Source organism: Callorhinus ursinus, unplaced genomic scaffold, assembly GCF_003265705.2.
Source record: "Callorhinus ursinus isolate GAN/ISIS: 27379988/994484 unplaced genomic scaffold, GSC_fseal_2.0 scaffold7, whole genome shotgun sequence".
NCBI lineage: Eukaryota > Metazoa > Chordata > Mammalia > Carnivora > Otariidae > Callorhinus > Callorhinus ursinus.
The window spans coordinates 76,169,387-76,241,475 of record NW_027397069.1 but is presented as its reverse complement, the minus strand read 5'-3'; the positions used below and the strand labels follow the sequence as shown (position 1 = coordinate 76,241,475).

Sequence of the window (72,089 nt, the reverse complement as noted above, 5' to 3'; positions counted from 1 at the left end):
GGAAGCCCACTCAATCAGCTTGGGTTTGCAGGTCTTTAAGTAAATTGATGGCCTGGAAAGACTGAGGAAGAGCATGAAAAGGGAGCAATAAAAATAGCTGTTCAGATGCAGCTTAACCAGTAGCACATGGTTCTGGAACAGGGACTTTTCCACGAGATGCATCAGTCATCTAGATTGCTCCCCCATTCCAACTTGGGTTTCTGGAGGTGTCAACATAGGGAAGGTTGGAGTGGACAAAGACAAGAGACAGAGGGATGATTCAGGTGTATCTGCTTGAGTTCAATAAAACTCTATTCACCAAAGCAGGCAGCGAACTTGTGGGCCTTAGTTTGCCACTTGGAGATTTTTATTACTGCATTAAAATACCATTGCTCTTGACCTGAGTTTTTTGGCATACTCTTTAACTTTTGCACCCAAACCAGTGCCTCCGTCATCTCACCCTACTCCCTGCCTTACTGAGTTGCTAAACACAGACAATGCCCTGGGTGGTGGAGGAGCATGCATAGACACCTCCTCTCACCAGGCTTCCCAGAGTGGGCACCTGTGCCAGGATATCTGTGTCACCAAGGAATCCCCTCTTCAACTAGGAAGGGCCCTGGGAGTGAGGACCCAGGAGAAACAGGGTTGGGGCATTGCAATGCTCCATAAATATAGAGAGTTCCATGAGAATATTGTATGTGCCTGGGCCTTAATGTTGGGAGGTCTGGAAAATCTGTTCTTCTTGGTCAAGCTGACTTCCCTCTTAAGTCAAAAACAAGAAAGGGCACCTGTGCTCACAAATGACTAAAGGAAAATTTATCTTGGGTACAAACAAAGGCACAGCAGAGGCTGTGTAACAGCCATGAAATGCACAGATGCCCTTCCCAGCAGGGCTGCAGGAACTGTCTCCTGAGGCCCAAAAGTTTCCCTGAACCCCCAAGGTGGGTCTTCCTCATGAAACCCAAATGCAGATGCCAACTTCCCATGTGTTCTTTCCTCAGTGTGTCTATTGTTCCTTCCCTGAGCTTCATCTAGACTCTTCCCAAAAAAAATCACATTAAGCTATGGGGTCTCTCTCTGCAACCACCCTCCAGTTCAGATAGGCAGCTATGATGTCAGTCCCACTGCAGAGGGATCTGGCACAGGGACCTATCATTGACTGCATTGAGGGGCTCAGATGATTTGGAGAGGATAAAGTAACAGGGATACTTCAAGATTAAAGAGACATTATATAAATATCTCTAGTATTAAGGAAGGAGAAAAAAACAGGATGAGCTGAGGGGCTATAAAATGCAGCAAGATTTAATTATTCAATAATTATTCCAGATTATTAACCATGATGATTATGTAATGATATAATTAGTTGTTGTTGTGCATTAATGTAGCAACATAAACTCAGGGAACACTATGTCTTTATTACTTAATTGTGAGGTAGTCTCTGGAGGTAACTGTTGTTGGCATCTTCCTAAGTATTTAGATGGGTGGTAATGCCTAGAGACTGTCAGAGTGACAAGAGTCTTGCCAACGTCACATGCTGGATTCAGGAAAGGGTGAGTTTACAACTCTCAGGGGCCACATCTCTTTTTTTGTGTGTGTCTTTTTCAGGAGGTTCCCAGCATCTTCCCTTGTGTGTGGCAGGAAGACAGACCCTATCCAGCAGAGGCAAGTGGCCCAGATGGAGAGAATCCAGGGCCCTGGGCCCTGAAGAGTGAGCAGACCCTGATGCTGGGAGTGAGAAGAGCCCACTTGGCTCAGAGGATTGAAGACCTGGAGTGGGAGCTGTCCCTGCTCCTCCAGGTGACAGATGGCAGTGTATATGCAGGAGGGAGCTGGCCCAGCCTGGGGAGACACTGAGTCACACAGGATGCTGCGGTGGCCATCTGTAGGAGTGCCTTCTCCACAGAGAACACAACCATGTTAATCTGCTCACTCCTAGTAGGAAAGAGTGGGTGTCTCAGGGGCCACCAGGCCTGGAGCATGTGCTCAGTTTTATGACATACTTCTTTTGGGTAATACCCACATTTCTTTCAGAGCCGGGACCTTGGCTTGTGCAGATTTCTATCTGCAATTCTTTGGGGTGAGGGAACATAAAATCATATAGGTTGAGAAAATTGACGTGTATTCCCATCACTGAGTCTATCCCTCATTTTCACTTCAGGGCGCTGGTCACTGGGTGCTGTGGTCCAGGCCTAATGCCCCCAACAGCTTTACTGGGGAGCCTGGCTTCAGGGGTGAGAAGTGCTTGGGATGGGGCCATGAGAACTTAGGTATAGCCATAGCACAGAGCTTCCACATCCATCTTCCATCACTGCTGAGTCCTCAGGGGGGATCCCCAGTGGGCCACATTCCCTGCCTGGTTCCATTGACCTCCTGGAGCACAGAAAGGCAGGCCAGGCCATGCCGGCAAGCCCCAGCCTCCTGTGCCACACTGAAGGCCTCAGCGCCAGAGGGGACTCTGCTTCCCCAGAACAGCCTGCACCCTCTGTGCCTCTGCACAAGCAGCTCTCTTCCCAGAAGGTCCCTCCTCCCTCTGTCTACTCACTCCAGTTGAAGCTCTTTTCACTCTCCAAGACCTGGCCCAGAGGTCCCTGGCTCCATGCAGCAATTCTCCACCCCTTTCCCAATCTTTCTCTCCTTTGAATCTTCATGTTGTCTTGTCTCTCCTATTCATCATATTCCCACTTTAGCCATTTGTGCCATGGTTTACCCTTCCTTCTAGACTTTAAGTTCCTTAAAGGCAGAGTGTGTCACATACACACACACACACACACACACACACCACTTAGCACACTGCTTTGCACGTACAGGGTACCAGGTGAGCCAGAAATGCTTCATGAATGTAACTGACTCTACAGACAAAGCCACTAACCCTGAAGCCACACAGTCGTGTTGGGGTGACCAACACATGGGAAACTGAACACCACTAAGACAGAGGGAGGCACTCAGAGGCAAAGAAGCAGAGCTCCAGGGCTGGAGCCCTGGGACAAGTTCAAGGGGGGGCTAGGACTTGAACCAAGCCTTCAAGTGTGTGAAACATAGATGGTGGGTAAAGGGCCCCAAAAAGGGAGAGCATTTCTGGCTGGTTAGGTAGCTGGTAAAAGAGAGACATGAAAGAGAAGAGCATGCAAGATATTAGCCAAAAGGAATCAGGACAGAATCCATTTAGGAAGAGGAAACCACAGGGAGAAATAGGGATGGGAAGAATGTCCTAAGTGCCAGGAATCTCTGGCTCCTGGGGCTCCCCTCCCCATCCTCAGCTAGTGCTCTTTGGCCCACAGCTATGCTGTGGCTCAGGCTGCCAGGCCAGGTCACGCCACGGAACTGTGTCCAACCATTTCTGACAACCAGTGTTGGGTTGTGGTCCTCGGTCCTCACCACAGCTAGGTAGAACTACACCTGGACTCTGAGATCTTGTCAATTTGATCAAACATGGGCAGGCCTGCCTCTCCATGGACCTGAACCTGGGGGTCCCAAGCAGATATTCACCCAGGAGGAGCAGACCTCTCCCTGCTTTTCACTGGGTCTGTCAGTGTGGCCACCCACTGCTGTACCTCAAACACTTTAGGAGGGAGCTTTCTCACGTGACAGCTCCTAACTAGGAGCTGCCCCTGCCATAGGGGGTGTAGGTCTCCAAGTCTCTTCTGCCTGTGAGATCCTATAGTTCAGAGCTCCAGGCCACTGAAGAAAAATAAACCATCACAGGGGCCAAAGTCTCCCATCAAGTCCTCACTAGGGCATGGGATGAGAGGAGGTTCTCTGCTGACAGCCAGCTGGTTTTTGCTTTTCTGGCTGATTCTAAAATGCTCATCATCATCCTCCACGGAGGTGAGTGACTGCTGTCCCTTTTAGTAGCAGCAAGTCTCTGGCCTAGGACAGAAGAAGGGCCTCTCCCCATTCAGACTGAAAAAGAAAAAGCACCAATGATGCTGTATTTCCACTGCCCCCTGGGCCTCCAGGCAACTTTCCATGTATTCAAACTACTTCCTAGTGTGGCCTCTGGGATTGACATTGCTGACCCTGAAAGACCTAGAAATCCTATTTCTGCTACCATCAAACACCAAAACACAACCCAAATGTGTGTCTTTCTGACAATATTCATTGACGGATACATGGTTCAGAGAGGACTAAGGCCCAGAACTGAGCGGTGATCAAGAGGCCTGGGGGTCTTCACTAGCCATGTGTCTGTGGGATGGTTCCTGCCTGTGGGTCTGAAGGATCAGCCTGGAAATAGTCAACATGGGGGCTCATTCACTGGAGTGGGAGGTCTATCTACCCAGAGCTGAGCCCAAGGCCACCTCTCACAAATCCTAAATCAACCATCAGAACAGCCAGACATTTAGCAAACTCAGAGACTACCCTTAATTCATGGGAGGGGATCCAGAAGGGTGAGAGGCTGGTCCAGGCTTTCATAGTGCTGGGTGTTTTGTGCCAGGAGGAGTGCAACCCTTGAGGTCAGAAAGCGTGGGCTCAGTGTATCTCAAACTGCACATGCAGGAAAATTGCCAGGAATCTTGTTAAAAAGCAGCTTCCAATTCTAGGGGTCCAGAGTGTCTATGTTTCTAACAAGCTCCAGGAGAGACACCTGGGCTGCTGGTCTGTGGACCTCACTTTGAGTCCAAAGTCATAGGCCCTGGTAAGGAAAGTCAATAGTATTTTAAGGTCATTAACCAGGAGAATAATATGATCTGGGGGTCCACAGCATTGGGAGGTCAGTAGGTCTTAAATTCTGTTTGTTCCTGAGTTTGAGCTGCTACTAGACAACCAGATTTGCTACAAGCTGTACATGTGAGCCTGGAGATCAGGTGACATGGGAGCTGGACACAGGAGAGCCTCCAAAGGACACTGCCATCCTGGAGAGCATGCAGCCCTTGGCAGCCCTGCCCAAAGGAGTTGCTCCTACTCCCCCTTTGAAAGTACTTTCTAAATGCCAAAGCTTTAAATACATAATCTCATTTCATTTTCACAGGAATCATATTGCTTAGGTGGCACCATTTCCAGTCCACAGATGAGGAAATGGAGGGCAAAGAACAGTGATCAGGAACTGCGTGGCAGGGTTCATATTCAGATCTTGGTCTATCTGCCAACAAAACCCATATTCCAACCACCATGTTACAATGCTGACCACCCAGGGAACATTCTGAAATCTGCAGGCAGTTAGTAATGAACTGCCCAGCACATACTCACAGAGTCCCAAATGAAGGCCATCTTTGACTTGCCCGGGGCCAGTGGCTTCTAATACAAAAGCTCCTCTGAATCCTACGGGTCTGCTGGTATCAGAGAGTTACAAGGATTCACTTCAGTTTTTTAAGTACAACTTAACTATTCTAAAACTAAAAATTAAGAAAATATATTCAAAGAGACCGCAGCCGACATACAAATCATTGGAAACCACCCAGGTCTCAACTGCCAGGTTAGTGTGTTTTAACGTGGACTTCAAAAATTAATCTCCTGCCGTCTTAATTTTAAAATATCCTGAAATTGCAAAGCAAAACATTTTTAAACTTTTGAAATTTGTAATAGTTGATCTGTATGAATCCAGATTTTTCTCAAAAATGTGTCACAAATAACATAGGTAAGTGAGATGTTGGCTTGTGTATATGTCAGCCAAAGCCATCTATGCCTCCCATTAAAATGTTTGTATTTGTCAGAAAAGCCTCATTGTTTTTGTTGACCAGTTTACAATAATTTATAAAATAACTTATACTACTAAAAGGTGGCCTTTTTTTCTACTTTGTATACTGCCTCTTCATAAGATTTTGTTGGCAGTAAGATTCCCTTACTTAAAGAGAGCCCTGCCTGCCTGTGGGTCCCGTCTGAGCCCTGAGGCTCTGGCAGAGTGACCTGCCCTGCCCCTCATGGGGATGGCCTGGGCCTTGGCAATCTTTGTTAAGAAGGTCTGCCATTTCCCTGGCGTGGGCAGCATGTCAGGGGAAAATACCTCAGCATTTCCGTGTTTGATGGTGCTACCAGCCCTGGTCTGGCCCTACCATAAAAAAGGGACTGCCCCAGAGCTCAGTAGGCCTGCCCCATCCCGCCCTGCATTCCTTCTTTCCAGTGTTGTTGACAATGATAATGCTTGGCACTGACACACCAAGGACACTCCAACCTCCCAGCTTCTTCCCACTTTCCTAAGCACTGCGAGGGCATCAGGAAGATCAGAGAACAGACACAAAGACATGCTGTCCACCACCTTCTTAAACTGCAAACTACTCTCAACTCAAGAGGAAGGGGTGCCTAACTCTTGCAGCTCCTGAATTTGGGTTTACCCTAAGGGAGATGACCTGCCACAGTAGAGAAGCTTGAAGGGCCTGTGCCGCACAAAACAATGATGCTCCAACGTGGGCAATGCGCAAATGAGAGAGGCATCTGCATTCATGCACAGGTGGAGCTGGAAGCAAAGGAAAATTCCCCACAGCCTAAGAACTGCAAAGACCTGCAGCCTGAGACAGAGCCAGCTTACTGCCAGCTCTGTCAACTCCTGGTAAAGCAACAGTGAGCGAGCTACGTAAAATGTACTTCATGTTTGCAGGCAGTGAAACAAAGGTGATCAGCACTTGCTTTGCAGGGTTGCTGCTGGAATTAGAAATACTATGCACTAAGTTTTTGATGAGTGACTGGCATTCTATAAATGGCAAGCTGGTTAGTTTATCTTTTTAACTCTGAAAAGGTTGTGAGATTGTGGTGTAAGGCCCACGGGCGAGTTGCCTCCAAATGTGCCACTTTCGAATGCAGGTTATTTCAAGCTGAGGACAATCAAGTCCTGAAAGATTCAGGAAGAAACTTTGAACTTCCCCCTAAATGCCTGAAAGAATTTAGGAAAATTTTTCCTTACCAACTGTAGAAAGTGAGGGATCCTTTCCCTAATATGAAAGTTGGGGCCACACAGCCAGGGAGAGAGACAGGAGGAACTTGGGTTTAGGTGACAAGTCCTCCCAGGGTTTGCATAGAGGCTTGCAAGTGTCCACCACCCATTCACGTTAATATACCTGGGGCCTGGAGAAGCCTCAGCAAGACACTGGCCTTGCCTCAAAGCCTCAGCTCCACATACATGAACGGTTCAACTTTGATGTTGTCAAGGCGGAAGAATTTCCTCTACCCTTAAAGGTTTTTCTAGCTAGACTAAGAATCAGATGACATGAGACAGATTAACAGGGGGGAATCAATTTCCTTTCATGCATACAGGGAATCCACACAGACATGGAAATTCTAAAGACAATCAGACAAAATGAGGTGTACGTGTCATTCTGAACTAAGGAGAAGGGGATTAGGGAATTCAAAGGAAGAAATGCAATTCACAGGAAGATGAAAAGGAGTAAATGTTTGTTCAATAAATGTTTGCTGGGCCATCCAGAAACAATAGGACACAGGGAGGACTTTGTTCAAACAGACCTTGTTGCATTTCCTCCTGTCCGCCATACCTAGTTCATATTAAAGTATAGTTATCCATGGTGACAGCTCTCTTCCTGGAGCAGGTCCTCTATCTAAATTCTTTTAGGCATTTATCTATTTCTTCCACATTGCCTAATTTGTTGGCATATGATTGCTTATAATATTCTCTTATAATTGTTCGTATTTCTGTGGTGTTGGTTGTGATTTCTCCCTTTCATTCATGATTTTATTTATGTGGGTCCTTTCTCTTCTCTTTTTGATAAGTCTGGCTAGGGGTTTATCAATTCTTTTAATTCTTTCAAAGAACCAGCTCCTAGTTTTGTTGATCTCTTCTACTGCTGTTTTTTGTTTTTATTTCTAGATCATTGATTTCTGCTCTAATCTTATTTCCCTTCTCCTGCTGGATTTAGGTTTTATTTGCTGTTCTTTTTCCAGCTCCTTTGGGTGTAGGGTTAGGTTGTGTATTTGAGACTTTTCTTGCTTCTTGAGGAAGGCCTATATTGTTATAAAATACTCTCCTCTTAGGACCGTCTTTGCTGTATCCCAAAGGTTTTGGACTATCATGTTTTCATTTTCATTTGCTTCCATGTATTTTTTTTAAAAATTTTTATTTATTTATTTAACAGAGATAGAGAGAGAGCACAGTAGGCAGAGCAGCAGGCAGTGAGAGAGGGAGAAGCAGGCTCTCTGCTGAGCAGGGAGTCCGATGCGGGGCTCCATCCCAGGACCCTGGGATCATGACCTGAGCCGAAGGCAGACTCTTAATGACTGAGCCACCCAGGTGCCCCTCCATGTATTTTTTTTAATTTAATTTAGTTTTATTATGTTATGTTAGTCACCATACAATACATCATTAGTTTTTGATGTAGTGTTCCACAATTCATTGTTTTTGTATAACACCCAGTGCTCCATGCAGAACATGCCCTCTTTAATACCCATCACTGCGCTAAGCCATCCCCCGAACCCCCTCCCCTCTAAAACCCTCAGTTTGTTTCTCAGAGTCCATAGTCTCTCATGGTTCCTCTCCCCCTCTGATTCCCCCCCTTCATTTTTCCCTTCCTTCTCCTAAGGTACTCCATGCTGTACCATAAGGAATATGATATGGACATAACCATATGATAATTGACTTTCTCTGCTTGACTTATTTCACTTAGCTTAATCTCCTCCAGTCCCATTCATGTTGATGTAAAAGTTGGATATTCATCCTTTCTGATGGCTGAGTAACATTCCATTGTATATAGGGATCACATCTTCTTTATCCATTCATCTGTTGAAGGGCATCTCGGCTCTTTCCACAGTTTGGCTATTGCAGACATTGCTGCTATGAACATTGGGGTGCATATGGCCCTTTTTTCACTACATCTGTGTCTTTGGGGTAAATTGCTGGGTCATGGGGTAGCTCTATTTTTAATTTTTTGAGGAACCTCCACACTGTTTTCCAAAGTGGCTGTACCAACTTGCATTCCCACCAACAGTGTAAGAGGGTTCCCCTTTCTCCACAACCTCTCCAACATTTGTTGTTTCTTGCCTTGTCAATTTTTGCCATTTTGACTGGTGTAAGGTGGTATCTCAATGTGGTTTTGATTTGAATTTCCCTCATGGCTAATGATGATGAACATTTTTTCATGTGTCTGTTAGCCATTTGTATGTCTTCTTTGGAGAAGTGTCTGTTCATGTCTTCTGCCCATTTTTTGACTTGATTATTTGTTTTTTGGGGTGTTGAGTTTGAGAAGTTCTTTAAGATCTTGGAAATCAGTGCTTTGTCTGTAGTGTCATTTGCAAATATATTCTCCCATTCTATGGGTTGCCTCTTTGTTTTGTTGACTGTTTCCTTTGCTGTGCAGAAGCTTTTTATGCTTTTTTAACTGTTCTTTAATTTTCTGGTGAGCCCATTCATTCTTTAGCCTCCATGTGTCTGTGGTCTTTCCAAATTTTTTCTTGTGGTTGACTTCAAGTTTCATAGCATTGTGGTCTGAAAATATACATGGTATTATTTCAATCTTTTTGTAGCAGTCAAGGCCTGATTTATGACTCAGTATGTGGCCTATTCTGGAGAATATTCCATGTGTACTTGAAAAGAATGTGTATTCTGCTGCTTTAGGGTGAAATGCTCTGACTATATCTGTTAAGTCCATCTGAGACATTCTCTTTTTAGTCCTTATTTGATTTTTCTAGTTTTACTTATGTGAATAGCGCTATGATGAATGTCTTTAAAATGAGTAGATGTTTTTTCCTCTCAATTATTTTATTGTAACATGTTTTTCTAAGGTGGCATTACTAGGTCAAAGGGTTTGAGTGGCTTTTCAGCTTTGGTTACATTATCAGGCTGCTTTTCAAAATGATTGTGCCTAATTATGTCTGACCCTTGAACCTACATTGGGTCCCCCACCTGAGGCAGAACACAGCCAAGATGATGCTCCAAAGAGACCATGGTGTGCAAATAATCCTTGCCAGCTGGGCCTTCTCTTCTGTTAACTACCTCTGCACCAGGCATCAGGAACTCAATGTGAGCTTGGTTCATTCTGTTTTGAGGCATGTATCTTCTCAACCTAGCTCTTTGGTGAAAGGAGGAAAATAAAATTGTTTAAGTGTCTGTAATGTGAAAAGCCCTGTTTCCTTTTTACAAAAAAAAAAGGAGGTCATTCTCATCCCCATTTCTGAAGATGAAAACACTGAAGTTCATGGATATTTCATAACTTGCCACAGGCCCCAGAAGCAGCAAAGGACTGGGTGGAAATCTGTTAGTCAAGCTAATCTGAATCCATTTCAACTCTCTATTGCTCCACAAAGGGCTGAAAAGGATGATGCTCATGCCGAAGGTGGTGACAAGGGAAGGAGAAGCAGGTGTGTTGGTGGTGTCAGGCAACCTTAGCAGTTGGGACACAATGAGATGTGTCTCCCAGTTAGGAATCACTGGCTATAGCACTGATTTCCAGACCCTTCATCTTTTGCCTTGACTTTTATCTCATCTTACGGGCCATGATAAACAGGGAAAATGTATGAAAGATGGGACATTCTGAACTGCGCTTTGGAACTTCTCTAGGGGCAGGGATTTGCTGAAATTGCTTCTGGACTTCTAAAACTCTTTTTATTTTTATTTTTTCAAACCAGCTAAAACCATCAGTAGATCAGTTTCTTATGAAAGACTATAAATCTTGACTCTTCTACTTTTACATGAATAAGTTTTAAGACTGGAGCTGCAGTGTGATATAAGACATAAAGTCCAATAACAAAGGGTAAATAACTCATGTCAAAGAAAATCAGACACTATGTTCTCTCCCAGCACCAACCCTGCCCTCCTCCCCTTTATCAAATGCCATGGATTTCCCTGCTTTGGTTGTTATTCAAGCTATTCTTGAAAAGCTTAGTGTGTATGGAGAATCTGTGGAAGAAACAAAGAAATGGAGAAATTATAGAAAAATAAGCAGCTTGGGGGAGTTGCCAAGGGATGAAAATTCCCAGACAGACAGTGTGGTACTAGCACAAAAACAGACACATAGATCAATGGGACAGAACTAAAAGTCCAGAAATAAACCCATAGCTCTATGGTCAATTAATATATGACAAAGGAGGCAAGAATATCCAATGGGAAAATGACAGTCTTCAACAAATGGTGTTAGGAAAACTGGACAAGCCACATGCAAAAGAATGAAATTGGACCACTTTCTTACACCATACACAAAAATAAATTCAAAATGGATTAAAGACCTAAATGTGAGACCTAAAACCATACAAATCATAGAAGAGAACACAGGCAGTAATTTCTCTGACATGAGCCCTAGCAACATTATTCGAGATATGTCTCCTGAGGCAAGGGAAACAAAAGCAAAAAGAAACTATTGGGTCTACATCAAAATAGAAAGCTTCTGCACAGTGAAAGAAATAATCAACAAAACAAAAAGACAACCTACTGAATGGGAGAATATAGTAAATGACATATCCGATAAGGGGTTAGTATTCAAAATATATAAAGAATTTATACAACTGAACACCCAAAAACCAAATAATCTAATTTAAAAGTTGGCAGAAGATGTGAACAGACATTTCTGCAAAGAAAAGATACAGGTAATCAACAGACACATGACAAGATGCTCAACATCACTCATCAAAGAAATGCAAATCAAAACTGCAATAAGATATCACCTCACATCTATCAGAATGGCTAAAATCAAAAACATAAGAAACAACAAGTGTTGGAGAGGATGTGGAGAAAAAGGAACCCTCTTGCCCTGTTGGTGGGAATGCAAACTGGTACAGCTGTTGTGGAAAACAATATGGAGTTTCCTTAAAAAATTATAGAATTACTATATGATACAGTGATTCCACTAGTAGGTGTTTACCCAAAGAACCCAAAACACTAATTCAAAAATATATATGCACCCCTATGTTTATTGCAGCATTATTTACAATAGCCGAAAATGGATGTAACCCAAATAATATCCCTCAAAAGATGAATGGATAAAGATATATACATACAATGGAATGTTACTCAGCCATAAAAAAAAGAATGAAATCTTGCCATTTGCAACAACATGGATGGATCTAGAAGATATAATGCTAAGCGAAGTAAGTCGGTCAAAGAAAGACAAACACCATATGATCTCACTCATATGTGGAATTTAAGAAACAAAACAAAACGAAAAAAGAGGCAGACAAACAAACAAAAGAAACAGACTCAAATACAGAGAACAAACTTGTGGTTACCAGATGAGAGGTGGCTGAGGGGATGGATGAAACAGGTGAAGGGGATTAAGAGTACACCTACCGTGATGAGCACTAAGTAATGTTCAGAATTGTTGACTCACTATATTGTACACCTGAAATTAATATACTGTATGTTAATTATACTGGAATTTTAAAAATAAATTAAAAAAAAATTCCCAGACAGCAGTGGCCTGCCCTCAGAGATAGAGATAAAAAATTCTCAATAGACTTCTTACTTTTAATATCCAAAATATTTTAGAACACAGAGTATAATGGCTCTGTTGAGGGTAAGGCCTTGGATAGAGGAGAGAAGACAGAGGTCTGACCCAAATGTCCCAGGCTTCCTGGCTGTGGGATAGACACACTTGATCATCTCCCAGGCACAGTAGGCCATGCTGGAGCAGCTCAGAGAACAGGACCTGCAGTCCTGGAAACAGAGATGTTGCTAACCAGCAGCATCTCAACCACAGGCTGAAAACACCAATGTTTGAATTTAAAAAGAGTCTTCTTCTGTATTCAGAGGAATTAACACTCACAAGGAGAAAATTTTGATCACCCTGGATGTACCCAGGAGGGTAGATGAGTGAAGGGATTGAATATAACCCATCCACTGCCCCAACACGCAGTTGGCTCCTGACCTTGAAAATGCTCTCCTGGCTTTGTGCTTCTCCTGTTCTGGTCCTCTAAAAGATGAAGGCAAGGAAGGGAGCCCCTGGGTGCCATCAAAGGCAAGAAGATGTGTGGGGACAGCAACAAAAGAAAACAGGAGATTTCTCTTCCCTTTCTTTCATACTGCTACCTCAAGAGAGATTAGCCTTCATTTCCAAGCTCATTCTGGGCTAAGGACCAGAGTGAGCACCAGCCTTCAGCAGAGTTATTGCCCATCTCTAGCCAAAAGCAAGACCAGCAAAGTCAGAGGCTGGCTTTGCTCCAATTCAGCCTCCTTCTGGAGTGGAGATTTCTTTCTAGGAGTAGGAAATAAACATACAACTCTTAAAATTCAGGGACTTGTCCCTGCCTTATGAGGAAAGTAGTTCAAAGCAAGCTCTGCCCCTTACTAGCTAGATAACCCTCGACAAGTTTCTTATCCTCCTCAACTTCAGTTTTCTCATCTCTAAGATGTGGACAGTGACAGGACCCACCTCACAGATTGGTGGTAGGGCTGGGTAGATGAACAAAGCTTTCAGAACAGCACTTGGCACATGGAAAGTGTTGACAAATGTTAACCATTACTATTTTATTTGGTCCATAATAAGAATTCAATTAGATAAGCATTTTTATTATGATAAATAATAAACCTGATGTTTATTGAGAATCTGATGTATATAAGGCATTTTTCTAGATACACCGGGCTTGCCCTCCAGAGACCACGAGGCTGACATGAGTGTAGTAAGAAGAACACTCAGCAGATTGTGGTGAATGCTCTTTTTTTTTAAGTACAGGAATGGGCTATGGAAACACAAGGGAGGAAGAGTCCAGGAGGGACCTTGAAAATCTTTGTGGACAACTTGACACTTAAGCTGGACCTTGAAATTAGAATTCTATAGTTGGAAATGGTGGAAGCAGATGGAATTTTCCAGGCAGAGACAGCATATACCAGGGCCTGGAAGCTGGGGAGGGAGTATGTTCAGGGAATCATGCTTTGATGCAGGGTGCAAGCCCTGAGCACATTCAGTGGGACATATGGAGGTGTACTCAACAAGGCAGGACCTGCGTCCAAGGGAGTTGGTTTGAGAATGGGTTTTGCTACTTACTGGGACCTTAGGTGAATTATTTAATATCTGATCTTCTGACTATTCAGATGTAAAATGGGTGCTATAACACCTTCACCTTACCAGGTGATTGCAAAGACCAAATGCTTGGCTGTGTTTAAGAAGCACTGTATAAATTGTAAAGCATTACGCAAACATTGGTAATGTCTCTGTTGTGTGCTCTCCCAAGGAAGGCAGGAGCAGGTGGCCTTCTGGGAATCCATTGCAACACTGAGGAGAGGAGAGAAACTACCTGGGCCTACTCAAGCTGTGAGCATTTCCAGCTGCTGTGGGACACTCCCATTCACTGCCATTACCCCAAACTCTGGTGCTGGTCCATGAGGCAAAGCTGTGAGCAGCCTATGTTTGTAACCGGAATTTCCATGCTGGCTTAGAGTCCTCAGTATCAGTGCACACATATAGAAGACAGAAAACCCTGGAAGAAACTCGGGTCAAGTGCTTTGCACTCAAATGGATTTTAAGTTTGTTTTCTCCTTGTCCTTAGAACATATTATTTATTTTTTTAAAAAAAGGTTCTAGCAAAAGATATTACTTCAGAAGAGCAAAAGTCTTTTTTTTTTTTTTACATCTATCCTGCATATTTGATTTGATTTTCACAGGTGGGGGTTGGGACAGAGGAAGACTGATACTCCAGAAGTTTGTGGCTTTAATGAAGTCAATTACAGATTTAGAATTGAAACCTGGGTCTATTAAATAACTTTCTTTCCCAATCCCTTAGCCCCTACTTGCAAAGGTGAAATATCAGTGATCTTTATAGAAAATCTACCTTATAGAAAAGTAGAATAATAGAAAAAAGCATAGGATTTGAAGTCAGAAGACTTGAATTCTGAGCCCTGGTTCTCCCACTCACTAGTCTGTATTTTGATCTCCTAGTTGCCAAGAAGCCCTAGTTTTCACCTTTAAAAATGGGGATGGGAATACCCAGGACACTAAGGTGTTGAAAGTTTAAGATAACATACATGAATGCACAACAAATAAAATGCCTGGTCAATGATGGATACTAAATAAATTTTGTTAGCTGTGGATTCTAATTTTAAACAAGTAACCAGCAAGTCTGTATCCATTGCTAAGCACTCGGGACACGAAGGAGAAACAACAGTCCCCTTCTCTGGCTGAAATGGATTCTTGACATTCCATCAGAAAAATCACCAACAAGGGGAAGAATTAGTCATCATTAACCACTCCTGATGGGTTTAGTCAGGAAACTTCTGATCTAAGCCGGCAGTTACTGGTCTCTACAGCCAGACGGCATTCACTCCTGAATAGGACATGATTACATTCAGCTTTTCTGAAGTGAGGAACGAGCAAAGTATAGTTTAAAATGCAAAGTTGTAAAATATGACAGCAGAACACTGAGCAGTGAGAAGCAGGAGCTGCCTGTATCAGCCTTGTTCTTTCTGCTCAGGGAACATATAACCTAACAAAGGACGTGGAAACAGCCGTAAAACAGTGAGAGGGAAATGTGTTACGCTGCAAGATTACCGCTTACCAAGTGGAAGTATAAATCGATTTAAGTCTCTACCTATTGGAAGACTTCATACTGTAGGTGGAGCTTGGATGGGCCTTCAAGAACATTGAGTACAGAGGCAGGGCAAGATGAATAAACACCTCACAGTGGGCAGGATTTATTCCCTGTTGAGGAACAAAGGAACATGTGAGATAAGGTTGGACAGGGGAGTAGGGGCCATATTATAATGAGTCTAAGGCAAAAGGCAAAGGAGTACCTCCTTGATGCAGCAGCAGGGAGTCCTCTCAAGTTCTTGGCAAGGCAGAAAACTACATTTTGGGAAAATAGCATGAGGCCTGAAGCAATACCCTCTAGGCTTCCAGCCTGGTTTGGAAGAGGGTAGTGTATATTGGTTGATTTCCTTTCAGCCTGGGCCTTCAGACTAACTTCTATATGAAAGGTCCCTATGGTGCAGATTTTCCACGCAAGAGCAGAAGAAAAGCAGTAGGGATGTGTGTGTTTGTGTGTACAGGTGTGTTGGAGGTAAGAAAGGATGGAAGAGAATGGTGAGATGAGGGAAAAGGTACACAGGGAATGGTGAGGGGCATAGGGAGGAAGGGAAGGGAACATTTTCACCACCTGTACTGTCAGCCCTCTGGGAGCACAATGCCATGCACACAGTAGATATGTGGCAGAGATAGCTAGAGGGAGCCACCAAAGAGCCATGCTCCCCTTCAGAATGAAGAGCTGTTGCCCAACCAGGTATTTCATTTCCCAGGCCTCTTGCTGCTAGATGGAAACATGGAAGTGAGTCTGGGCCACCAAGAGTGGGCTGACATGAGTAGCCCATGGCACCCTCCTAAGAAATCTTCCTGCTCTCTCTTCCTCCTTCCCCTATTTGATTGTTGACACACAGGGCGAGGCCACATGGCAGAGCCTCCTTCACCCAGGTTCCGGAACTACTGTAAGGAAATCCCCTCCCTCCCACCCTAACTCTTGCCTCCCACCCTGGACTTCACACGAGAAATCAACTTCAATCATGCTAAACCATGGAAGCTTGGGGATTTAGCAAACACAGAAGGAAGGTTTTGATAAATCTTTTAAATTGGTATGAATTTAACCAAATTTTTTGTGCCTGTGGAGTTTTATATGTATGTTTTATAATGTCTGTTTATATAGCTGTCCTTCTAGCTAAGTCTAGCTAGAAGGAAGGTTAAAGCATCGACCTTCCTGAGAGCTCAGCCTGTATGTTAAATTAAAATAAAATGTGAACTTGGAGGGCTCCAGGGTCTCAATCACCACCATGCGGATTGCCCAAGGTAGCTGGGTTTGGCTTCCAAAGTTATTTAAATAATTTCTGATAATTTTCTTAAAGTCTGATCTCTAAGACTTTTTACAAGATGGCAAGTCAGAGAAATTATGTGGCATAAGATTTTGAATTGCCAATCACACTTTAAAGCACTTATAGGCCAGGGGAAGTCTCCTTGGATCCTTCTCTATCCAGCATTCTTTTAGAGAGAACAAGTCATCCATGAATTCAAACTCTAAATTAAGCATTAAAGGTGATTATTGAGCAAGATACTTCCACACAGCAAAAACGTTTCTGGGAAATCATATAAAAGGCAGAAAAGATCATTTTTACCCCTTTCGACACAAAGAATCAAGGGTTCATGGCCCTTGAGGTCCCCCAAATGGTTCAAATTAATGAGAAGTCAGAAAACCATCTCTAGCCCTTTATAGAGAAAATCATTCATGCTCATTCTTTTTAAGCCAAACTACCTACCCAGCCTTTTTTTCTCCAACTCTTTACCAAAAATCACCACGGTAGGGCATTCTTGTGAGGTACCATCCAAAGTAAATTATTCTTACTTGACTTCTCTGGCACAGAAGGAACAGGAAGAAAGCATTCTAGACATAAGGATTAGAAAGACAAATCAAAGAAACAATGAGGTATTTATAAATACCAGAAATTAAAGGAAATTAGTGTCAGGCCTAATAAGTATCAGGAATTATGGTTAATAGCACCCAGCACAACCCTGGTGCAAAATCAGCTCTTAATAAATATTAATACCTTGCATCCCCTTCCTATCTTGCTTGGTTTCATAAGACTTTCACGTGACAATTTGTGAGGTAAAGGGACACGAGATGGTCCACCAGAAATATGTATTCTCCTAAAACTTGAGTCAGGAGAATCCTAGAAGCTGGAGCTGAAAGATACCCCAAAGTGACTTCCCTGAGCTCACACAGTTTATTAGAGGAGGAGGAGAGCCTGGACCACAGGTCTCTTGATTGGGCTTTCCAGAATGACAAGGAACCAAGAGACAATGGACAAAGACATCTTTGGAATCATGTACTCCTACATGCTGTGTCTCCTCCTCCTTGGGCGCATCCCTTAGTTTCTCTGACCCTCAGCTTCCCATCAGTAAAAATGGCATGTTAATATGTATGGTGTAGAAAAGTTGGGAAGATGGGTGGGAACATAGAGCACCTGGCACACCTTCATACAGTGTGGCTGTTACCAGGAAGAGGAGGAAACATTGAGGAGGTGGTAGACAGATGCAAACATTGCAAGGCTGGGGAATCTGAGTAACTGATTGATGTTCCAAACTATTTTTGGAGCTCCAAATCAATGTCCCAAGTGAGTGTGTCCTGGTTTTATGGAAAAGGTTCATCTACTAGAGCCACTTGAGAAGGAAGAATTGCTTTATCCCTCACAATTCTCCCTTATTTCCCCCTCCTATTGAAATGAAAATGTCAGGTTCAAGATTCTTATGCAAAGAAGAGAATCAAGTCAGATTCCACACCCTATGCCAGCTTCTCTGGCAGAAGCAGAGTCCAGGCCTTCCCCATTTACCAGCCCAAAGTGACTCAACTTTCCTCAGGGCCTCTCCACCCACTGCAGGGCGGGCCTTGAGTCAGGGCTTCAGCACAGCTGCTCATGTTCCCTGTGCAGGACCTGTTCTGGTCACTATGGAAAGATAGAAAAGATGGAGACAATGTCCCCATTCTCAGGTACACACACACACAGCAAAACTATTACTGCTAAAACAGAAACTTGGGCCTTGACTTCCTGTGGCCACACATGGAGTCACTTCCTGCAGGTTGTGCCACTTTTTCTTACCCTGCTGTATCGGTGCCTCATTTCTCTTTCCTGGTTTCATTCATTCCATTCAGTCCAGCCTTCCCTGACTGGTGTTGTGGGTGAGTCCCAGAATGCAGGAAGGAATGCATGGGCCCTACCCGCAGAGGGCTCACATTTCCTATAGAAACCCCCATGTGCCATTCTGTGTGGGCATTTCCACATTCATCCTGCACAATCATGACATAAGTAGGTTGTTCATATCTTCATTTTATTTTTTTAAAGATTTTTAGATTAAAAATTTTTTTAAAGATCTTTTTAAAGATTTTAAAGATTAAATAAATCTTTTTTAAAGATTTATTTATTTATTTTTAAAGAGAGAGTGTGCATAGGGGTTAGGGGCAGAGGGAGAGGGAGAATCCCAAGCCAACTCCCTGCTGAGCATGGAGCCCAAAGTGGGTCTTGATCCCACAACCATGAGATTATAACCTGAGCCGGAATCAAGAGTCCGACACTTAACTGACTGAGCCACCCAGGCACACCCATTCATATTCCCATTTTACAGCAAAGGAAAATGAGTCTTGGAGAATCTGTCACATACCCATGGCTAACAAGCAGCAGAGTCAGATTTAGACCTAAGGCTCTGAACCTGAAGACTGTGGCCTCCTCATTCTCCAACACTTACTCACCTTGGATGACTCAGATGACAAATAAAAAGGGGGAGAGTCAGAAAGTTGGATTCAAAACTGAGGTGTTGGTGAGCTTAGAAATGGTTTTATCACTGTTGTCAATTTCAAGGGTGATAAAGGAGTAATGGCAAGAATACTTAGCATTTGTTGATGGCAGTTACGATGTGCCAGGCACTCTATCTTCTAAGTGCTCTGTAGGTGGTATCTCATTTAATCCTTGCTATGATCAGGTAAGGAGGTATTATGGTCCCAGTTTTATTTCTGGGAAGACTGAAGTTCAGAAAACAATCAGCCTATGATGTCTATGATCTCACAGCAAGCTTAGTGACAGAGATGGGACTGAAACTCAGATGTAGAGAATGCCAAAGCTAGTGCTCTGAACTACTCCAGCATACTGCTCCTTCTGTGGGAGAAGGCAGAAGCTGAAGGGAGGGCATCACACTTCCAAAAAGTTTGCTTACACATTGGCACCTACGCCTGACTAAATGGATACAGAGAAGCAGTATATACAGCATAGGATGGTGCAAAACACGATTTTAAAACACCAGCAGCTGGGGCGCCTGGGTGGCTCTGCCGGTTAAGTGTCTGCCTTCGGCTCAGGTCATGAAGTCCTGGGATCGAGCCACGGGAAGCCTGCTTCTCCCTCTCCCACTCCCCCTGCTTGTGTTCTCTCTCTCACTGTGTCTCTTCTTTGACAAATAAATAAAAAATAAAATCTTTAAAAAAAAATAAAAAATAAAACACCAGCTGCTGGGCCTGCCCGTCCAGTCACCACTGATAAGCAGAAAGAATCACACCCCCTGACGGTTTATCTGATTTTACCGGTGATGTTTCCTATTTCTGGCAATATGGCTGATATAAATTGTCTAAAATCCTTAAGATGACTAAAACAGAACAACTTTTTAATGCAAGGTTGATCTTTAAACAGAAGGATGTGGGGGGCAGGGTGGGGAAGGGTAATTTCCAGGTGCCATAAACTAAGAGGGAACTGAAAACTGGAGTGGTGAGTGCTTCAGTGGAGGCTGTGGCTGCCCTCAGGCAAGGGTGTTCCCAGGCCCCCGGGAGCTTGAACGGAAGACAAGACTGACTCCTCACAAAGGAGGGTCATTGGACTGTGAACACTGCCTAAACACAATACTTAGTTCCAAACCCCTCTTCACAAGAGGGGTGCGTTAAGAGAAACCCCCCAGGCACAGGCTGTTGGGAAAGAAAGCTTATCGGCTTTAGGCACTGGATGAAAAGAAAAGTTTCTTTTAGAATTTAGAACTCCAGGCTTTCTCTTCAAGTAGAGGTGGGGCTTGGCTACTTATATTATCACAGTAACCCCAAGCCACAATATTATAATAAGTTGGCTGCAAAACTGGTCTGGAAGGACTTTCACAATGAAGCCAGAAAAGATTCTCATGGAGGAAAAAAGCCCCACTAAACACAAACTCATAAGCAAAACGGACAAAACACACAAGGAAACAGCCAACAGTGAATGAAAGTCAGCAAACAGGAAAAAAAAAAAAGCAAAATTAGAGCTGTAAGTACTTGGGATAATAGAATGGCAATATGAAAGAGAATGTAAAAAGTATGTTCCTTTCTTCCCATTCAGTTTTCCCTCCCTTCCCCTATGATCCTCTGCACTGTTTCTTATATTCCACATATGAGTGAGACCATATGAGAGGGAGACAAGCCATGAGAGACTCTTAACTATAGGAAACCAACTGAGAGTTGCTGGAGGGGAGCTGGGTGGGGGGATGGGGTAACGGTGATGGGCATTAAGGAGGGCACGTGATGTAATGAGCACTGGGTGTTATATGCAACTGATGAATCACTGAACTCTACATCTGAAAGTAATGATGTACTATATGTTGGCTAATTGAATTTAAATTAAAAAACAGTATGTTGAACTATTTAAAAATTTAAAAGAATGAGTCAAATTTCTAAAAAAAAGAACAAGATCTTATTTGAAAATCAGTGTGGGGAATGGGGGAGAAGATTATGAAGAAGTACCAGATAGAACTTTCAGAAATGAAAAACATAGTATTTTAATTAACAGTTCAATGAACAGGTTAAAAATAATGGAACATAGACAGCTAAAGTCCTGAATTGATAAATGGGAGCTTATCAATGACAGTCATTAACTGTCATTAAATGGGAGCATATTTGAATTGAAAGGTACATCTGAGGTAACTACACTGAATGCTGCAGCAGAGAGAAATAGATAAAAAATATGCCAATAATGTTAGAGACATGGAAACTAGAATGAAATAGTCCATTACACTAACACTCACTGCAGGAGAATATAGGCAAGGGGCCATAGTCCAGAGATATTGGCAGAGAAATTCAAAAAGTTTAAGTCTCAAACAGTATAAATAGTTATAAATACACACACACACGGAATATTACGTGACAACACGGATGGACCTACAAGGTACTATACTAAGTGAAATAAGTCAGACTGAGAAAGACAAATACCATATGATTTCACATATATGTGGAATCTTAAAAAAAAAAGTGAGTAAACAAGCAGCAAGAATCATACCTATAAATACAGAGAACAGACTCTTGGTTGCCAGAGGCGAGGGGCTGGGGGGATGAACAAAATGGGTGAAGGGGAGTAGGAGTTACAGGCTTCCAGTTTTGGAATGAAATAAGCCACCAGAATGAAAGGTACAGCATAGGGAATACAGTCAATGATATTGTAATAGTGTTGTCTGGTGACAGATGGGAGCCACACTTGTGATAAGCACAGCATAATATACAGAATTCGTGAATCACTGTGTCATACACCTGAAAGTAATGTAACATTGTGTGTCAACTATACTCAAAAAAAAAAAAAACTTTTTAAAACAGTATAAGTAGAAATGCAAAAGTCTTGTTTTTGGTTTTTTTTTTTAAGATTTTATTTAGTTACTCGACAGAAAGACACAGCAAGAGAGGGAACACAAGCAGGGGGAGTGGGAGAGGGAGAAGCCGGCTTCCCGCTGAGCAGGGAACCTGATGCGGGGCTCCATCCCAGGAGCCTGGGATCATGACTTGAGCCTAAGGCAGACGCCCAGCGACTGAGCCACGCAGGCACCCCAGAAATGCAAAAGTTTTTAATGAGTGGTCGGTCACCTGGGTGGCTCAGTCGCTTAAGCGGCTGCCTTCAGCTCAGGTCATGATCCCGGAGTCCTGGGATCCAGTCCCAGGTCGGTCTCCCTGCTCCGCGGGGAGCCCGCTTCTCCATCTGCCTGTTCTGCCTGCCGCTCCCCCTGCTTGTACTCTCTTCTCTGACAAATAAATAAGTAAAATATTTTTTTTAAGTTTTTAATGGACTAAAAAGTGAAGAAAAGAGGAAGCACATTTTTTTAAATGTATTTATTTCAGAGAGAGAGCGTGGGTGGGGAGGCGCAGAGGGAGAAGAGAATCTTAAGCCGACTCCCCATTGGGTGCAGAACCCAGTGCAGGCTCCACGTGGGGCTCCACCCCAGGACCCTGAGATTATGACCTGAACTGAAACCAAGAGTTGGTCGCTCAATTGACTGCACCACCCAGGCGCCCCAGAGGAAGCACAATTTTTTTTAAAAGATTTTACTTATTTATTTGACAAGGAGAGACTGCGAGAGAGGGAACACAAGCAGGGGGAGTGGGAGAGGGAGAAGCAGGCTTCCTGCGGAGCAGGGAGCCCAGTGCGGGGCTGGACGGAGGGCTCGACTGGGATCATGACCTGAGCCGAAGGCAGACGCTTAACGACTGAGCCACCCAGGCGCCCCTGAGGAAGCACATTTTAATAAAAATTGCAACAGGCACACTTCAAAACTGTAATCAACTGCTTTATTGACCAGATATATCTCTGTTCCTCTACACTAAAGATGAATTTCCGTTTTTGTCATTAGCAGGACATACTTTAAGTGTAGTAGAAGGTCAAGGAGTAGGAAATTTGAGTAGAGGGAAGCTCTATGAAAGCAAACATGGGCGGCGGGAGGAAGGTAGGGAAGGAAGGTAGGGAAGGTGAGCCCTTGGAGGGAAAAGTATTAGAAGAAGAAAGCCTAAGGCATTTCTGAGCAGAGGGAGGGGCTTTCTCTGAAGGTTCTGCTGAGACTGGGTGTAAGGAAAGAATAAAGCAATGTGTAGGGAAGGATAAGTGAGGGAACAATAGCATGGTTTAAATAAAAATAAATCACACAGGGCGCCTGGGTGGCTCAGTCGTTCAGTGTCTGCCATAGGTTCAGGTCATGATCCCAGGGTCCCGGGATCGAGCCCCATGTCCAGCCCCACGTCCAGCTCCCTGCTCAGCAGGAAGCCTGCTTCTCTTTCTCCCACTCCCCCTGTTTGTGTTCCTCTCTTGCTGTGTTTCTGTCAAATAAATAAATAAAATCTTTAAAAATAAATAAATAAATAAAAATAAAAATAAATCACACATTTTCATTAGTATTTACCAAATCCTTATTGCTGGAAAAGTGGCTTTCCTCTTTGCCATACTTACTGTGTTTCCATTATGATTATTAATGGTCTTTATTCCTACATGTCCGTGGGAAAGTACTGGTGGTATTGCTGCTGACAGTTTTTAAAATGACTGATTCACCCTCAACTTGCACCCCTATTTCACACTGGAGAAAATGTAGCTGTTTTCACTCAAGCTTTGTTATCAGCAAAATGAACCAGTGCAGTTTCCCACAGAAAGGGCACGTGGGCACAACTATTTGTTGTCGTAATGTCATTTTTCCTGTTCGGGCCATGAACATACAAGGTCAGTACTCACATTCAAGACTATCCACACATTCCCTCCCCCCAAGTTCTTTCACTTTTTTTTCCCCAAAAATGGTTTTCTAATTTTAGAACAACTATTCGGTTAAGAACTGGTTTGCACTGCAAATTAATATAGAGTAATATTCTTGGAATAAACTATTTAAAAGTTATACTCAAATCTGCCCTTTATGTCCTGTCATCGGAGCATAGGCATGGGCGACATTCAGAGCTGTTGCACAGTCATCCAACAAGAGCAGAGATCCTGGTTTGATCCTTTTTTTTTTTTAAAGATTTTATTTATTTATTTGAGAGAGAGAGAATGAGAGATAGAGAGCACGAGAGGGAAGAGGGTCAGAGGGAGAAGCAGACTCCCCGCCGAGCAGGGAGCCCGATGCGGGACTCGATCCCGGGACTCCAGGATCATGACCCGAGCCGAAGGCAGTCGCTTAACCAACTGAGCCACCCAGGCACCCTGGTTTGATCCTTTTTAAATTCCCTAGGACAGATCATCTATGAGAATGACTTTAATAGCCCTTTTGACATTTTCAAATATCAAATATGCTCCGGTTTAATGACAGTGGAAATCCTGTACCTTAAAATCAGGAGTTCAATAAAATGGATCAAAGAAATGTTCTCATTACTCAGCCTTTGATTTTATATGTTCTAGTCCAATACTGACTTTTGTTCATTTAGCAAAAGTAATAAGCATATATTTCAGGCATATCTAGCTCTTGTCCTATCATAAAAAAGCAAGACTATTTATCATCCTTGTCCCCAAAATGGCCTCTATAAAGATCTTTAATCATGTTTAAATGACTGCATATAAATATATTTCCACTTATATCACAAGGATTTCAGTAAGAGAAAGCATTTCTTTCTGAAATCAATTCACAGGTTGATCTGATCACTTTCATATGTAGAGTAACTGCTGCCATTTTGACACAGATTTTTTTGAGACATACATATTACCCATCATGACTCTTTTGCATGCCATATTAAGGGACATTTAGGCTTACATTCTACAAAAGACACAATAATAGCTACATTGACAAGTGCTTACTACCTCCCAGACCCCGTGCTGATGCATTCCTGGGAGGTGAATATGTTGGTCCCATTCTACAGATGAGGAAAGAAAGGTTGCAAAAGGGTCCCCTGTGCAGGCAGCTCTGAACCTCCACTGAATATGCCTCTTCATAAAGCATGACAAATATGGTTCCAATTTCTGTATCTCAACCATTTAGGGCTAGAAAGAATTTATGTACAACAAAATACAAAGAATCCAGAGAAGTACTTGAGGCTCTTTCCCATCTCACTGCAGACTATTAACTTGAGATGAGTATCATAAGCCTAAGATGGCTCACTATTTCTGTGTAATAAGCAGAGTCCCAACACACAGCCCAAGTGACTCTTGGGCATTTCCCTCATACACTTGAGTTCTGTATTAGTCTAGAGGACTGAACTGATAGGGGTGATGTGGAGCCTGGCAGAACTGTCTACATCAGAGCCTGCAGGAAGAAAATGCTAAAAACAGGAGGTCACTATCACTTAAGTTAAGCCTAAGATAGGAGAATCAGGAAGTGCTGCAGCCCCTATGGGAAAACCCACTGGTTCTCTAAGGTTCACTCAACAAAGGATCATTATGCAGTTATTAAACTGTCTTAAATGCAGCCCAGGACAGTATTTCTACACAATATCCTCTCCTGCAGGGAGCATTGCATAGCAATCTGGGTCAACTCAGATATCAGGATAGGCTGAACCATAAATTAATTTTCTATTCCCTGGCCATTCCTTGGGTTTGAAGCTTTTTTTTTTTTTAAGTTGAGAGTAGAGCAACGCACAAAAGAGTACTTTCTGCTGCGGATTTAAGGGGCTAAGAAATGGAGAGGAAAACCACTGTTGGTAAACAATTATTCTTAAAAATTATGCAAATGTTTTACTTGTGAGCCCTCAAATGGGATGGAACAGGGAAGCAATGTGTGAATGTCATCTAGAGGCGAGGTGCTGAAAGAAGTCTGACAGTGGGAAGAGGGAGGAGGGACACCTGATAAAGGCCTCTGTGGTTTATGCTTCCGTGTGTACCTGGGGGTGGCTGAGGGTGTGCCCAAGAGTGGGTTCCAGGAGGCATATCTCTGTGGGTTGTTTATTGAGGCAGATTCTCCCTATGCCTAAACTAGTGAGTTCTTAACTCTTAGGGTCACCACTTAATAGTTTTGAACTAAATAGGTAGTTAGAGCATGCTACAGTCAGCCTCTTTCCAAACACATGCCTTTGGTGAGTAGAAGGCTGAAACTCCCAGGGCTGTTACTAGGTGGCACTAAATGCTGGCCTGGCACACTGGTCCTGCCCGTGGAGTTGGATGGCACCCCTTCTGCAATGCTACATGTTTTTAATATTAACCCTGACCTCATTGTCCCTACAGAGGGGAAGGTGGGTCCACACTAGCTAGCACCATTCCCCAACAGATAACAAGGCTCACCACTGCCTCTGATGTTCAGGGAGCACCCTTCCCTGCCTGTGAGGCTCTGCTTTCTGACTCTTCACAGAGTATCCCCACCTGTCCTATGCTGCTGCTCAACCCTACTGTCCTCACACTCCTGCATCTTATTCCTGAGAACCTTCTGCCTATACCAGATTGACGATCATTGTTCCTCCCAGGAAATCCATCCTGTCTTGACAGTAAGTCCCAGACTCTTCCTCAGCTTGGCTTGATGCACTCGTGTCCTTTGCACTTTAGTTGGACAAGCAGACCAGACTTCTATCAACACACTCATGATGGCCACAAGCGATAATAACAGTTACAAATCCACCGAGGCTATCATTATGCACATTTTGCCATCTCTTGCTACTAATGTATAACAAGACACAATGTCCACATATGTTCCAGGTCCTCAAACTCACTCAAGGAAAGCTGAGGCTTGTTCTGATTTAACTTTACACCAGTGTTTGCTCTTTTGCTTACTAGCCTTGTTTTTATTTCCTCAAAACAAAATTTAAAGACAGCTCTTTAATCATGTGAAATTCTAGACTTCTTCAGGGAGTGACCATCTCCCAGAATCTAGTCTTTCCTCCCTTTTGAATTTGGACATTTGCTCTTCTTTGCCCTCTCCTGTGGAGTCTCCATCCCACACAAAAGGCCCACTGCTCTCCTGCCTCTCTAAGGTGGCAGTTGGCTCCCAGCCTCAAGGGAGAGCCTCCATACCTTCCCTGTCACGGGAAGTCAGTCCCTCTGACTGACCCTGCCTCAAACTGTCCACTATCAAAACAGTACCATGCCTATTTATTCAGGAAAAACTGCATTAACAAAAGGGGCTAAGATGCTCTACTAAGAATGGAGAAGGGTACAAAGAATTCTGTCCCTCAAATAACTGACAGACTAGTTTCTCAGGCCTTGACCATGACAAGCTTACTATTTCTGACAAACTCACATTCAGAACTAAAAAGACTGCATGTGTTATCCTCCCAGAGACATTAGCTTTTTAAAAGACTTAGTATGACATATTTGACAAATGGCTTAAAAAGTTTCTAGTGAGAATCCTGAATTATAATGCTCGTAATGTGAACAGAAGCCAACAAAAAGAAAATGGACAAGCTGATAATTCTACTTCAAGTTCAAGCTTTCTACAAAGTTGCACTATGAAGTAAAAACAATGAGTTTGAGCCCCACATTGGGTTTAGAATTAACTTAAAACAACAACAACAACAACAACAACAACAACAACAAGGAGCGCCTGGCTGGCTCAGTTGGTAGAACATGCAACTCTTGATCTCGGGGTCATGAGTTAACTTAAGAAAAATAATAATCATTTAAAAACAAATAAATAAAAAGAATCTTAAAGAAAAAAACCACAATGATAATTCTACACTTGATCTTAGCCAAAAGGCCAAGAGCCGATCAACACAATGATAATTCTAATGAGGTTAGCCAAGAAGTAAATGGCAAAAAATGTGAATCATCTAAGAAAACCATTTCAAATCTGGCTTTTTATATATTACCCTTAATGATGAATTGCATGCTATGTGTTGCCTTGATGTATTAGCTAATAAATGCATGAAGATACCATTAGTGATATTATTTAAAGTGAAAAGTTACTTTATCTTTAATTAATTTAATTTAATTCATGTGTTTATAGCATACTTCATGTATTAGCACTATATTATCTATACATCATAATTAATTAATATACATACATTGTGGTCTGTTGCACAAAACTTTTTTAGTGATAGTGGTGTGAGATCACAAGACATTAGAAGAACACAGGTTGGGACCATGGGGAGTCTATTTGGTTCATAAACTCTTGAAGATGAAATTTATCCCTTCCCCTGGCATTGCCCTGTCAGGCTTAGTGGGCCTTCAGAATTTGTACCAGAATGCTTCTGACAGCATCAAATAATTAAAAATAGCTTCTGAAGGAAGCTTCTGAAGGATCAAAGTCCAGTTCTAAACAGTGGAAAACAAAACTGCGTGCCCACCTCTCTTCTTTTTAACTTACATTTAAATAATCTGCTAAGCCCATTGGGTGAGTTACCTGTATGCCTGTTTGGCCTCCTTTTCTGTTCAAACCAGAAACAACCTAAACTGGATCTGTTGGCCTGTCACTGAGAACAGCATGATACCTGGTGAGCTAAAACAGAAGTCCATGATGTTCACTTCCACAGCACATGATTGGAACAACATGGAGAAGACTGTCATGGCCCCAGCACAAGGATGACACACAAATTCATGAAGTGTTCCATGTTAAAAAAAAAAAAAAAAGAAGTCCATGTATTGAGCAACGTTTCTCCAAGTTTAACAGATACAACTAAGTAACTTCATTCAACAGTTTAAACAACTTGGGGGTTAAACAATGATATTGTCTACAGCTACGTTATAAGACACTATATAAAATCAACATGAACAGACATTTTTCCAAAGAAGACGTCCAAATGGCCAACGGACACATGAAAAAGTGCTCAACATCGCTCGGCATCAGGGAAATCCAAATCAAAACCTCAATGAGATACCACCTCACACCAGTCAGAATGGCTAAAATCAACAAGTCAGGAAACAACAGATTTTGGCAGGGATGCGGAGAAAGGGGAACCCTCCTACACTGTTTGTGGGATGCAAGCTGGTGCAGCCACTCTGGAAAACAGTATGGAGGTTCCTCAAAAAGTTGAAAATAGAGCTACCATACGACCCAGCAACTGCACTACTGGGTATTTACCCCAAAGATACAAATGTAGGGAGCTGAAGGGGTACATGCACCCCAATGTTTATAGCAGCAATGTCCACAATAGCCAAACTATGGAAAGAGCCAAGATGTTCATCGACAGATGAATGAATAAAGAAGAGGTGATATATATAAACAATGGAATATCATGCAGCCATCAAAAGGAATGAATTCTTGCCATTTGCAATGACGTGGATGGAACTGGAGGGTATTATGCTGAGCGAAATAAGTCAATCAGAGAAAGACATGTATCATATGACCTCACTGATATGAGGAATTCTTAATCTCAGGAAACAAACTGAGGATTGCTGGAGTGGTGAGGGGGTGGGAGGGATGGGGTGGCTGGGTGATAGACATTGGGGAGGGTATGTGCTATGGTGAGCGCTGTGAATTGTGTAATACTGTTGAATCACAGATCTGTACCTCTGAAACAAATAATACATTATATGTTAAAAAAAAAAGAAGATAGCAGGAAGGGAACAATGAAGGGGGGGAATCGGAGGGGGAGGGAACCATGAGAGACTCTGGACTCTGAGAAACAAACTGAGGGTTCTAGAGGGGAGGGGGGTGGGGGGATGGGTTAGCCTGGTGATGGGTATTAAAGAGGGCATGTACTGAATGGAGCACTGGGCGTTATATGCGAACAATGAATCATGGAACACTACATCAAAAACTAATGATGTAAAGTATGGTGATTAACATAACATAATAAAAGGAGGAAAAAAAATCATATCTACCTCAAGGGCCAGGTTTTGATGTGATAATGGTTAAGGGTAAATTGGTAACATTTGCTCTAATATTTACAGACTAAAATGGACTCTCTCATGTTAACAGCACAGAACTCTAGAATTTGGTCAAATATTTAACTAAGAGCTTTGACAGATTGTAGGCCTTTATTGAAAAAAGCTGACCCTCTCCATTGGCACTCTGATCATTAATGGGCTTCTGTTTCGGTTAAAAGATACCTTAGGCTCTTGGATTTATAAAACAGAATGTTTATTCCAATTCGTACAATTTGGAGTCTAAAGCATGTGAACATTAACAACCAAGGATAATAGTATTTCAAACACTTAGCTTATCAGAAGTTTAAGGGAAGTTAAGAAACAATTGCTTTGTACCCAACCTTAGTATCCAGGGAAACTTCCCTTCCATCATTCCATAATATTTCCTAATATTACATACTAAGCGATAATACAAATAGCACCAGGATTCATAGAACACACTCTGGTAAATGCTCCTCCTGACAAAATTGCTCACTGCTTTTACCTGAACTGTGTAACCCGATTGTTTTCCTTTTGTTCTGACTTACAGATCCTTAAAGCTGTTTCTTTTAAACTCTCAATAAGTCATTTATTTGAGGTGCCTAGTACATATGTCTCTCTATTCTTGCTGATGTTTTAGAGATATTTTCTGTTTGCAAAACTAATGCATGTTTATTGTAGAAAAGTTGGTTTAAAAGAACATAAAGAAGAAAATATAAATCTTCTACAATTTTAGCACTGAGACGATCACTGTTAAAATATTGTTGTTTATTTCCAATCTTGTTCCTATAGTATGTGTATATTTTGTTTAAAAAATTAGAAATAAATTTTATGTAAACTTATAGGTTGCTTTTTCCACTGACCATCAATATTGACTATTTCCCTCATGACAACTAAATATATCTTCAAAATATGATCTCCACTAGCTGCATAAGTCTATAATATGAATATATCTTCACTGATTTAATTGTTAGACACTTAATTTTTTTGCTTTTAACTATTATAAATTTTAATATAATAGGAATAATTTTTGGAAAGAGAGAGACAGCATGTGTGTATGCAACCCAGGGGCGGGGGATGGGGGGGCAAAGGGAGAAGGAGAGAGAATCTTAAGCAGGCTCCATGCCCAGTGCAGGGCTAGATCTCATGACCCTGTGATCATGAGCTGAGCAGAAATCAAGAATTGGATGCTTAACCAACTGAGCCACCCAGGTGCCACTAGGTATAAATTTTTTAAAAGTCACTATCAAATTGTTTTTCAGAAATTTTTGCCAATCTACACTTCTACCAGCAATGGATGAGAATACCTATCTCATCACACCCTCACCAGTATTGAATAATACAAGTTTTTGTTTTATTTTAACTTCACCAATTTAGTAGGATTAAAAACAGCATCTCATTTTAATTTGCATACACTTGCTAGTTATATAATATGTTTGTTTGTTAATATCTAATTTGTATTTCTTCTCTGCTCATTGTCTTTCTCCTATATGAATCATTTCATTGATTTAAAAGTTATTTAGATAATAATAATTTTAATACTTTCTCTTTCAATATTGTGCATATATTTTCATTTGTTTGATATTAGAAATTTGGTAAATTTTTATAGACAAATCTATTGATGTTTCCTTTTGTGGTTTCTTCAATTGCTTATACCATCCTTCCTTATCCCAAGATTAGCTATATTTCCTGCATTTTTGTTTCTTTTGTTTGTATATGGTGTGTATATGTTTGTAAACATAATTTAATTTTTACGTATATCAATTCTCCACCAATTTGTAGTACCTCTGCTATCTTACATGTATTTGTTTTCTATTCCATTGATCTATTTTTGATCCCTTCTATTTTCATTTGTCTTTTTTGATTCAGTACCACTGTGTTGTAGGTACTATAGCTTCATGATAATTTCTTACATGTAATAGTTCAAGTCCTTTTTCTTAATTTCTTTTTTCACTAATCTTTTAGCTATTCTTGGATCATTTTCTCTTTCATATGAATTTTAAGAATAGTTTGTGACATTCTTGGAATTTTTATTCTAAGATTTTCTTGGAATTTTTATTCAAATTGCATTGGATCTAGAAATCAGTTTATGTAGAATTTGCATCTCTTTGGTACTGATCTCTACATTCATGAAACTTGGTCTATTTCTCTATTTTTGGATCTTTCATGTCTTTCAATATTTTTTTTTCTTTAGGGAGGGAAAGAGATGGGGGAGGGGCAGAGGGAGAGAGAGCAAGAGAATCTTTTTTTTTTTAATATTTTATTTATTTATTTGACAGAGAGAGAGAGACAAGCAGGGGGAGGAGCAGGCAGAGGGAGAGGGAGAAGCAGGCTCCTCGCTGAGCAAGGAGCCTGATGTGGGACTCAATCCCAGGACCCTGGGATCATGACCCGAGCTAAAGGCAGATGTTTAACAAGCTGAGCCACCCAGGCACCCCATGAGGGAGCATGAGAATCTTAAACAGGCTCCATGCCCAGGGTGGAGCCTGACTCAGGGCTCAGTCTCACAACACTGAGATCATAACCTGAGCCAAAATCAAGACTCTGACACCCAACTGACCATGTGAGCCACCCACATGCCCCCCCATGTCTTTTAATTATAATTGGTTCCATAAAGTTCTTGGACATTTTTGTTCATTTTAATTTGAAGTATCCTGTAGTTTGTTGCTATCATCTTTTTCTACTACATTTTCTAGTTGGTTGTTGCATAAAAATGTTAATTTTTTAAAAACAATTTCATTAAAGTATAACATATAAAATAAAATGCACACACTTTAAGTGTACAGTTAGATGAGTTTTGAGAAACACATACAGTCATGTAACCAACACCTCAGTCATGATACAGAATGTTTCCATTACCCCACATGGTTCCCATTCTCTACCCGTGGCAACCCCAAGCACCATGGACTCACTGGTAGCTTTGTAGCACTATGGATCAGATTTGTATTTCCTAGAATTTTGTATAAATGGAATAAAACAGCATTTTGTGTCTGGCTTCCTTTTCTCAGCATCATGTTTTTAAAAGCCATCCAGATTGTGTGTATCAGTAATTAATTTCTTTACATTGCTTCCACTGTATAGCTGTACCATAGATTGTATATGCATTCACCCCCAGACATTTGGGTTGTTTTCAGTTTGGGGCTATTTTGAATAAAGCTGCCATGAACAAGTCTTCTGTGAACATGCATTTTCATTTCTCTTGAATAAATAATGCCAAACTGTTTTCCAAAACAGTAGTGCTATTTTATATCTCCATCTGTAATGCATTCAGTTGCCCTATCTCTGCTAACAGTTGGTGATTTGAATCTTTAGTAATTTGGTAATTTGAATCTTTCAACAAACTCATCTATTGCATTTAAGTTTTCAAAATTATTGAATTTTATTATCTATTATCCTTTAATGTCTCTAGGATCATACTGATATCCTCTTTTTTATTTTTCTTTCTTGACCAGTCTAGCTAGATTTATTCACTTTACTGATTTAAAAAAAAAAAAAAAAACTTTTATGTTGTATTTTTTGTAGTGCTTAACTGTTTTGTATTTCACTGATTTCTATTCCTGGCTTGACTATTCCATTCGTACTTTGTGTTTAACTTATTCTTTTAGCACCTTAAGTTGGCAGCTATGTTGATTTTAGACCTTTTCTTCCTAATATAAACATTAAAAGCTACAGATTTCCCTCTCAGGGTTACTTTCATGCTGCATCTCACAAATAATATGTTGTTTTTTTATTTTCATTTTTATTCAGTTCAAAATATTTTCTAATTTCCTTTGTGACTTCTTTTACCCATGGGTTATTTAAAAATATTGTTGCTAAAGGTGCCTAACTGGTTCATTCAGTAGAGTATCTGGCACTTGATCCCAAGGTTATGAGTTCAAGCCCCACATTGGGCATGGGGCCTACTTGAAAGAAAGAAAGAAAGAAAGAAAGAAAGAAAGAAAGAAAGAAAGAAAGAAAAAGAAAGAAAGAAAGAAAAAGAAAGAAGAGAGAAATATTGTTGCTTAATTTCAAAATATTTGAGGATTTTCCAAATACCTCTCTGTTACTGAATTTATAAATGATTTATACAATAAGTTGTTCAGCTCACTTATCAGTAGTTTATAGCTCATAACCAGATTTTCTTGGCTTTTCCCTATAGGCAAATATTTCATATGACAGTACAAATTTTACACTGGCTAGAACATCCAGTGTATTATTATTATTATTTTTTTTAGATTTTATTTATTTATTTGACAGACAGAGAGACAGCGAGAGAGGGAACACAAGCAGGGGGGAGTGGGAGAGGGAGAAGCAGGCTCCCCATGGAGCAGGGAGCCTGATGCGGAACTCGATCCCAGGACCCTGGGATCATGACCTGAGCCGAAGGCAGACGCTTAACGACTGAGCCACCCAGGTGCCCCCATCCAGTGTATTATTAAATTGTGAGGCAATAACAGGGATATTGCATGTCTCATTTTAATGAGACTCTTCTAGCATTTCACCCTTCAATATGATATTTGCTATAGATTTTGAGGCAATACACTTTAACAAATTAAAGAGTATTTATATGAGCAAAAATTGGATATTTGAGTATATTTTCTACATCTGCTGATATAACAATAGTATGATTTTTTTCTTTTAATTTTGTCAAAGTGATGAATTACATTGAAGATTTTTCTAGTATTGTATCATCTTTGCAATCCTGAGATAAAACTTATTGCTCATTTTTTAAAATACAATTTTGGACTCATTTTTGCTTGCTTTGTTGTATTTTGATAGTGATTTTAATATATCTGAAATTTGGGGATATGATATGAGGTGAGAACCAAAATATAGTTTATTCTATAGGTAACTTTTCCTCTATCATTAGTTGAATAATATATGTATTTCTTATTGGTGAGTAAGCTAAATAATTTTTGGTCTTTCTTTTTAAATATTTTAATTGTTCTGTGGTTTTAATTAATGTATTTTTTTTGTTTTTTTGGTGGGTTTTTTTGAGATTTATTTATTTATTTCTTTGTCAGAGAGCAAGCAAGAGCATAAACAGGGGGAGTGGCAGAGGGAGAGGAAGAAGCAAACTCCCCGCTGAGCAGGGAGCCCAATGTGGGCTCAATCCCAGGACTCTGGGATCATGACCTGAGCCAAAGGTAGTCGCCCAACCAACTGAGCCACCCAGGCACCTTTAATTAATGTATTTTAATGTTATTGTACATTTCAGATTTTTCTTGAAAGTAGTCCGGATATAAACAGTTGTTTTGTTTTGTTTTACTCCAATAAAGGATTTTCTCATTAAAAAAACTTAAAAATATCACTCTCAAAAGGATGTCTATGTCTTGACCAGAAATATTACTGAGTGAAAAATAATTTTTGATGAAAGAGAGCTCTGCTTATCTTTGCAAGGGGATTTACTACCTTCTATTACCATAAATGCATTTCAATTGATGGGAAAGCAAGCCATTCCACCTAGATGATAACCAAGGCTGGAATCCAGTTTGAGCTGGGCTTGGGGAAAGAAGCAGGCTTAGGTGACAGAAATAATCTGGTTAGGCTCCATTTTCCTCAAAAACTCTCCAAGGCCTTGCCCTTTCAAGATAAAGTTTAAAGGTATTCAATAGCATTTGAGGTTCTCTACAATGTGTCCTCCATCTATCTCTGAAGTCTCACCTCTACTTATGTACCCTCCCCAAATAGTACACTCTAGTCAAACTAGACTAACAGGGTTTTCTGGCCTTTTTTTTTTTAAGATTTATTTATTTATCTGAGAGGGGGGCACAGAGGAGGGGAGGAGCAGAGGGAGAGAGAGAAACTCAAGTAGACAATGCACGGAGCACAAAACCCAATGTGGGGCTCGATCTCATGATCCAAAGATCATGACCTGAGCCAAAACCAGGTCAGATGCTTAACCAGCTGTGCCACCTAGGTGCCCCAGGATTTTCTAAACTTAAAACCTTTGTGCACATCAGTCCTTCCACCCAGAAGTCCCTCTCCTCCCATCTTTCTAAATTTGACCTATGTTAGAAGGCCATCTCATATGCCCATTCTTCTGTGAAGACTTTCTTCTTCCCTGGTCTTCCAGCCTATCATAATCTCTCTTTTTCCTAATATTTATTTTATTCTGCACTACGTTTAATATTTGTATATTCTTTGGTATAGTATTTCATGAGATTAGTAATCCTGATGTCTCCAGCCAGAAGCTAAGTCCTTAAAGTCAGAGAAATTCTCTTGCCTTTCAGTTCAACTTCCCGGCTCTATTTTCTTCCCTCTCCAAGAATCCTTTCCTCCAAATCCAAACATAGTTGTCCATGTTACTCCTCTTTTCACAAATGGATGGTGATGATGACATCATCTTTAACAGCTCCCTCATGATTGACACCACCAGTTTCCTCATTAAGTAGTCAGAACAAGGAGTGTCTTACAAGGTGATTCCTGACTGAGGCCTACAAACCCCTCCCTTTTCCATTCCTCCACTCCCAATAACTCACCCTCTCTACTGCCTGTGAGCCTGTGTTAGTCAGGACAAGCTAGGCTAGTGGGAACAAGTAAATCCCCAAATCTTAGTGGTGTAGTACAACAGAGGATTTTCTCATCACATCACGTTTGGCCATGGGTCAGAGTGGTCTCCTTGGCTTCTCCTTTAGCACTTCTGCCATCCTGTTGTCTTCATGTGTAACCACTCAGGTGAAAGAGTGTGTGTTGAAGACACACTGGCCTACCCAGAAGTGACCTACAACCCTCCCACTTATAGCCCAGTAGACCCTGTTTGTGTCACAGGGCCCATCACAACTGGAAAAGAGACTAGGAAGTGTAGGGGCCCACAAAGAATATTTGGAGAGTACTACTGTCTCTGTTGTAATAAATTTAGAGCTTTAAGAAATGGAGGCAGCAAGACACCATAAAAGGCAAAAACAGAAATTTGAACTCTTCAGGGGAAGGGCTTCCACATAAGCCTGGATGGAGTCTCTGACCAAAAGTATCTACCAAAAATATCTGACAATCTTGACTAGGTCACTCTGCCTAAAATTCTACCAATGATAGAGGCATTTGGCTGAATAAACTTTCTTCTTGAAAACTGCAGATATGCAGAGAAATCTAAGTGGTTGTGTTACCAACCACTTATAATTCAGATGGAGAACATTGATAGGACATTCAATCTGAATGTTGAATTATTCTATTTGAATTAATTCAGATAATTATCTGAATTAATTCAAATGAGGTTTTCCCCACAATCCCTAAGTGAGGTCAGTGAGAGAAGAGGGGAAAATAAAGAGGTGATTTGGGGGCAGGGATTAGTTTAGAAAGTCGACATGCCTGGGGAAGATCCCAGCTACCATGCCTGGGGGAAGGTGCCAGTTACCATGCCTGGGGAAGTGCCAGCTACCATGCCTGGGGAAGGAGCTTAAGGTAACAGGAGAGAGGAAAAGCAGCAAAATGGAGGGATAGAGGAAGGCCCTATTTCCACATTTTTACTTCATTCACCTCTGGAAAGAGGGCAGATACTCCTCCTATTTCTCTTTCTTATCACTTCCTCAGTCCTACCTTACCTTCTTCTCCTAGAGTGTAGATTTCAGGCTGGCTTCATAGTGAGACGTAAATCTCTTTGAGAAGCATAGTAGAGTTAATAACTAATTAGATTGGCCTTATATTTTCAACTATTTTGTGGGTTATATAGGATTTTATAATCTCATCTGGGGATCAAAACAGCCATTTTAACTGTTTGTATAGGAAAAAAAATTATAATGTTCTAAGTTCCAAACTCCAGGATTACATTTTTTAAAATAAGATGTACTATTTTTTTCTGATTATAAAAGTAATGCATGTAATAATAAACTTGGAAAAATATAGATATATATATCTTTATAAATATAAAGAAGCTTATTTAAGTCATCCACAGTTTCACATTAGAAACACAGCCCATTTTTTAGCTGGGGCAGGACACAGCGCCAGCTGCTAGCCAGAATTTACGTTTTTGCTGCCCTGGGTACAGAGGTGGAGCTCATTTCCTCTATTGCTGTCAAATGTAGCCATGTAACCAAATCCTAGCCAATGAATGTAAGTAGAAGTTATACTTCTGGGCCTGGCCCATAAAAAGCTCCCACACCTGCACTTCCATATTCCCTTCCTTTCCAGCTAGCTAGAATGAAAATAGTCTCCAAGGCAACCTCGGAGGCCATGCATTCAAGATAGAAGTATCCCTATCAGCCTCCATCCTGCAATAGTTTTACAGAGGAGGGGCCTATGTCAATCTGTACATCCACCCAGTAGTGCTAAGGAAAAAAAAACAATCTTCTCATGTATTAGTCTTCATTCATTTGGGTCTACCCCTTCCTACATTTAACCTGCCCTATTAAGATAGCTAAGGATTGCCTAGATTTCCCTAGTAATCTGTAAACTATCTACCAGGGGCCTCTTCATACAGCATAGGCCCTCAACAAATTTCTTGTTTGATTATAGATCAATTGGTTGACTGTGCAATGATTCCTACAGGATCCCTTCCTTTCTACAACTGCAAAATTTTCACTACTAGAGTTGAGGGCTTGCTATCCAAGAGCCCCAATGCCAGCTTCACTGGGATACTTTTGGTGGGCTATAGAATTTCCCATTTTTTCCTTTCCTCCACTGGGAAACAAGACCATAAAACTCTCAAAGCACAGTGAGGTCTAATAAAGAAAGAGTTTAATATCTATTTTACAAATCCAGACTGTCCAGAGGAATGTCCTATCATCGCATCTAAATTCTAACTAGTTGGCACCTGGGTGGCTCAGTTGTTAAGCATCTGCTTTCGGCTCAGGTCATGATCTCAGGGTCCTGGGATCAAGCTCCGCATCCTGCTACCTGCTCTGCGGGAAGCCTGCTTCTCCCTCTCCCACTCCCCCGGCTTGTATTTCCTCTCTCACTGTCTCTCTCTCTGTCAAAAAATAAAATCTTTAAAAAATAAATAAATAAATAAATTCTAACTAGTATCTTTTGGCAGGAGTTTCAGCACAATAAGCATGCATTAATAGATGAATCTAAATACAATTTTCCCTGCCTAAAGCACATGTTGGTTCCAAGCAAGGAGACAGGTGACTTTTAAAACATCCACAATAAGCAAATGTTTGCCACAAGTAAAGAAAAAGAACAAGGGGAAAGTGAAATTAGAGGACTGAAAATGAAGAGCAAGAAAATAAAAGAAAGAAAATGCTTAAACTGAAAAGACTTAGAAATGGACAAATGTATGCTAAAGAAAAATGAAAAGATGAGACAAAAAGGTGAAAAGAAAGCTAGAGATCCAGGTAAGAGCCCTGAGACTTTTCAGCTTCTCTGTTGCCACTGGTTTGGTGACCTGGATGGAGTCTGATTCAGATTAGCAAGGGGTGGCCTTCCCGCAGTTGCTAGATTTAATGGGTGTCCCCAAGACCTTTCATCCACTTCCCCCTCAATTAACATATCTCAGTGTGGAATTATGCTAATTATTCTGGAATTGCCTCTTCAAACCAGATTAACAGTTTCCTTGTGCCAGAGTGATATAGTGTTGAGATTAATGGAAACCAGAAATGGTGCCAGATTATCACTCCTATGTGTTATACCTCTGCCACTGAACAGACATAAAGGGCATCTTGCAAGGGGACTTGTTGCCCAAAACCCACCCCTCTACCCTGCAAGTCAGACCCTGACAAAGGCCACTGTTGGGCCAGGTGGGACACTAATGACTATGTCAATGAAAAGTTGGTGGTATTGAGCTGGTCTTAGCAGTCACCATCAAACATTATCTTCTTGAAACACTAGAAGGACATATGTCAGTATCTAAGTAAACTGTCATACCAGATAGCAATCTTGAGAAAGAAGAACAAAGCTGAAGGTATCATAATCCCAGATTTCAAGATATACTACAAAGCTATAGTAAACAAAACAGTATGGTACCGACACAAAAAATAGACACAGAGATTAATGGAACAGGACAGAGAGCCCAGAAATAAACCCACAACTATACAGTCAATTAACCTATGACAAAGGAGGAAAGAATATACAATAGCAAAAAGACAGTCTTTTCAATAAATGGTGCTGGGAAACCTGGACAGCTACATGCAAAAGAATGAAACTAGACCACTTTCTTACACCAACACAAAAATAAACTCAAAATGAATTAAAGAACTAAATGTGATACCTGAAACCATAAAACCCCCTAGAAAAAACATAGGCAGTGATCTCTTGGACACTGCCCTTAACAACATATTCATAGACATGTCTATTCAGGCAAGGGAAAACAACACAAAAATAAACTATTGGGGCTACATCAAAATTAAAAGCTTTTGCACAGCAAAGAAAACCATGAGCAAAACCAAAAGGCAACCTACTGAATGAGAAAAGGTATTTGCAAACAGCATATCCAATAAGGGGTTAGTCTCCAAAATACATAAAGAACATATACAACTCAACACCAAAAACATCAAACAATCCAAGTTAAAAATAGGCACAGGATCTGAAGAGACATTTTTTCCAAAGAAGACACACAGATGACCAATGGACACATGCAAATATGCTCGATATCACTCATCATCGGGGAAATGCAAATCAAAACTACAATGAGATGAACCTCACACCAGTCAGAATGGCTAGTATCAAAAAGATAACAAGATAACAGGTGTTTTGGGGAGGATGTAGAGAAGACAACCCTCATATCCTATTGGTGGGAATGTAAATTGTGTACGAATGTAAATTGGTACATTGACGGGAATGCAAATTGGTATGGAGATTCCTCAAAAAACTAAAAGTATGACCCAGTAATTCCACTACAAGATATGATCCAACAGTTCCACTACTGGGTATTTACCCAAAGAAAACAAAAACACTAGATTTAGGGGTGCCTGGGTGGCTCAGTCAGTTAAGCATCTGCCTTCGGCTCTGGTGTGATCCCAGGGTCCTGGGATCAAGCCCCGCATGGGACTCCCTGCTCAGCGGGGAGTCTGCTTGTCCCCCTGCCTCTGCTCCTCCCCCCAGCTCATGCTCGATCTCTCTCTCTCTCTGTCTCAAATAAATAAAATCTTTTAAAAAAAACACCAGATTTCTATTCAAATAGATATATTCACCATTATGTTTATTGCAGCTTTATTTACAATAGTAAAGATATGGAAGCAACCCAAGTGCCCAGCCATAGATGAATGGATAAAGAAGGTGTTTTATACACACACACACACACACACACACACACACACAATGGAATATTACTCAGTCATTATACCATATGATTTCACTTATATGTGGAATCTAAAAAACAAAACAAATAACAAACAAACAAACAAAACACCAAACAGACTCTTAAAAACAGAGAACAGACTCATGGTTGCCAGAGGGAAGGTGGGTGCGTAGATGGGTGAAAGAGATAAAGGGTAAAATTAAGAGGTACAAACTTCCAGTTATAAAATAAATAAGTCACTGAAATGAAAAGAGTAGCATAGGGAATATAATAACAATATTGTAATAATGTTCTATGGCGACAGATTGTGACTACACTTAACATGGTGAGCACTGAGTAATATATAGTAATGTATTACTGAATCAATATGTTGTATACCTGAAACTAATATAAGATTGTATGTTAATTATACTTCAATATTTTTTTATACTTCAATATTTTAAAAAGGCAAAAAAAAACCCTGATATGCCACAAACCATGATGTCTAATCATAATTTCTTAAAATTAGAAATCAATAATAAATATGGTTTTTGGGTTTTTTTTTGTTTTTAAAAACACATATATCTAGAAATTTAAAAGTATACTTCTAAATATCATTGGCCCAATAGAAAAGCATAATGAAAGCTTTGAAATATTTCTAACTTAACAGAAAGAACTGCATTTTAAAAAACTTGGGGAAAACCCTTAATGCAGGATGTAAAGGGAATTTATACTTTATATGCATTTATGTAAAAACATGAAAGATTAAAAATAAGCACAATAAACTATGGAAAGAATAAGAGAACAAATGCAAAGAAAGTATTAGGAAGGGTGCCTGGGTGGCTCAGTTGATTAAGCAACTGCCTTCGGCTCAGGTCATGATCCTGGAGTCCTGGGATCGAGTCCCACATCTGGCTCCCTGCTCAGCAGGGAGTCTGCTTCTCCCTCTGACCTTTCCCCCTTTCATGCTCTCTCTCTCTCTCATTTTCTCTCTCTCTCTCTCAAATAAATAAATAAAATCTTTAAAAAAAAGTAGTAGGAAGAAAGTAATATAGATAAGGGTAAAAGTAATGAAATAAAGAATGTAAAAACCATAGACAATCAACCCAATAAAAGCTGGTTCTTCACAAGGACTATAAAACAGACAAACTCCTTGCAAAATTGATAAGAAAAAAGAAAAACAAGTTACAAATAAGCAAATTTAGAATGAAAAGCATGACATACCTACATATTCAGTAAAGTTGTTTAAATCCTAGGAGAATACTACAATTTTTATATCAATAAATCTGGAAACTTCACTGAAATAGAATAATTCTTAGGTATAACCTACCAAAATTGACCAAAAAATGAATAGAAAGAATGGAAGAAAACTAGAAAGAAATTGACTCAGTACTTAAAAATATTCCACCTAATAATGATATCAGGGAATAAATTAGTAAATGGGAAAAATAGATAAATCTCCCATACAGAAGCCTTTCAAATAATTTATGTAGCTACTCCATCCTCTGGAAAATGAAGCATAACTCCTCACTCCTTAAGTGCAGGCTATACATAGTGATTTTCTTTCAAAGAGTACAAAATGGATTGCACAGGGTGTGAGTGGGGAGAGTAGCCTTACCATAGAAAAATCTAGCAAGCACTCCCTCAGCCGAGTGAGAAAGGTCAGTATCAACAGTGATAAATCATACTGAATGTATGTACCTTTGATTTGATATGATGAGAACAGCAATTCACCTTTATGGTCTTCTTCCCCAAAACCCATAACCCAATATAAAAATAAGAAAACCAAGGGCGCCTGGGTGGCTCAGTCATTAGGCGTCTGCCTTCGGCTCAGGTCACGATCCCAGGTCCTGGGGTCGAGCCCCGCATCAGGCTCCCTGCTCCGCGGGAAGCCTGCTTCTCCCTCCCCCACTCCCCCTGCTTGTGTTGCCTCTCTTACTGTGTCTCTCTCTCTGCCAAATAAATAAATAAAAATCTTTAAAAAAAGAAAAAAAAGAAAAACATCAAAGGGAGCCCTCATTCACTGTTGGTGGGAATGCAAACCCGTGCAGCCGCTGTGGAAAACAGTATGGAGGTTTCTCAAAAAGTTAAAAATAGAACTACCCTACGATCCAGGAATTCCACTTCTGGGTGTTTATTCAAAATAGATGAAAACACTAACTCAAAATGACCTCACTTATATAAGTGGAATCAGAAAACAAAAACAAAACAAAAAAACCCAAACTCATAGATACAAAGAATAGATTGGTAGTTGCCCGAAGCAGGTGTTGGGAGGTGAGTAAAATGAGTGAAAGGGGTCAAAAGGTACAAACTTTCAGTTAAAAAATAAAGAAGTCCTGAGGATATATTGTGCAGCATGGTGACTACAGTTATGAAGACTGCGTTATATATTTGAAAATTGCTGAGAGAGTAGATCTTAAAAGTGCTCATCAGAAGAAAAAAAAATTTTAACTATGAGTGGTGATGGATGTTAACTACTCATTGTGGTGATCATTTCAAAATATATACATATAAAAACCACTATGTTGTACACCTGAAATTAATATAATGCTATATGTCAATTTTATCTCAATTTTTTAAATAATAAGTAAATATTTTTTAAAAAGAAAAAAACATCAGATGAATTCCAACTGAGGGACATTTTACAAAATATCTAACCAGTGTACCTCAAAACTGCCAAGGTCATTAAAAACAAGAAAAGTCTGAGAAATTGTCATAGCAAAGAGGAGCAAAAAGAGACTGGATAATTCAGTGTAATGTGGTTTCCTGGGAAGGGATCCTGGAACAGTGAAAGCACATTAGGGAAAAACTAAGGAAATTCAAATAAAGTATGGACTTTAGTCAATAATAATGTATCAATATTGGTTCATTAATTCCAGCAACCGTACCATACTAATGTAGATATTAATAATAGGGCAAAGTGAATGTGTGGGGTGATGGGTTATATGGGAACTCTCTGGACTATATTATCCGCCCAATTTTTTTAAATAGGTTTATTTATTTATTTGGGAGAGAGAGAGTACGGGGGCGGGGGGAGTGCGGGCAGAGGGAGAGGGAGAAAAATCCTTAAGCAGTCTCCCTACTGAGCAGGGATCCCAGCATGGGGCTCCATCCCAGGACCCCAAGATCATGACCTGATCCTAAACCAGGAGTTGGTGCTTAACTGACTGAGCCACCCCGGCGCCTCTTATCTGCTCAATTTTTCTGTAAACCTAAAGCTTCTAAAAAATTGTCTACTAACAAAAAAGCAAAAAATAATTAAAAGTCAACAATTGATCATTATTTGTTAGTTTCTGCTTATTGAAATATTATTGAATAAATAAATAAATAATTTTTTAAAAAGCTCTTGGCAAATGTGGAATAAACAAGAATTTCCTTAACCTGATAAAGGGCATCTACTAAAAACATCAAACTTTACTGTGCAGCATCAGAAGTAGTCCATTTAAAGTCGGAGGCAAGGCAAAGGTACCTACTCTCACCAACCTGTTCAACGTTATCCTGGAGGCTAACTCAGTGCAATAAGAAAAGAAGCAAAGATGTTAGGATTGGAAATAAATGGGGAAAAATCATTATTTGCGAATGATAAATTTTACCAAATATATGGAAGTGAATTCATAGAGCAGCTGTTGCAGCCCCACTCCGTCACCTGCCTCTGACTGAGAGCTGCATCTCTGAGGAGGGCCCTCAAGGAAAATGGAGGCTGTTGGGTCAGGTCCTTCTCTCTGGTTTATACATTTCTCAAACTGTCTCCGTCTCCTGTTCTTCCTAACGGGAACGTCTGTGAAGCTGTCCACTGTGAGATGAGAAGAGAATTGAACAGATCCGTTGCACAGCTTCCCCGAAGCTGGCTTGGCCCAGTTGGAGGCAAGTCAAACGTCACAGTATGTAGCACCACGGAAGTTGGGAGTGCAGCCTCCCCACCGAGCCCCTAATGCTTAACGTTTCACAGTTCAGGTTTGCTGTCTCCCACATCAGACCAACAGCAGTTTTGTCCCTCTAGGAGATAGAAAATTCCCGGGACAGAAGGGTCTCTCCCCAAACACCTTGAACTACATAAGACCTCTGTACCACACAGACCCAACACTTGGGACAGCTGGGGTGACCTCCATCATAGCAAAGCTGACTTTATACCACCTGGCAAATTGAATTTGAAATAGAAATTAAACTTAGTTATAGAAAAACAAAGTTCCATTTCTCACACTCTCAAGTTTGTGATCTGAGTCTCATTCCCTCTACATGAACATTATTGATGCTCAAAAATGTGTAGGGGTCATGACTCAACCTAAGCCACATGTGCTGCAGCTTGGGTAATCTCGATAAGTGACAGAAACTATCTTCCCCAGCAAGCTGTTAAGGTAATGGTTTCTGAGAACAAAGATGGAGGGAAGGCAGCACAGATGCTTTCACACTTACATTATGCAGTGCTACATTACTTTTGTAATTAAAAAAATAATTTAAAAAAGAACTTATCAATTACATCTCAATTTTAAGAAAAGAAAAAATAAAATATGTTTATAGTATACCTAGCACATAGTAAGCTCTCAATAAATGATAGCTACCAATGAGAAGATGTAAAACAATTCTTGGAAGGTAACTGTCCACAAGCCATGAAATTATGTCCTTTCCCCTGAGGATTTGTCCTTATTACTATTTTTTTATTTTTTATTTTTTTTTAAAGATTTATTTATTTATTTTGAGAGAGTGAGAATGAGAGAGAGAGAGAGTACATGAGAGGGGGGAGGGTTAGAGGGAGAAGCAGGCTCCTCGCCTAGCAGGGAGCCTGATGTGGGACTCGATCCTGGGACTCCAGGATCATGACCTGAGCCGAAGGCAGTCGCTTAACCAACTGAGCCACCCAGGCGCCCCTTATTACTATTTTTTATTCTGCCCAATCTTTATTTTTTTGAAGATTTTTATTTATTTATTTGAGAGAGCAAGAGTGAGCACAAGCAGGCAGAGGGTCAGAGGAAGGAGAAACAGACTCACTGCTGAGCAGGGAGCCCGACGTGAAGCTCGATCCCAGGACCCTGGAATCATGAGAGAGAAGCTTAACCAACTGAGTCACCCACGCACCCCACTGCCCAATCTTTAAATAGGGTATTTTGACTCACTGATCAAGCATTTAACCAAATGAATTACTGTAAACATAAAAAAATTCTAACAACAGAACATAGTACATAAATTCAAATAAAATTTGATATTTAAACAAGTATTCCCAAAAATTACACATGTATGTCTTACTTTATGGAAAAATTAATTTTTAATAACATGATCTCTAAAATTATTCCCTTACTAATTTCCCACTATTTTCTAGTTTAAAGGGGAAGGAGTAGATGAAATAATATACCAGTCTGAAATTTTTTGTCTAAGGCCATTAGAATGCTGATAGTCATTGAAATCAAACAATTGAACACTAATTGATGATTCTGGTCACCTGTTAGTTCACATTTCCCGTATAGCAGCAACCTGAGCCTCTTTTGACTGCTATCAGCTACCCACCTCCTTCTGAACCACAGAATTTACCATAATCCCTAGCTTTATACCCACTGCTTCTGTTGTCATGATTTTGCCTTCCCTTGTTGCCTTTTAAGGCTGGACATTACTTTCACTTCTCCAGTCTAACACACGGCATTTTAGTTTTGAGGAAGGAGAATGCATAAAATGAGTTATTTCCCTGTTTTATTAGGCTTAGCACATTGTATGCTGTGCTTACTTAAAAAGAGGATTACTTGGGCACCTGGGTGGCTCAGATGGTTAAGCGTCTGCCTTCGGCTCAGGTCATGATCCCAGGGTCCTGGGATCGAGTCCTGCATCGGGGTCCCTGCTCCTTGGGAGCCTGCTTCTCCCTCTGCCTCTCTCTCTCTCTGTCTGTCTCTCATGAATAAATAAATAAAATCTTTGAAAAAAATGAAAATTATAAAAAAATTTAAAAAAAAAGGATTACTCATCGATCAAAACTCTTCAGAGTATAGGGATAGAGGGTACATACCTCAATATCATAAAAGCCATCTATGAAAAACCTACAGTGAATATCATTCTCAATGGGGAAAAGCTGAGACGTAGCCACAGCAATCAGACAACAAAAAGAAATCAAAGGCATCCAAATTGGCAAAAAGGAAGTCAAACTCTCACTCTTTGCAGATGATATGATACTTTATGTGGAAAACCCAAAAGACTCCACCCCAAAACTGCTAGAACTCATACAGGAATTCAGTAAAGTGGCAGGATATAAAATCAATGCACAGAAATCAGTGGCATTCCTATACACCAACAACAAGACAGAAGAGAGATAAATTAAGGAGTCGATCCCATTTACAATTGCACCTAAAACCATAAGATACCTAGGAATAAATCTAACCAAAGAGGCAAAGAGCCTGTACTCAGAAAACTATAAAATACTCATGAAAGAAATTGAGGAAGACACAAAGAAATGGAAAAATGTTCCATGCTCATGGATTGGGAGAACCAACATTGTGAAGATGTCAATGCTACCTAGAGCAATCTACATATTCAATGCAATCCCCATCAAAATACCATCTACTTTTTTCAAAGAAATGGAACAAATAATCCTAAAATTTGTATGGAACCAGAAGAGACCCCAAATAGCCAGAGGAGTGTTGAAAAAGAAAAGCAAAGCTGGTGGCATCACAATTCTGGACTTCCAGCTCTATTACAAAGCTGTCATCATCAAGACAGTATGGTACTGGCACAAAAACAGACACATAGATCAGTGGAACAGAATAGAGAGCCCAGAAATGGACCCTCAACTCTATGGTCAACTAATCTCTGACAAAGCAGGAAAGAATGTCCAATGGAAAAAAGACAGTCTCTCCAACAAATGGTGTTTGGAAAATTGGACAGCCACACGCAGAAGAATGAAACTGGACCCTTTCCTTACACCACACACAAAAATAGACTCCAAATGGTTGAAAGACCTAAACGTGAGACAGGAATCCATCAAAATCCTAAAGGAGAACACAGGCAACCCCTTCGACCTCAGCCGCAGCAACTTCTTCCTAGAAATATCGCCAAAGGCAAAGGAAGCAAGGGCAAAAATGAACTATTGGGATTTCATCAAGATAAAAAGCTTTTGCACAGCAAAAGAAACAGTCCACAAAACCAAAAGACAACCGACGGAATGGGAGAAAATGTTTGCAAATGACATATCAGATAAAGGGCTAGTATCCAAAATCTATAAAGAACTTCTCAAACTCAACACCCAAAGAACAAATCATCCAATCAAGAAATGGGCAGAAGACATGAACAGACATTTTTCCAAAGAAGACATCCAAATGGCCAACAGACACATGAAAAAGTGTTCAACATCGCTCGGCATCAGGGAAATCAAAATCAAAATCTCAATGAGATACCACCTCACACCAGTCAGAATGGCTAAAATTAACAAGTCAGGAAACGACAGATGTTGGCGGGGATGCGGAGAAAGGGGAACCCTCCTACACTGTTGGTGGGAATGCAAGCTGGTGCAACCACTCTGGAAAACAGTATGGAGGTTCCTCAAATAGTTGAAAATAGAGCTACCATATGATCCAGCAATTGCACTACTGGGTATTTACCACAAAGATACAAATGTAGGGATCCGAAGGGGTACGTGCACCCCAATGTTTATAGCAGCAATGTCCACAATAGCCAAACTGTGGAAAGAGTCAAGATGTCCACTGACAGATGAATGGATAAAGAAGATGTGGTATATATACACAATGGAATATTATGCAGCCATCAAAAGGAATGAGATCTTGCCATTTGCAACGACATGGATAGAACTGGAGGCTGTTATGCTGAGTGAAATAAGTCAATCAGAGAAAGACATGTATCATATGACCTCACTGATATGAGGAATTCTTAATCTCAGGAAACAAACTGAGGGTTGCTGGAGTGGTGGGGGTTTGGGAGGGATGGGGTGGCTGGGTGATAGACATTGGGGTGGGTATGTGCTATGGCGAGTGCTGTGAATTGTGCAAGACTGTTGAATCACAGATCTGTACCTCTGAAACAAATAATGCAGTATATGTTAAGAAAAAAAAAGAAGAAGAAGATAGCAGGAGGGGAAGAATAGAAGGGGGGAAATCGGAGGGGGAGACCAACCATGAGAGACGATGGACTCTGAAAAACAAACTGAGGGTTCTAGAGGGGAGGGGGTTGGGGGGATGGGTTAGCCTGGTGATGGGTATTAAAGAGGGCACGTTCTGTGTGGAGCACTGGGTGTTATACACAAACAATGAATCATGGAACACTACATCCAAAACTAACGATGTAATGTATGGTGATTAACATAACAATAAAAAATTAAAAAAAAAGAGGATTACTCACACTATATATAACATCCGAAGATGTCATATAAAGGCCGTTATTGGATTCATAAAGCTTTCCTTATATAGCCAGGATCATCATAAGGTGTATTTGTGAGGTGTAAATGGAAGAACCTTTCCTATATCTAGTCAGTGCTGTTCCTAATCTCTGCCAGGCTTAAAAAAAAAAAAATCTGCATTAAACACACACACACACACACACATCAGTATTCCTCATTAGCAAATAATTCTTTGTTCATCAGTGATTGATACTACCAAAATGATTACTTAAGAGCCACGGATTTTTTTCAGCTTTACATTTTAGTGAATCATCAGATAGCTTAACTTAAAAGTTATCTCACTAACTACCTGAGTCCCCAAAAGTTATGAAAATAGTGCAGATTCAATCACCTTCATATATTTGCTGAGACAGAGAAAGAGCCATGCTCGCCATAAAACTAAATTCTTTTTTTAAAGAGAGAATGATGATGCTTATCACCAAATTATAAGACTAAATTATTTTGAAATTATCTAAATAAGTCCTCCAAGACCACTTAGAAAAGGAACACTACTTAAACAGTTGCTCAGTTGTGTGTTATTTAAAAGTTACATCATCGGTTCTATATATTGGCTTGCACAGGATTCCTTTCTATTCTCAATAAAACAAAAGCAACTCAGCTTCTGCTGCTGCTATAATTGGTACTTCAAAAAATAAAGAAAAGAATATCTACCCTTCCATCCTTCCTGGTCCCTTGTTCCCCAAATGAGGGGATTACTTGAGGAAACTGAATCCTTTGCTCCAATCACACATCTGACCTTGAAGATGTAATTTCCAACCTACATTAGGATCTATATTTACACAGACTTTATGAGAACATGGATGAGAATTCTATTTTTAGAAACAATGAACTCATAAGGAAACTAAAAAGTTTATTCCAAGTAAATATATTTGGGGAGTGTTCTCTCTCTACTTAAGCACAGGAGATTTTTCTAGTTTGGGAGGAAGCTATCCTCTGCCCTGAAGGATGAATTTTGTTCCTTATTACATACAAACTCATTTTTCCTGGAAGGAATTTTTTAAGACTTCCTTGTGTATCTCCCTGTCTCCTGAGTAAATGAATTTTTCAGGTTTCTAAGGAAAAAATGCTACATATTGTCTGTGAGAAAGTATTCTACACTTTTTCCTCCCCTTGTCCTTGGGTCTGTTGGCTGCCATCTTCAATCCAGTGAAGTACATAGACGGTGGGCACCAAAATTCCTGTGTGCCCATGAGATGGGAAGTGAGTTCACTCAGCTGCAATGGTTGGGTCACCTTAGAATCCCTTTTTGCCACCCCTTCTTGAAACACTGCCTGTCAAGTCCCCACGACCCCTCAGGGAGGCTACCTGTGCCTGCCTTCAGCACTTTGAAGGGGAGCAGCAGAAAAATGGATCCATATCCCAGGAAGTTCTAGAAGAGCCTCTGCTATTCTTAGAGTCTAAAGAAGGGAAAGGGCTAGCCAAATAGTTTCTCGCATTTCAAAGAAAGGCTTCCTGCTTCTCTCAATTCTCATACAACTTTCTGTGGAACTTTACAGAGAACGTTCAATAAATTCTCCCTTCCCTTCTCCCCAGAATCAGAAAAATGAAGAGGTTACATAGCAGAAATAACTCCAGGTTGCAGTCCTGGAACTGGTCCTTGCATTGTCACTCACTTGCTCTGTGATATTGTGAAAGCCACTTACTCAAAGGAATTTCCACGTGCCCACCTGCAAATTGCTGTGGCAACTGTATCAGTCTGAGTTCCACCAGAGAAAACCTGTAGGACATAGATAGTGAGAAACTGATTACAAAGAATTGACTTACACAATTCTCGGGGCTAGTGAGGCGGGTCTGAAGGCTATCAAGAAGTGGGGCTAGACCTCTGGATGAGAGCTGAGGCTTCTAGAATTTCATGTTCAGGGAACCTTCAGCTCTGCTCTTAAGGCCTTCAACTTTTTGGATTGTGCCCACGCAGATTCTAGCACAATCTCCCTTGCTTAAAGACAACTGATTGGAGACTTGAGTCCCATCTTCAAAATACCCCACAATACCTAGATGAGCATTTGATTGAGTAACTGGGGACTGTAGCCTCACCACGTGGACACATCAAACTGACCTTCACATGAATGTTTGTCCTTGCCGAGCCCCAGGCCTGTGAAATGATGAGCCACACTTCCCATACCTGGGAGGTTTGAAACTTGCTCTCTCTCTTTTTTTAAATTTACTTTAGTTGTATTTAAATTCAATTAACAGATAGTGTATTATTAGTTACAGAGGTAGAGTTCAGGGATTCATCAGTTGCATATAACACCCAGTGCTCATCACATTACATGCCATCCTTAATATGCAAACCCCCCACCCACCTCCCCTCCAGCAACTCTGTTTGTTTCCTAGAATTATAGTTCCCCTTTCTCCACATCCTCGCCAATATCTGTCATTTGCTGACTTGTTAATTTTAGCCATTCTGACTGGTGTGAGGTGGTATCTCATTGTGGTTTTGATTTGGATTTCCCTGATGATGAGTGATGTTGAAATTTTTTCATATGTCTGTTGGCCATTTGTATGTTTTCTTTGGAGAAATGTCTGTTCATGCCTTCTGCCCATGTCTTGACTGGATTTTTTTTCTTGGGTGTTGAATTTGATAAGTTCTTTATAGATCTTGGATACTAGCCCTTTATCTGATAAGATATTTGCAAACATCTTCTGCCATTCCATAGGTTGCTTTTTAGTTTAGTTGACTATTTCCTTTGCTGTGTAAAAGCTTTTCATCTTGATGAAGTCCCAATAGTTCATTTTTGCTTCTGTTCTCTTGTCTTTGGAGATGTGTCTAGCAAGAAGTTGCTGCAGCCGAGGTCAAAGAGGTGGCTGCCTATGTTCTCCTCTAGGATTTTGATGGATTCCTTCCTCACATTTAGGTCTGTTAGGAATTTTGAGTTTATTTTTGTGTGTGGTGTAAGAAAATGGCCTAGTTTCATTCTTCTGCATGTGGTTGTCCAATTTTCCCAGCACCAGTTGTTGAAAAGACTGTCTTTTTTCCATTGGATATTCTTTCCTGCTTTGTTGAAGATTAGTTGACCATAGAGTTGAGGGTCATTTCTGAGTTTTCTATTCTGTTCCATTGATCTATGTGTCTGTTTTTGTGCCAGTACCATACTGTCTTGATGATTCCAGCTTTGTATTAGAGCTTGAAGTCTGGCATTGTGATGCCACCAGCTTTGATTTTCTTTTTCAACATTCCTCTGGCTATTCAGGGTCTTTTCTGGTTCCATACAAATTTTAGGATTATTTGTTTTAGCTCTGTGAAAAATGTTGATGGTATTTTGATAGAGATTGCATTGAATGTGTAGATTGCTCTGGGTAGCATAGACACTTTAACGATATTTGTTCTTCCAATCCATGAGCATGGAATGTTTTTCCATTTCTTTGTGTCTCCTTAATTTCTTTCATAAGTGTTCTGTAGTTTTTAGAGCACAGATTCTTTACTCTTTAGTTAGATTTATTCCTAGGTATCTTATGGTTTTTTGGTGCAATTGTAAATGGGATCGATTCCATCAATTTCTCTTTCTTCAGTCACATTGTTAGTGTTCAGAAATGCAACTGATTTCTGTGATTGATTTTTATATCCTGCCACTTTGCTGAATTCCTGTATGAGATCTAGCAATTTTGGGGTAGAGTCTTTTGGGTTTTCCACTTACAGTATCATGTCATCTGCAAAGAGCGAGAGTGGCTTCTTCTTTGCCAATTTGGATGATTTTATTGATTTTTGTTTTCTGATTACTGAGGCTAGGACTTCTAGTACTATGTTGAACAATAGCGGTGAGAGTGGACATCCCTGTCATGTTACTGACTGTAGGGGGAAAAGCTCTCAGTTTTTTTCTGATGGGGATGATATTTGCTGTGGTCTTTCATGATATTGAGGTACTTTCTTCTTTCCCTACAGGGTGGATTGTTTTTATCAAGAAAGGATGCTGTATTTTGTCAATTGCTTTTTCTGCATCTATTCACAGGATCATATGGTACTTGTCCTTTCTTTTAATTAATGTAGTGTACCACATTGATTGATTTGCAGATGTTGACCCACCCTTGCAGCCCAGGAATAAATCCCACTTGGTCGTGGTGAATAATCCTTTTAATGTACTGTTGGATCCTATTGGTTAGTATCTTGGTGAGAATTTTGGCATCCATGTTCATCAGATATATTGGTCTGTAATCTCCTTTTGGATGGGGTCTTTGTCTGGTATTTGGATCAAGGTAATGCTGATCTCATAGAATGAGTTTGGAAGTTTTCTTTCCATTTCAATTTTTTGAAACAGCTTCAGAAGAGTAGGTAGTAATTTTTCTTTAAATGTTTGGTAGAATTCTCCTGGAAAGCCATCCAGATCTGGACTCTTATTTGTTGGGTGATTTTTTATTACTACTTCAATTTCCTTGCTGGTTATGGGTCTGTTCAAGTTTTCTTCTTTCTTCCTGTTTCAGTTTTGGGAGTTTATATGTTTCTCGGAATGCATCCATTTCTTCCAGATTGCCTAATTTGTTGGCATATAGTTTCTCATAATATATTCTTATAATTGTTTCTATTTCTTCAGTGTTGGTTGTAATCTCTCCTCTTTCATTCATGATTTAATGTATTTGGGTCCTTTCTCTTTTCTTTTTGATAAGTCTGCATAGGGGCTTATTGATCTTACAAATTCTTTCAAGGAACAAGCTCCTAGTTTTGTTGATTGGTTCTATTGTTCTTTTGGTTTCTATTTCATTGATTTCTGCTCTAATCTTTATTATTTCTCTTCTCCTGCTTGGTTTAGGCTTTATCTGCTGTTCTTTCTCCAGGTTGTGTATTTGAGACTTTTCTTTTTTCTTGAGAAAGACCTGTATTGCTATATACTTCCCTCTTAGGATCGCCTTTGCTGCATCCCAAAGGTTTTGAACAGTTGTATCTTCATGTTCATTTGTTTCCGTGAATTTTTTAAAATTCTTCTTTAATTTCCTGGTTGACCCATTCATTCTTGAGCAGGATGTTCTTTAACCTCCATGTATTTGAGTTCCTTCCAAATTTCCTCTCGTGATTGAGTTCAAGTTTTAAAGCTTTGTGGTCTGGGAATATGCAGGGAATAATCCCAATCTTTTGGTATAGGTTGAGACCCGATCTGTGACCCAGTATGTAATCTATTCTGCAGAATATTCCATGTGCACTCAAGAAGAATGTGTATTCTGTTGCTTTAGGATGAAATGCTCTGAATATACTTGTGAAGTCCATCTGGTCCAGTATGTCATTCAAAGTCCTTCTTTCCTTGTTGATCTTCTGCTTAGATGATCTGTCCATTGCAGTGAGTGGGTGTTAAAGTCCCCTACTATTATTGTATTATTATCCATGTGTTTCTTTAATTTTGTTATTAACTGGTTTATATAATTGGCTTTTCCCCAGTTAGAAGCATAAATATTTATAATTGTTAGTTCTTCTTGTAGGATAGACCCTTTAAATATGATACAGTGTCCCTCTTCATCTCTTATCACAGTCTTTGGCTTAAAATCTAATTTGTCTGATATAAGGATTGATACACCAGCTTTCTTTTGATGTCCATTAGCATGATAAATGGTTCTCCGCCCCCTCACTTTCAATCTGGGAGTGTCTTTGGGTCTAAAATGAGTCTCTTGTAGACAGCATATCAATGGGTCTTGTTTTTTTAATTCAATCTGATACCCTATGTCTTTTGATTGGAGGATTTAGCCCATTTACTTTCAGAGTAACTATTGAAAGATATGAATTTAGTGCCATTTTATTACCTGTAAGGTCAGTATTTCTGTATATTGACTCTGTTCCTTTCTGGTCTATGTTACTTTTGGGCTCTCTCTTCCCTTAAAGGATACCTTTTAATATTTCTTGCAGGGCTGGTTTAGTGATCGCAGACTCTTTTAGTTTCTGTTTCTCCTGAAGCTTTATCTCTCCTATTATGAATGACAGCCTTGCTGGATAAAGTATTCTGGGCTGCATATTTTTCTCATTTAGCACCCTGAACATATCATACCAGCAATTTCTAGCCTGCCACATCTCTGTGGATAGGTCTGCTGCCAGTCTTATGTTTCTACCCTTGTAGGGTAAGGACCTCTTGTCCCAAGCTGCTTTCAGGATTTTCTCTTTGTCTCTGAAATTTGCAAGCTTCACTATTCTATGTTAAGGTGTTGACCTATTTTTATTTATTTTGAGGGGGGTTGTCTGTGCCTCCTGGACTTGGATGCCTGTTTCCTTCCCCAGATTAGGGAAGTTCTTAGATATAATTTGCTCAAATAAACCTTCTGCCCCTGTCTCTCTCTTTCCTCTTCCTCTGGGACCCCAACTGTTCTAATATTGTTTTGCTTTATGGTATCACTGATCTCTTGAATCCTCCCCTCATAATTCAGTAATTGTTTATCTCTCTTTATCTCAGTTTCTTTATTCTCCATCATTTTGTCTTCTATTCTTCTATATCACTGCCTCTCTCTTCTGTGTTGTTTATCCTAGCAATTAGAACCTCCATTTTTTTATTGTATCTCAGTAATAGCCTTTTTGATTTTCACCTGATTAGATTTTAGTTCTTTCATTTCTCCAGTAAAGGATTCTCTAGTGTTTTCTATGCTTTTTTCAAGCCCAGCTACTATGTTTATTTCACTTAGCATAATACCTTCTAGGTCCATCCATGTTGTCACAAATGGCAAAATATCATCCCTTTTTTATGCCACATAACATTCCATTGTGTATATATACTACATCTTTCTTATCCATTTACCAATCAAGGGACATTTGGGTTGCTTCCATAGCCTGGCTCTTGTAAATAATGCATATATCTTTTTAAAATTAGTGTTGTCATTTTCTCTGGGCAAATACCCAGCAGTGGAATTATTGGATCATATGGTAGTTCTATTTTTAATTTTTTGAGTAACCTCCATACTGTTTCCACAGTGGCTGCACCAGTTTGCATTCCCACCAACAGTGCACAAGGGTTCCTTTTTCTCCACATCCTCACCAGCACTTGTTATTTCTTGTCTTTTTTATTTTAGCCATTCTGACAGGTGTGAGGTGATATCTCATTGTGGTTTTGATTTGCATTTCCCTTTAAGATGAGTGATGTTGAGCATCTTTCCATGTGTCTGTTGGCCATCTGTATGTCTTCTTTGGAAAAATGTCTATTCAGTTCCTCTGCCCATTTTTTTAAATTTAATTTAATTTTATTATGTTATGTTAGTCATTAGTTTTTGATGTAGTGATTCACGATTCATTGTTTTCATATAACATCCAGTGCTCCATGCTGTACATGCCCACCTTAATACCCATCACCAGGCTGATCCAAACTCCCATCCCCCTCCCCTCTAAAACCCTTAGTTTGTTTCTCAGAGTTCATAGTCTCTCATGGTTTGTCTCTCCCTCTGATCTCCCCCCCTTCATTTTTCCCTTCTTTCTCCTAATGTCCTCCATGCTATTCCTTATGTTCCACAAATAAGTGAAACCATATGATAATTGACTTTCTCTGCTTGACTTATTTCACTTAGAATAATCTCCTCCAGTCCCATCCATGTTGATATAAAAGTTGGGTATTCATCCTTTCTGATGGCTGAGTAATATTCCATTGTATATATGGACCACATCTTTATCCATTCATCTGTTGAAGGGCATCTTGGCTCTTTCCACAGTTTGGCTATTGCAGACATTGCTGCTATGAACATTGGGGTGCATATGGCCGTTCTTTTCACTACATCTGTGTCTTTGGGGTAGATACCCAGTAGCGTAATTGCTGGGTCATAGGGTACCTCTATTTTTAATTTTTTGAGGAACCTCCACACTGTTTTCCAAAGTGGCTATACCAACTTGCATTCCCACCAACAGTATAAGAGGGTTCCCCTTTCTCCACAACCTCTCCAACATTTGTTGTTTTCTGCCTTGTCAATTTTTGCCATTCTGACTAGTGTAAGGTGGTATTTCAATGTGGTTTTGATTTGAATTTCCCTGATGGCTAATGATGATGAACATTTTTTCATGTGTCTGTTAGCCATTTGTCTGTCTTTGGAGAAGTGTCTGTTCATGTCTTCTGCCCATTTTTTGACTTGATTATTTGTTTTTGGGGGTGTTGAGTTTGAGAAGTTCTTTATAGATCTTGGAAATCAGTGCTTTGTCTGTAGTGTCATTTGCAAATATCTTCTCCCATTTTGTGGGTTGCCTCTTTGTTTTGTTGACTGTTTCCTTTGCTGTGCAGAAGCTTTTTATCTTGATGAAGTCCCAAAAGTTCATTTTTGCTTTTGTTTCACTAGCCTTTGGAGATGTATCTTGAAAGAAGTTGCTGTGGCCCATGTCGAAGAGGTTAGTGCCTATGTTCTCCTCTAGGATTCTGATGGATTCCTGTCTCACATTGATGCCTTTCATCCATTTTCAGTTTATCTTTGTGTATGGTGTTAGAGAATGGTTGAGTTTCATTCTTCTGTATATAGCTGTCCAATTTTCCCAGCACCATTTTTTGAAGAGACTGTCTTTTTTCCATTGCATATTTTTTCCTGCTTTGTTGAAGATTATTTGACCATAGACTCTTCAGAGTATAGGTTAGAGGGAACATTCCTCAAGTTCGTAAAAGCCATCTATGAAAAACCCACAGCAAATATCATCCTCAATGGGGAAAAGCTGAGAACACTTCCCTTAAGATCAAGAACACAACAAGGATGCTCACTCTCACCACTATTGTTCAAAATAGTACTAGAAGTCCTAGCAACAGCAATCAGACAACAAAAAGAAATAAAGTTATTAAAATTGGCAAAGAAGTCAAACTCTCTCTCTTCACAGATGACATGATACTTTATGTGGAAAACCCAAAAGACTCCACCCCCAAATTACTAGAACTCATACAGCAATGTAGTTATGTGGCAGGATACAAAATCAATGCACAGAAATCAGTTGCTTTCTTATACACTAACAATGTAACTGTAGAAAGAGAAATTAGAGAATCGATTCCATTTACAATAGCACCAAAAACCGTAAGATACCTCGGAATAAACCTAATCAAAGAGATAAAGGATCTATACTCTAGGAACAACAGAACACTCATGAAAGAAACTGAAGAAGACACAAAAAGATGGAAAAACATTTCATGCCCATGGATCGGAAGAATAAACATTTTTAAAATGTCTATGCTACCCAGAGCAATCTATACCTTCAACGCCAACCTGATCAAAATTCCAATGACATTTTTCAAAGTGCTGGAACAAACAATCTTACAATTTGTATGGAATCAGAAAAGACCCCAAATTGCCAAGGAAATGTTGAAAAAGAAAAACAAAGCTGGGGGCATCACGTTGCCTGATTTCAAGCTATATTACAAAGCAGTGATCACCAAGACAGCATGGTACTGGCACAAAACAGACATATAGACCACTGCAACAGAATAGAGAGCCCAGACATGGACCCTCAACTCTATGGTCAAATAATCCTCTGCCCATTTTTTAAGTTAACTTGCTCTTTTAGAAACGTGAGCAGTTGTATGAAAATGAACCCAATGAATATTAAATTCTAAACTGCTAACCTCATACAAATTCTCCCATATTTGCTAAAGTACATACCTATAATTCCACTTAGTTGTAACCAGTGTATAGTAACTTATCTTCTGGTATTTTCACCTAACTTTATTTCCTTTGGGCATGTCCTGGTATAGACATTTTCCAAATATTTGTCATTTTTTCCAATTAATTTATAGCATTCATTCATGTTAATATGCTATAGTTTTAAGTCATAGCCCCTTTTTAGCCATTTGCATAGTTCCAAGTGTTTGCCATTTAAAAAGCACTACTAGAACATATTTATACAAACAATTTTTTAAATTTCGTTAATAAAAAAACATTCTTACTACTTCTTTTGTAGATGCTGTAATTACACACTTCCTGCTCATCACCTGACACAGGTGAAAGGAAGAATCTCACCTCTACTTCCATGCATGTATGTAGTACCAGGTCTCCCAAAGAACTCCTCTGGCAGGCTGGATCTAAGAAGGGGTTTGCAGGGTTGGAAGTTGGAAGAAAGGAAGTATTTTCATTATTCGAGTTTAGATTCTGCATATGATAATGGTGTACTTACTGCTGTTAGCTGTACTTGGACTAATTATCCTTTCCTTCTGACTTAGCATGGATTTATAAAATCAGTGATCTTTTAGAGCACGTTTTCTGATCCAGCAAATGACCCTCTGTTGGTTCACTACCCTCTCAAGGGTTTCCCAGGTATAATCTGAAAATGGAACCCTTGTATATGGAGGGCAGAGAGAGACCAAAGAAAGAGGAGGCCACTCCCGATTGGCAGGTGGTAGTTTTAACAAGGAAAGGGAACTTACATACGAGTCTTGTCTTGGGTGGCAGCAAGAAGAGTGGATTCCCGCCTCTGCCTGCCAAATCTTATAAAGTTTATAAAAAGGCCCTAACCAGGTTTAATCATGTATACCATGCAGGTGTTCTCAATATCACACCACAATCTCAAGACTAGGTCCTTGGAGTGGTCTCTGGGAGTGGGAAAAGAAAGTGAACCCCACATTCCAAGGAGGGGGTTGGTGAGGAGCCTCTGAGTGTCCAGTTTGAGCTCACAGGTCAACTGGCAGTTATGTCTTTTTGATGACCTTCCCCAACATTCTACTCCTCATGACTGGCTCTTTATGATCTCACACACACCCCCTTTCACAATGGGCCCTGAGCAGTCAGCAAGGGGTTTTGTTATCATGGAGGTGGCCCCTTTAGTGGTTATCTGGTTGCATTGGAGGCAGATGTCACGCCAACACAGGCACATGTAAAAGAAAACACAGATTAAGATAATAATTCCAAAATCACTGATAACTTTCCATAAGAGCCCATGATCCAAACCACTGATTCATCAAGTCCCCTAGGTTGGGAGTCAAATCACTCAGGGAGTTCACTGTGGCCTCATGTGATTTAATAAACGTGATACATTAGTATACTCATCAAAGTATGAACACACAACATTCTGTTTGGATATGACACAGATCCCTCCTTGTAAGGCAGTAATAAGGTCTAAAGCCATCCTATTTTGGAGGATAGCTTTTATCATCAAAGACATTTCAGTGTTCAGTAAAGACAGGCTTTGTTGGCTATCATTTAAGTCTTGCTGGGTGAATTTAGTAAGAACTTCTTTGGGTGCTATAACATCTTCCAGGCCAGTGGAGGGAACAAAGATGGTGGCCAAATGATCAAACCAGTGGGAAACAGAATGCACTTACCTGGCCTTGAGGAGAGGGAGGTTGAGAAGTTTAGAAACTTGACCTGGTTGTATATGTCATGCATGTTGGTGAGAGGAGGCAGCATTGTTAGGCAGGAGGAGGTGGACTAGGAGAGGGATATGACAGACCAGGACCCTCATCTTTTCCCCTTTTGATGGTGCACGTTCCATTCCAGGTATAGCGTCTTTTAACAGGTCCAGGTTGGAGCAGGATAATAGGATCCTGGTGGGAATTGAGTAGCTCTCCCTCACCAAGGGATACAAAGTAACTATCCCAAGCGGGAGGTCTCATTGCAATTTCTGGTAGATAATTCCTTTCTCAGTTGTGATGGGTCTTGCTGTTCTCAACAGGATAGCGTTGATCCACAGTGAGAATTGGGACAATGGCTGGTTCCCACAACTTCTTCATGGTATTGGGTGCTTCAGCAGGGGTCCCCAATTTAGGATATGGAGCAATAAGCCCTACTAGATGATCATTCAAATGTATTAAAGCCTCGGACAACACTTTAGTCCACCAGCCAAGGTGGTTTTACTTGTAAACGATTTAATTTTTTTTAAAGATTTTTTTTTTTTATTGAGAGAGAGAGAATGGTAGAGAGAGAGCATGAGAGGGAAGAAGGTCAGAGGGAGAAGCAGACTCCCTGCCGAGCAGGGAGCCCGATGCGGGACTTGATCCTGGGACTCCAGGATCATGACCTGAGCCAAAGGCAGTCGCTCAACCAACTGAGCCACCCAGGCGCCCGTAAACAGTTTAATTTGCTGCTTTTGTATTCCATTTTTTCCTTCTACCAACCCTGCTGTTTATAGGTTATATGGAAGATGGAACCTCCATTCAATGTCATGTTCCTTTGCCCACTCTTGCATGTCATGACATGTGACCCCTAATGATCATCTAGTCAAGGAGGGCATCCATATGTGGTACTTAGCTTCTTTACTCCTAACAGTGGCAGCCTGGTTTGCATAGAAACAGTGGAAAGCTTTGGGTCAGGCCAGACATAGTGTCCACACAAACCAAGGCATATTTAGAACCTCATTCAGAGGGAGGGAGCCAACATGATCAATTTGCCAATCCCTCATTGGTTGGGAACTTCAGTGAATGGTCCCAGATTCTTCTGACATCTTCCTTGGGCATTGTTTAAAATACATAGGACAAGCTGTTATTGTATTAACCAAGTCACTATACCTCAAAGGCAATCCAGCATCCTTGGCAATATGCCATCCTACTCGGGCATTGTGATGGCCACTCTTTCTACACACCCAACCTGCTGTATCTACTGAAGAGTTGGTAATAGGGCTTGTACCTGAGCTAGGACATCAGCTTCCTGATTGCCAAGGGGTATAAGTGCCTTATGAGCTGGAGCATGAAAAACAGTGAGGGCTACCTTAGGCTCTTGCAGGTGTACCCAAATGTCTTTCCACATATTTTGCTCCCACGAGGGGTATTTATGATCATCTACCACTTAACTTTCCATTGTCCAAGCTATAAGGGTCAATTAATCCTTTTGGAACAAACTAACTGTCAGGGCAAAAGGTTAATGGCCAGAGTTCATGAGTAATCACCAGCCAGACTACTCTGCATCCATCCCACTGGCTGCCGCACTGGTTGCTCTGTGGGTGGTTTACCTGGAGGAGAACTATGTACACTGCCAGGAGCTGGTGCTCTGTGAGGGTATATTGGCTCTCTGCCCCCTAGGAGCATTCTCCCATTTTGTTGTCTCTGCCACAGTGTTTGACACATACCTTCCAGGATAGTATTTTTGCCTTCTCAAAGGCAGCTTGCTGCTTTGATCACCGGTCCCACACATGCCTTTCTTTACCAGGTGCCATAAAGGATGGAGGCACTATGCCAGGTAAGGAATTAAAGTCCTCCAAACTCCCAAAATCCCTACTAGGGCTTGCACCTTATTAATCACAGCTTACCAGGCCAAACAACTCCCAAAACAACCTTACAGCAGTGTCTGGGCATTGAACTTTCTGTAGGTTCATTGCCCATCCTCTCCCTCATAGGTGTTCCAGCAAAGCCTGTAGGGTGTCCTGCAGCAAAGGCAGATCTTTACAGGTTAACATGATATCATCAATGTAATGGGCCCATTATACTGATGTAGGGAAGAACAGGAACAGGTCTCAGGCTACCATCCCATGACATACTGTGGGGCTATGCAGGTAGCCTTGGGGAAGCACTTGAAAGGTTCATTATTATCTCTCCCACAAGAAGGCAAATTGATGTTAGCTATCAGAAACTTGTACTTGTCAAAAATCTTTTTCATGAATTTCTTTGAAGTGAAGCACTTTTGCAGGAACACTTTTTGCCAAAGCATCAGAGCAAAATAACTGTCTGTGAACAAAAGACTTAAAAATGGCCGTGGTTAAAGATCTGATGAGACGTTATTATTTATGACAGTATTATTTATGATAGTTATTATTTATGACTACAGCAATCTGTATTTTGAAAAGCCTTCCTCCTATCCTTTTTTTCCTTCAGTGTCCCTGGGCAATGTCTCGGTTATCCTCTAGCGTGCTTACATTTCAAAGACATGATAAGATTTTCAACTTTCATAGGACAGAGAAAGAATGCAAGTTTTCTCCTAGGAGTTTTGGGGTAACTGACATTGAAAATTTTCTTCATAATAGGGGCCAGAAGACATGGGGCATTTTATCTGTTTTTTTCATCAATTACCATAACATCCTCCTCTTCATTTTCATCACTTTGTCAGAGATCCTACTTCTTAGCATTGTAACTTTGTCACAGATACCCAGATCTTCATCTGATGAATCCTAGGCCTTCCTAGCTTTGGAGAACATATGCCAAGGCTTCTCACTTCTCATCCTGCTCTCCCACTGTCTGCCAGCCATGAAGATACCAGAGTATCAGACATTCACACATCCTTCTCTAATCTCAGCTGTTCTAATTTTCTTTTATTTATTTTTATTTTTATTTATTTAGAGAGAGAAAGAGTGCACACAAGTGGGGATGAGGGGAGGGGCAGAGGGAGAGAGAAAATCTTAAGCAGGCTCCCCACTCAGCATGGAGCCCATCCTGGGCTTGATCTCACAACCCTGAGATCATGACCTGAGCCAAAATCAAGAGTTAGATGCTTAACCAACTGAGCCATCCAGGCACCCCTCAGCTGTTATAATTTTCTACTTCAAGCTCCAGCCTCTAGTTGGGCACAGTGGCCACCAAACTGCCCACAATAGAAACTAGCCCACTGTAACAACTATGAGCTTCCTTTCTCTTCTGCATTTCCCAGGTGTCTGCATACTTACATGGTGGTCCACAAGCATCTGTCATACAGGCCACCCCTCCCCACATAGAGACCTATGTCCAACTTGGGATTTTCCCAAGGATGCCTCACTCCCCAGGCTCATTTCCTCCATCTTCTGGCTGGTTAACTAATTGTTGGGTCACAACCAGCTCAGAGCTTCCTGTGTATAATATGAAATTCTCCCCCATATGTAGAGGGCAGGGAGAAACCAAAGAAAGAGGAGGTCACTCCAGGTTCGTAGGTGGCAGTTTTAATAAGTAAAGGGAACTTACATATGAGTCTTATCTTGGGCAACATCAAGATGAGTGGATCCCTACCTCTGCTTGCCAAATTTTAAAAGGTTATTAAGAGGCCCTAACTAAAGAACCTGTATGTCCATCAACAGATGAATGGATAAAGAAGATGTCACACACACACACACACACACACACACACACACACACACAGGACTATTACTCAGCCATCAAAAAGAATGAAATCTTGCCATTTGCAATGACATGGATGGAACTCTATAGAGGGTATTATGCTAAGCGAAATAAGTCAATCAGAGAAAAACAATTATCATGTGATTTCACTCATATGTAGAATTTAAGAAACAAAACAGATGAACATAATAGAAGAGAAGGAAAAATAAGATAAAAACAGAGAGGGAGGCAAACTATAGGAGACTCAACTCTAAGAAACAAACTGAAGGCTGCTGGAGGGGTGGTGGGTAAGGAGGATGGGGTAACTGAGTGATGGGCATTAAGGAGGGCACTTGATGTAATGAGCACTTGGGTGTTATATGAAACTGATGAATCATGAAATTCTACCCCTGAAACTAATAGTACAGTATATATATTTTTTTATTTTTTTATTAACATAATGTATTATTTGTTTCAGGAGCACAGGTCTGTGATTCATCAGTCTTACACAATTCACAGCACTCACCATAGCACCCTCCCCAATGTCCATCACACAGCCACCTTATCCCTCCTACCCCACTCCACTCCAGCAACCCTCAGTTTGTTTCCTGAGATTAAGAGTCTCTTATGGTTTGGGGTGCCTGGGTGGCTCAGTCATTAAGCGTCTGCCTTCAGCTCAGGTCATGATCCCAGGGTCCTGGGATCGAGCCCCGCATCGGGCTCCCTGCTCAGCAGGAAGCCTGCTTCTCCCTCTCCCACTCCTCCTGCTTGTGTTCCCTCTCTTGCTGTGTCTCTCTCTGTCAAATAAATAAATCTTTAAAAAAAAAAAAAAAGAGTCTTTTATGGTTTGTCTCCCCCTCCAGTTTTGTCTTGTTTCATTTTTCCCTTCCTTCCCCTGTGATCTTCTGTCTTGTTTCTCAAGTTCCTCTTATCAGTGGATCATATGATAATCGTCTTTCTCTGATTGACTTATTTCGCTTAGCATAATACCCTCTAGTTCCATCCACATCATTGCAAAAGTACAGTATATTTTAACTAAATTGAATAAATAAATTTAAAAAATAAGAGACCCTAACTGGTTTCAGTCATGTATACAGTGCCGGTATTCTCAGCACCACATCACATCTCAATCCTATGTTCTTGGAGCAGCCTCTGGGATCAGGAAAGGCAAGTGAAACCCACATTCCAAGGACAGCCGAGGGGATGAGGAGTCTCTGAGTGCCCAGGTTCCGCTCACAGGTGAATCAGCAGCCATTTCTTTTGAATGATTTTCCCTACCACCTTCTGAAGGAGGTTAATGGAGTCTTAGTACCTTCTGAATGCTAATTACATGGCAACTCTCCTAAGGATGAGAAGATTCCAAACATTTTTGAATGTATTGGTCCTTATGATGATATTGCAGAACTAACAGTCCATGGCACACATTTGGGGAACTATGAATAAGATAAATAGAATCTTCAAGAAATCACCTTTCTGTGTTTCACTAAGACCAAAGAAGCCAAGAACACAAGAGTATTTAGGCAACTGTTTGGATCTTTCCAGTTCCCAAACCTCCAAATCTAGGTGATCCTGTGAGTTGCAGACTTGATGTCTAATGCTGTTTAAATCCACGAGAAAGTTACTGGGTGCCCTATTTCCTTTTATTTTGTAGAAATAGTTTACATGCTGCATTTTAAAACACAGCTTATAACCAGCATGAGATTTAGCAGAAATAGCTTGATTTTTCTGAGTTCCTAGGAAAACTAAGAATTCAAATCACTTCCTCACAGCCTCTCCAATATTTCACAACCAGAGCCTCTGCTCCATGCTTCTCTTACCTGAAGGTGATTGTTCATTGTCTGCCTCCTTACTACTACCCAGACACCTCAAGATTAGTTAAATGGCTTTAGAACAAATCACAAGGAAATCTGTTCTAAATAGTGCCTTTGAAAATGGAGCAGTTGATGGTAATATCCAGTTATGAGAACATTAATAGATTTTTTTATATAAACCCCATCTTAAAAGGTGGTCAATCATACAGGTCTCCTTTAGGTTGTAGATGAATGACAGAAAAGTGCCTTTGGCATCTGATTTCTTTTCTATATGCTAAGTTCTCTGTGTGGTTTACTGGTCTGAGCTTAAAGAGCTCACATTATCTTGTATTACTTCAGGATTCTCCAGAGACACAGAACCCATAGGATGTTTAAATATAAAGAGATTTATTTTAAAGAATTACCTCACAAAGTTGTCAGGGTTGGCAAGTCCAAAATCTAGAAAGTAGGCCAGCAGGCTGGTGACCCAGGGAAGATTTAATATTACAGCTTGAGTCCAAAGTGGTCTGGAGGCAGAATTCCCTTTTCCTTGGAGGACCTTAGTCTGTTTTCTCTTACGTCCTTCAACTGACTGGATGAGGCTCATCTGCATTATGGAAGGTAATCTACTTTACTCAAAGTCTATTGATTTAACTGTTAATCACGTTGACAAAAAAAAAATGCTTTCACAGCAACATCTAGACTGGTGTTTGACAAAAACTGGGTAGCATGGCCTAGCCAAGTTGACATATAAAGTCAACCATCACGGACTTTAGTCAGAATTTTCTAAGAACTGAAAGGTTGCATCAGAAGTAAGATGGACTGTTTGAACTGAGACCAGCTTTTTTGCTTCTGTGTGGCATGTCTTTCATTGTTTGCTGAAGTGGAGCTGAGGGATGCCCCTGGCAGATGATCTGGTTCACAATCTGTGTCAGGACCAGCTCCTTGGGAAAGCAGAGGCTCCAGGACACAGCCCAGGGTCTGGCTACTCTATTCTAAACCCAACCCCAGATCATCTTTCCTGGCCACACAGGGAGGGAAAGAAGTAGAAGAAAGCAGCCTCCCAGTTGCCACCTAGGTGCTGATAAGCTTCCATAGGCATTCTGAGAAGAGGAAGTCAGTATTAGAGATTCAAATAGCCTATAATCACCTAGACTAGTAGGACTTCCAGTCACTTGCTCACCACAGAAGCAATGCTATTCTTACTGCAGATAAGCCATCTCTTACACACTCTTGACATCAAGACCGAGTAACTCATCACAGAATAGTGGAGAACAATTGACAAAGCCTAGCATTTGCTGAACTGAACTAGAAAATCTCCCAAAGAGATCACAGGTGCTTGGGTCCTAGACTGGGTCTGTGGGAGTTAGAAACTGGCATTATGATGTAAACTGTGTTCAGTCAGCCCTCATTCCACTCTGCTAATTCAGAACCCTGACATCTACAGAGGACTAGGATGCTGGGAGAGGTCAAGTCTCCCTCCTATCCTCCCTCTGCTCTAGCCCTGTCACACTCCACTGTTAACTCCCCATCCACCAGGCACCAAGGATCATCACCACTTCCTGCAAGTTCCTGCTGAACCTTAGTTTTTATGAAGCATGGCCACTGTGAACACACAGAACTTATAGGTGCCAAACCCCACCTCTAGTCCTCTCTCTTCCTTGGGCCAGAGGTGCATTATAAGCTGGGTCAAGAGGCAAATTAAAATGACAACACGTTGTACTCTCCTTCCAATGACTAAGATTTTTGTACTGGACCAACCTTTGCACACCTTGCTCTTTCTTCTCTGCAAGGAGTTGCCTCCACCCAACCTCCTTCCTTTTGGCCTGCCCCACCAGTTAACCAGACATGCCCAGGCAGGTCCTACTCTTGGACACAATTTAGGCTTGAGGTGGAAGCCTGTCATGCTCCCAATGTGTTCATCAGTTACATTTAAAAATATAGAAAAAATTAGAAATGTGGTTATCTTGAGGTCACCACAATTCAATACATTGATTGTAGAATGAGTCTATATCCCTGTTCATGAAAAGCTCTACTTGGATATCAATACTCACACATTACTGGAAGCCAGCACATGGCTGGGACACTCAACTTACTGTTGGTGAATGTGCACTTCAGGTGTCTGCCTTATAGTATAACTGGCCAGTGCTTACTCACCCACACTCCCACATCCCCTTCTTCCAGGGAACAAGAGTGAACCTTTGTAAAGGGGTGGCTGTGAGACATTTGTCCTTTAGTCTACAGATCTAAGCCACAATAGGAAGGCACCCATTTTAATTAAATGCAATAAAACTACCACATAAGTACTTATAAAGGCAAGGTAAATGTTCTCGGACCATAAAGTGTTAGAGTCAGAAGGGATCTTATTGAACTTCTAGTCCGGGGCCCTTGACCTTGATTGCACATTAGACCCACATGGGGACACAGCTCACACTAGACCACTGAAGTCACTCTGTGGAGGTCCAGGCATGGACATGTGCAGGAGGGCCAGTGATCTGGTCCAATGGTTCTCAAGCCCACTTGTTCATAAGAATCACTTAGGGAACTTTATAAAAATAAACTTCTAAGACTTACCCCAGACTTACTTGGGTGTGGGGGTTTTAAAGCTCCTAGGATATTTGGTGATCAGTCAGGTTTGGGAACCATTGATCTACCCAGCTCTAACACTGTCCTGAAGCCACAGATATGTTAAATGTCTTGCCCCAGCAAATGAAGTCAATAGACAAGAAAGCCAGGACTAGAATTCAGTTGTACAGGTTCTCAATTCAGCATTATTTATGAAGAAATTATTAAGTCTTTCTCTCTTTCAAGCTGGAAAGAAATATCTACTTTCATATTTTAGTCTCACAAAAATTTTAAACCATGTTTTGTTTTGTTTTTTTCTATTTCATCAACAGCTCCTTACATCTAGAAAATCCAGCTTCAACATGAGTTTTTTTCAGTAGTTATAAGGAAGGTGCTTTCCTAATTCCAAGAGTCAATCACAAAATCAAGGGTGATGAAGGAAGATTGTGGACTCTCCTTTAAAAATATTCTTTTGGGGCACCTGGGTGGCTCAGTCAGTTAAGTGCCGACTCTTGGCCTCAGCTCAGGTCTTGATCTCAGGGTTGTGAGTTCAAGCCCCACATTGGGCTCCACAATGGGCGTGGAGTCTACTTAAAAAAATTTTGTTTAATATGCTTTCATTTTCCAAGATAATTGAGATATAGAGGCACCTACTATGTGCCAATCACCATGACCATATTTTTGAGAGACTTAAAGTATAAGACATGCCACAAAGAGCCTATTTCTTTGATGTGGAGACAAGCAAATGAAAGGAAGCAACAGGGCTATAGAGCCAAGACTATGATAATGAATTAGTCCTTTGGAGCAGGTAGAGTGTGAAATGGGCTCTTACTCAGAGAATGCCTCACGGAAGAAGCAAGTCTTGAGAAGTTGAACATGATGTTTCCAAATCCCATCCAGCCCTAGGAGTAGGGAAACATTCACCATTTTTTCATATAATCTTTTTTTTTTAAAGATTTTATTTATTTATTTGACGAAGACAGCACAGGTTGAGGCAGGGGAGGAGCCGCAGAGGGAGAGGCAGAAGCAGGCTTCCTGCTGAGCAGGGAGCCCGGTTCGAGGCTCGATCCCACGACTCTGGGATCATGACCTGAGCCAAAGGCAGACGCTTAACCGACCGACTGACCCACCCAGGCGCCCTTGTTTTTTCGTATAATCGTGTGGTTTGTTGTTTCTTTGCACTAATTACCACTGGAGTTTTTTGTTGTTATCGTTACTTCTTTTCCTGGTGGGTTTTTTTCCTGGTTTGTTTGGGATTTGTCTTTTACCCAAGTTGTCGTTGGCTCAGTCAGAAATGAAATATTTGGCACAAGTTGCAAAGCCTGCGGGGGTTCTATAAATTCTTGGTGCCTGAGTGATGCCAGGTGGCCCCAACAGTAATGATCTCATCCAGGTAGCCTGAGCCTAGTGTGTTGTTTTGGAATGTGCTCCCCCTGCTGGTCGCCTCTAAAAGTGAACATTAGTTTTAAGAAGGGCACTGAATTCCTGTAGCGCTCTTCTCAGAACAAAGAATGTGACCTCTGCAGAGTGGTTAAGAACTTTCTGGCTGAAAAGATATCTGATTTAAAGAGAAAAAGAAAAAAAACTTACTCCCACATGCATTCAAATTGACTGCCTTAAAGCAAATCTGGCTCAGGTGGGCTCTTGGGAGGGACTGGCAAAAAGAGAAAATGTGAATCTGTTTTACTTTCATGTTTGCCCTCTCAGTAAGAAGACGAGTAGAGCTTAGGCCAATGTCCCAAAATGTGCCTGCTGACAAGCAACAAAGGACTGACTCCCAAGGCCTCTACAGGAAATAGGATTGCCAGAGTTAGAAAATAACAATATCCAGTTAAATTTGCATTTCAGCTAAACAACAAATAGTATGTCCTTTTTTTTTAAAGCAAGCATGTCCTATGCAATATTTAGGACATACAAAAAAATTATTCGTTGCTTACCTGAAATGCAACACTAATGGGAGCCCTGTGTTTTATCTGGCAACTCTAAGCAGGAGGAAAAAGTGAGATGAGGAGAAACGTCAGTCCAGAGTCAAAGAAATCTCTTAGGTGAATACTGCCCAGATGTAGTAGTGGCTGAAGCTGGGGACAGTTGAACCATTAGACCAGATCTGCCAAGACCCTTTTTAATTCAATTTTCTCTCCCTAGAGCTGGAGGCAGGCCCTGCACTATTGCATCTGTCAATTAAATAATGCAGTTTGTCCTGTTTTTCTGACTCCGCCTGTTTCCCAGGCTATCATCATGCTGGTCTCATGTTAATTAACACATATGGCACTTCAGCAGCCCAGCCAGTGGCTTTATTTCCTAAGGGGATACTTCGGCAGCCACAGTAAGATGGCCTATAAATGTACTAAGTGTTTTCTCTTGTCCTTCTCACTTCTGGCCTCCCCCAGCACCCAGATGCACTTTACAGAGCAGATCTGACCCTTTGCTGTCTCCTCTGAGCAATGGCAGGCAAAACTTCAGAACCTCCACGACCAACTCACCTCTTAGGGGAACTTCCCAGGAGAATTTGCAGGCAAGCATCTGCCAGTTTTCTCCTAATTGTCCCTTGAAAGTAGTTTCTCATTCCTTACTCATTTTTTTTTTAAAGATTTTATTTATTTATTTGACAGAGAGAGACACAGTGAGAGAAGGAACACAAGCAGCAGGGGTGGGAGAGGGAGATGCAGGCTTCCCACCAAACAGGGAGCCCGATGTGGGGCTCGATCCCAGGACCCTGGGATCATGACCTGAGCCAAAGGCAGACACTTAACGACTGAGCCACCCAGGCTCCCCCCTTACTCATTTTTTATTTCTCTTCATTTATATGCAAAATGCCTAAAGTCTCAAGCCATGCTTTGGACTCTTCACTGGGTTGTGGCATGGTACATTCTTGTGCACCTTTCTGGGTCAGCAAGAGCTAAATTGGCCCTGCTGTGAATGAGACCAGGAATTCAGGCTGTGTTCCTTTTCTTTTTTTGCCTTTGTTTCTTCATGAATTTTTGTTATTTTGAAGTGCTGATCCCAGAACAGATGTGAGCATAGAGCTAGACATGCTGACTGTGGGGTTATCACAGACAATTATATAAAGTACATCAGAGAGAAAGAGAGAGACAATCAAGTATGAACGTGATTGTTATCTGTGCCTGACTTATATAGAACACTGACTCCATAAGGACAAGGTCATTCTCATGTAACCCAACACCAAACCTGTCATCTCACAAGGGACATATCAGATCTGAAAGCTGAGGGAGATGAACATAGCTGTATTGATGTCACTGAAAGAAGGTCAAACTCTCTTTTACAAACTTAGATCATCATAAAGAATGAAGCACTTCATCATTATTACTAAATTGAAGCCGATCTTTGTGGATGGAACAGACTATGTCTCCTATGATGTCCTTTAATTCCATAGCTCCTCTTCCCCAGCTCTTAGAACAGCTCAGTTCACCCTGGAAACACAGGATAAATATAAATTTATTGGGGCATGGAGAGGAGAAAGTCCTATAAGCTTCTCTAACATAGATTGTGTGATGACCATTTGCTCTCTCCCTGGTTTCATTCCAAAGACTCTTGATAGAACAAATAAATTCTGCCTAAAATAACAGTTCTTTAGAGACTAGACATGCTTAGGGTGTCAGGGTGCTAAAGT

The 72,089-nt window shown here is 40.8% G+C and overlaps 1 long non-coding RNA gene and 1 other non-coding gene across 3 annotated transcripts; one reads left to right on the top strand and one right to left on the bottom strand.

Moving 5' to 3' along the window:
- Positions 1 to 22,865: 22,865 nt before the first annotated feature.
- On the bottom strand, positions 22,866 to 59,763 carry LOC112826405 (uncharacterized). 2 transcript variants are annotated; one of them, XR_012378719.1, is made up of 4 exons: positions 59,541 to 59,763; positions 59,137 to 59,198; positions 50,910 to 50,983; positions 22,866 to 23,385 (listed from the first exon to the last, which is right to left on the bottom strand). It is a non-coding gene; the product is annotated as an uncharacterized lncRNA (long non-coding RNA). The 2 variants fall into 2 exon arrangements; XR_012378718.1 differs by having other exon boundaries at positions 50,934 to 50,983.
- LOC112826959 (U6 spliceosomal RNA) lies at positions 28,417 to 28,518 on the top strand. The gene has a single exon (XR_003209099.1). It is a non-coding gene; the product is annotated as a U6 spliceosomal RNA (small nuclear RNA).
- Positions 59,764 to 72,089: the final 12,326 nt, after the last annotated feature.